Source organism: Euleptes europaea, chromosome 20, assembly GCF_029931775.1.
Source record: "Euleptes europaea isolate rEulEur1 chromosome 20, rEulEur1.hap1, whole genome shotgun sequence".
Taxonomy (NCBI): Eukaryota; Metazoa; Chordata; class Lepidosauria; order Squamata; family Sphaerodactylidae; genus Euleptes; species Euleptes europaea.
This window is the reverse complement of record NC_079331.1, coordinates 217,151-283,338: the sequence shown is the minus strand read 5'-3', so window position 1 is coordinate 283,338 and position 66,188 is coordinate 217,151. Positions and strand designations below refer to the sequence as shown.

The window sequence follows — 66,188 nt, the reverse complement described above, 5'->3', positions numbered from 1 at the left end:
TCCAGACAGAGAATCCAGCTACTGAGAGGCCATACACATTTAAGGATTTTGTTCTTCACCCACGGAGGTCAGTCCCTTAGGAGACGCCGGCGTCCCTCTCTGGTGCCATGAAGGCTGCTTCTTCCTTGGTGGTCATTCCGGGGGCTTGCCCCCTCTGGCTGTCTTGCAGCCCTGGGGGCAAGCGTGCCGGAGAGACCGGGTTAAAGCCAGACACGGGGGCAGAGTTGAGGTCCTTGTAGCTGGTCCGGGTAATGGAGCAAGGTGGTGACCCACTCCTGCCTTCCTCCACCATTCCCTCTTTCTCTTCTGCAGTCACAAATCCCGAGTGAAAGGGTTCCTCCGGCTCAAAATGACGTACTTGCCTCAGAGCCATGGCCCGGAAGAAGATGGCCTGGAGCCAGCGGAAGAGCTGGAGGTGAGTGCTCTCCCGCCTGGGGCCTCCCTGGGTGTGGCAGCAGCTGGCACACACACAGCCGGGGTGGGCAGCCTTCCCTCTTGTCACACTCCGGGGTGACCTCGACTGGAGTGTCCACGCTGTGTGCTGAAAGAGCCCCCCCCCCTCGGGTTTTGCTGGGCTGAGATTATATTCTCTTAGCGGTTGTTACCGTAGGGGCAGCCCTCCTGTGGCTCGCGTAGCCTGCAGGCCGCTGGAGCCGGACTCTTGTGCTTGCTGTTGCAGCCCGGCTGGATTATCCTGGACCAACCGGAAGCCTCCTGCCAGCTGCAGGAGCCGGAGGCCCCTCTCCCGCCGGGCTGGGAGGAGAGGCAAGACTTACTCGGCAGGACTTACTACGTCAACCACGAATCCAGGAGGACGCAGTGGAAGAGGCCGGCTCCTCAGTAGGTCTTTGTGCGTTCTTAGTCAAACGGAAAGAAGGGCCTCCTGGGAGATCCTTGGAGGCCAGGGGGCAGACTTCCCCCCCTCTCTTTTCTAGGGTTCGGGAGGGTTTCAGGGTTCAGCAGTCTTGCCCTGTGGCTCCGAAGACATGCCGAAAAGATGCCTGCATGTCCTTGGTGCCGGCACGGGGCTAATGGCTCTGACCGAGGTGCTTTACTGGCTTTTTTGGGATGGGGCTTTGTGCGTGAATTCTGCTCACCGGCTTTTGGAGGGTTTTTTTTTTTGTCTGCATCTGGTAGGCTTTTTTTTGTGTCTGCATCTGGGGTCCTTTCCGGTAGGCTTTCCTTAGGCTTTTTCTCCCCCCCCCCCCGCCCCCCTGGGAAGCGGAGCTGCAACGGATTTTGTGCTGCATCTTTGAGTATTCAAAGCAGGCAGCTTCCGAAAGTAAGAAGCTGCGCTCTGCCCCCATCTCTTTGTGAAGGGACGGCCGGCCCACCCCGGAGAGCGACCGCACCCACCTGGAAGCGCATCACGCCTTTGCCCACCGGCATCAAATCTCAGAGGAGGCCGAGAGCCTGGACAGCAGCGAATCCCCCGAGGTAAGAGCAAGCCTCGCTGCGTGGGGGGGGGGGAGTCAGATCTGGGCCCTCAAGACCCTCATTGGAGGGGGAGGGGCCGGCTAATCTCTTGCTGAGGTAGGGTGCACGATCCGAGCCTCTTGGATCTATGCCGGGGTTGCACTAGCAGAAAGAAACGGACAGCTCAGGACAGCTCAGTGGGAAAACAGAGGCAGGAAACGCCTCGGGGGTGTCAGTGAGCTGGTTCAGGGTGACAGCGATCCTTTGATCAAAAGGTGCAGGGATTTATGGCGAGCTGCAGTGGCCTAGGTCTGAAGGGAAGATAGGTGTGGAGCTGGTTTCCATGGTGCGAGTTACCTAGCTTTAATTTCACGTCTGGGTTTATTGGTTTGCTGTCCTGTGAATGACACTCAGCTTCTTTGTGATAAAGTCATAAAAAGCAAAGGTGGTTGGCACTCAGGTTTTGCTGGCCTGCCTTGTTTGTTTGTTTTTTCCCTTGTTCCCCCCCACCTTAGAGCTGGGAAATCATAACAGAAGATGAAGCAACTCTCTACAGCCACCAGAGCCCCGAGGCAGCCGTCCTGCAGCACCCTGCGGAGGCCGAGGCGCCCCCCGTGGAAGGCCAAAGCACTTCGCTGACCCCCACGGCATCCTGCATTGTAAGAGCGGCACTGAGCAAACCCAGGCGTGGGTTGTAAGCAGGCAAACCCTCAAAAGCCGAAAGCACGGCTCCCGCCAATATGTGCGGCCCTGGAATTTCCTTCCTGTTTGTTAGTTGGTGAAGGAGCATCTGGGTCTTGAAAGTGGCCTTTGAGGGGGTTTAAGTTCTGCCTTTGGTTCTGGCTTTACAATTTGCACCCGTGAGAGGTTTGGGCCGAAGCCTGTGGCTTTGAGGCCTGGCTGGGTGGGGCGGTGGGGTGTCCCTTGGGGCCTTTGGGGCAAGCCCTGCAGGGAGCGGGGACCTGCTGCCCTCCTGCCTGGGCTGCTGGTGAATGCCTTTGGTCCTCCTTCCAGAGTGACTCCAGTGGAAGTGGCAGCCTGCAGACATATAGCCCGGAGGAGCGCCCGGTGGTCCCAGTGGTAAGGTCTTCTTCGCTATACGCTGCCCCCTTTACGGTCTGAGCTCCTCCTGAAAGCAGGAAGTCCCTGCAGCCCCCTTGACAACTGGCGGCGAAAGGGGGGCATCTGTGGATGGCACATGTTATTGCTTTCAAGTCGAGCGAGCATGGGAGCAGGGGGCTGAGCAGTTCCCCCAGCCAAGTTCAAAAGGAGCCGATCCGTTTCTTGTCTGGAGCAGGGGCCTCCCTTGCTGGGTTCCTCCTGGAAGCTGCCCACAGGCCCCAGGCCCCCTCTTCCCATGGGGGTCGCTGAGGTTTGTGTTCTTGGAATTGACCACTCTCCTCGGGAAGTGTGTGACTGGAGACCCTGGGGTGGTGGTGGTCTGCATCGGGGGGGGGGGGCAGCCTGCTTGCGGCCATTCAGTTTCCACACCTGTCCTTCACGAGCCTAAGGGAGTCTGTGCCTTTCTTCCGCTGCAGCGTGTGAGCTCAGGTGTGGAGGGGATCCATCCCTCTCCTGGCGCTCTCTCTCTTTCCCCCATGCAGCTCCTCCCCACTTCGACTGGGCTGCCTCCCGGTTGGGAAGTCCGAACAGACGACAAAGGCCGGCCTTACTACATAGACCACAATTCCCAGACGACCACCTGGCAGAAGCCGGCAGTGCAGGTACGCTAATGAGAGTTGCCGAAGGACCTGGGGGAAGGCTCATGGGGGGGGGGTGATGTGACTGGGGGGCTTCCAGCTCAGCCTCTCTCGCTTTCAGCTGGAGCAACCAGCACAGGTGGAGTCGGCTGCCTGGCCTGAGCAGCCCTGCCCTGGTCTGTGTGCTTCAATTCCCGACAGGCAGGAGCAGATGGGAATCCAGTGGCCCTCACGCCGAGTCCTTCCCTGGGTCATCTGGCAGCATCGCATGACTCGTCCCGACAGCCGTGGCCTCCAGGGCCTCTCCCGAAAGGCTGGGAAGTCCGCAATGCACCGAGCGGGAGGCCGTTCTTCATCGATCACAACACCAAGGTGACTACCTGGGTGAGTGGCTTCCTGGTCGGTGTTCAGAGGCTGGGAGGGCTCAACGCATCGGGGGGGTGCGTGCATGCCAGATCAAAAATTCCCCTGCGGGCACCAACATCAGGCCTGTCAGCCCCCTACCTGGTGGGAATGCAGAGAGCGAAGAAGCCTTCGTTGCTGGTATGTGAAAGAGTTGGAGCTGGTGGGGGGGGTCAGGAAAGGGGGGGAAACAGCAGAGGGAGGCTTTCCTTACCCTTGAGCAAGAGGGTCGCAAGGACAGATGTTGCTTCATGTCATACATCCGTAGTTAAAATTCACAGCATCCAGAAGGAATGGGTTGCTTGGAGGGGGGGCAGTCTTAAATGTCCTTCGCTGAAGCAGAGATTTGAAGTACTTACTGGTGCTCTCTTTGCTTTTCCTGTCCAATCCCAGGAGGATCCCAGACTGAAAATTCCACCTCCAATGAGAAGGAAGACCTCTTTGGAGGCCGGGGAACTTGGCCCCTTGCCGGTGAGTCTCTCTGGCCCTGGCTGTTTGAGACACGTCGGGTCCCATTCAGACGTAACTCCTTTAAATCTCAGCCTCGGCCCAGTGGAGGCGGAGTGCCTGAGAGGGCTCTTTCTTGGATCTCTTTCGCTTTCCTCTTTAGCCCGGCTGGGAAGAGAGGGTTCACACGGACGGAAGGGCCTTCTTCATCAACCACAGTACGTAGGGAAGGGGGGGTGAGAAGAGCTGGACCCCTCCCCCCACCCCAGTTGCGGCACAGACCCCTTGGGACTAACTCATACACTGGTGTTTTGCAGACACAAAAAAGACTCAGTGGGAAGACCCTCGCCTCCAGAATGTAGCGATAACTAAACCGGTAAGACTCTGCTTACATGGGGGTGGAGGGGGGGGATCCCTGTATCTGGCCGCGAGTTTGCATTTCTGCAGACACATTCTCTCCCCCACCCTGGAAATGTGGTGTCTGACTGTGGGAGCGCCCGGCTCACCGCTTCCTGCACTTTTCCTTCCAAGGCTGTGCCGTATTCCAGAGATTACAAACGGAAGTACGAGTTCTTCAGGAAGAAGCTGAAGAAACCAGTAAGTGTGCCCCCCTCACCAGGGCTGGAACGTGGAGCGGTGGGTCCCACTGCCGGGCCACACCTGATGTACCAGTGCTCCCTGGGTGGACATATGGGCCCTGCCAGAGCCTGTGGGGAATTTGTTCAGATCCCAAGCTGCTAGACCTTAAGGATGAGTCTTCCTCCCTCCTGCCCAAAAAATCCAACAGAAGGAATCTGTCCCCACTTGCCCCCCCCCCCGCTGCCCGCTTGAAGAGAGGCGCCAGCTGGACCCTCTTGGGGATGAAAGCATCTCCTCCGGACTTGCTCGTGGGGATTCTTCCCTGTTGTGGGTCCCCATGCTTTTCTTGGGACTCTGCTCCAGTTTCCCTGGCAAGTCAGGCAAAGGTCTTAGGACCCCCCCCCCGCCCTTGAAGGTTCAACGGCATCCTGCCTCCTGCCCAGCTTCTTACCCAGAGGGCCTCTGTTCCTCCCTCAGAATGACATCCCCAATAAGTTTGAACTGAAACTCCGCCGGAACAACATCCTCGAGGATTCCTACCGCAGAATTATAGCCGTGAAGAAAGCAGAGTGCCTGAAGGCGAGGCTGTGGATCGAATTTGAGGGGGAGAAAGGCTTGGACTACGGAGGGGTCGCCCGGGAGTGGTTCTTCCTGCTCTCCCGGGAAATGTTCAACCCCTACTACGGGCTCTTTGAGTATTCGGCCGCGTAAGTAGGAGCCAGCCGCATGTCCCGGGGGGGCGGGGGGGAGTCTGGCCGTGCCTCCCGGCCAGAAGGGCTGAGGATGTCCCTGCAGCTGCTGGCCAACTCACTGAGCGCTCTGCTTGCAGGGACAACTACACTCGGCAGATCAACCCAAACTCGGGGCTGTGCGATGAAGACCACCTTTCCTACTTCAAGTTCATCGGCCGGGTGGCAGGAATGGCCGTGTATCATGGGAAGCTGCTGGATGGTCGGTACTTCTCGGGGAGGGGGTGTCCTCCTTGCCCCCTGCTCACAGGTTTACACGGCGCCCGGTCTAATAACCTCTTTCCCTCTCTTCCCTTGAAGGGTTTTTTATCCGCCCTTTTTATAAGATGATGCTTCAGAAGCCCATCACTCTTTGTGACATGGAATCTGTGGTACGTACCCTCCGCTACGCCGTTGGGGGCTTTTCTCCCACACACACGATGGTCCTCACAGTCCGTCTTCCCCATGTTCTCTCCAGGACAGCGAATATCACAGTTCGCTGAAATGGATTCTCGAAAACGACCCCACAGAGCTGGACCTCCGGTTCATGGTTGATGAAGAGCGTTTTGGGCAGGTGGGTGTCAGTTCAGAACAGAAGACCTGGGCGGGGGGCACTGCAGCTTTAACACCTGGTCTGATAGGAGGTCGTCTTCGGGATGCTGGAGCAGTTGGCAACGTTTCCTTTGCTGGTCCTCATTTGGGGCAGGAGCTGTTGCCGGCGCAGTCCGGCCGTGGCGGGTGTCACTCGAGTGACTCTCCAATTCTGTGCCACCTTCCCCATGTCACAAATTCCAATCCAGGGTAGAGGTCAAATCGAATGAGTGCTGCAGACATGGGGCCCTGCGGCTGGGGAGATGCTTGGCCGCGAATGGGCCTGGGTCCCCTGCAGCCGCCCCTCCCCTTGGGTGGCCACGGCTGCTGGGCCTGTGCTGGAGGGTGCCCCATTGGCCTGCCTTGCCACCAGCCGTTCCCCTCTCCCTGTTTAGACTCATCAGCATGAATTGAAAAGTGGCGGCTCTGATCTGGTGGTCACCAATGAAAACAAGCATGAGTACATCTAGTGAGTCTCCGCCTTCCTCTTCGGGGTCTCTCCTGGTCTTTGGGGTCCAGCCTTGCAGCTTGCGCTGTGTAGGAGCCCTGGGGGAGAGGAGGAGGAGGAGGCAGTGGGGAATTTAGCTGCCGCCTCCTCCTCCTGACGGGGCCTCCCTGGCCCTGCTTCTCCCCCCCCCCCCACAGCCTCGTGATCCAGTGGCGCTTCGTGAACAGAATCAAGAGGCAGATGGCCGCCTTCAAGGAGGTACGGAGATGCCCATCTCGGAATATGTCTGGTATCCATTACTGGAAATAGTTCTGACATTTGCCATTTTCTTGGCCAGCGATTGTGTGCGCGTGGATGTATGACAGCGAAGTGTATTTGCGTTCCTCCTTTGGCCAGTACCTAAGAGGGTTTCGTAACCTTTTTGAAATCACCCTAAAGCTTCTCATTCCATGTCAAACCAGGAGAAAACCTCCGCCAAGTTCTCCCTCCTTCCCTGATACCCAGTGGCCTCCAGCCCCAGAACACCGTTTCAGTGTGTTGGGCTGGATCCGCATGGCCTGAAGCGGGGCTTCCAGACTCCACAGAGCTAGACAATTGAAAACTGACCCCTGGAGTTGTACCCAGACAGCTGTCGCCAGGGGATGGCTCCTGGGTTTGTCCGGGCCAAAGTTTCCCCACCTGAGACTTCTTGCCGCATCTTGAACTCAAGACCCAGGGCCCTGACCACACCTCGAATCTGTGAGAGCGCACAGAGCTTTGTTCCTGCACACTATTGATTGTCTTAACCTCCTCTGCATTCTAAGAGCCAGCGTGGTGTAGTGGTTAAGAGCGGTGGACTCTGGTCTGGAGAACCGGGTTGGTTTCCCCACTCCTCCACACGAAGCCAGCTGGGTGACCTTGGGCAAGTCACAGCTCTGTCTGTTAGAGCTCTCTCAGCCCCACCTACCTCCCAGGGTGTCTGTTGAGGGGAAGGGAAGGTGATTGTAAACTGGTTTGAGTCTGCTTTAAGAGGTAAAGAAAAGTCGGGATATAAAAACCAACTCTTCTTCTTCTAGGGTTTTTTTGAACTAATACCTCAAGACCTGATACGAATTTTTGATGAAAACGAGCTGGAGGTAAATGTTGCAGCTTCCACCAACACTTACTTCCTGTTGTGCATTTTGCGTGCAAATATTCTCTGTCCGACTTTGTCTTGTAGCTGCTGATGTGCGGCCTGGGTGATGTCGACGTGAACGATTGGAGGGAACACACCAAGTACAAGAACGGCTACAGCACGAATCACGTTGTCATCCAGTGGTTTTGGAAGGTACCCAGAGTCCTCCTGCTCTTCGAGCAGGAATGCTTGTAAGCGAGCCCAGAGGGCAGGGCGGCAGGAGAGCAAGAGCTTGGAGCTGGAGGGGCTTAAGTGGCAGGATCCCCCTCCCATGAGTCTCCCAGCCAGGCCTTCTGGCTTCTTGTTTCAGGTCAGGAAAACGGCTCGTAGAGTGACCTGAGTCCTCTCCTCTGGCGCTGTGGGCCTGATCCGGGTTGGCCCGTGTATGCCTGGGGCTGCAGCTGAGAAGGCTGCCTTGTCTCTGATGGGCGTTCTCGCCTCAGGCAGCAGAGCCTGCAGAGCAGGGCAGATTCAGGCAGGAACTGACACCCCTCTCGCCCGACGTCCCTCTGGGCTCTCAAGGCAGTCACCGGCACTTTTAAAACTTGGTTAGGAAAGGAGCTGGCGGCCAACACAGCTCTCGCAAGACTGGCAAGAGATCTTCCCTGTAAAGGGCACAAAACCTGGCAGCCAGGTGGCACGCTGACTCTTCAGGGGCAGCCCTGAGTGGAGCACCCTCTGGTCTCTGCCAGTCAGAGGCAGGCAGAGAGAGGGAGAAAGGGTGGGGGTTTTTTGATTTCCATTATGACTGTCTCCCTGTGTAGGCTGTGCTGTTGATGGATTCTGAAAAACGGATCAGACTTCTTCAGTTTGTGACGGGCACCTCCCGCGTACCAATGAATGGCTTTTCGGAATTGTACGGTATGTAATTGGGGGGGGGGCAGGAGCAGAGTTCTGCCTCTCAGCCAGGAACTGGCTGTCTCAGGGGCCACAGCGAGAACTGCGAGTCACGGCTGGCATCCCCTGCAGGTTCCAACGGACCACAGCTGTTCACCATCGAGCACTGGGGCAGCCCTGACAAACTGCCGCGTGCCCACACCTGGTGAGTGTGCCTTCCTCAGAAGCATCCTGGTCTGTCTGTCCGTGCACCTGCCCTGGCCATTAATGGGGGCTTCTCTTCTCTCTCTCTCTCCCCCCACGCCAGTTTTAACCGCTTGGACCTGCCTGCCTATGAGTCCTTTGAAGACCTCTGGGAGAAGCTTCACGTGGCCATTGAAAATGCTCAGGGGTTTGACGGGGTTGACTGAGCCACCCTCCTTCCTGCGGTGCGGGAGGTCACAGGCCGGGCCACCCTCTGCCAGGGATCCGTGGCCGGTTTTATTTGGCATTCATTGTGACTTTCAGACTCCTTTAATTGCCTTTTCAAAGTCTGGCTGGCTGGTGCAGCTGCTGGCACCTCGGACCACATCTGCCCACTGGGCGCTCCGAACTACTGAAGAGGAAGCAGTGAAAGAAGCCATGAGTGACTCTTGGGCCCCCCTGCCTCTCTCCTCTGAAATGGCCGGTCAGCACGGGGGTTCTCCTCCTCCTCCTCCTCTTGTGCTGGGAGCCTTTCCTCCAGACCTTCCGAAGCACTTTATTGCATTTCAGGGAAAGCAGCAGAATGGCTCTCCTTCTTCTTCTTCGTGTCTGCTTGGCGTACCTCCAGCCTCGTGCTGCCGCTCGTCTCCAGTGTCGGAGGCTTTAAGAAAGCAGGACTTGGATACTCGCCAGCTGATGCAGAGCGGCAGCCTTGGTCCCAATCCAGTGGGTGCAAAGCCATCCTGCATGAGAGAAAGGCGCGGCACCCTTGCCCGATCCCTGTTTGTTTTGCTGTGCAGAACAATCGGTCGGCAGCCCCCCCCCCCCGCCCACTCTGCCTTCGGTGTTCACCTTTCTATTTAAGATTTCTAACTTTTGAGATCAAAAGAGAGTATGAACTTGGATGAGATTATTTTAAAACCTGTTTGAACTTATATTTGACTTGTGAATTTTTGGTAAACTATATTTTGATAAGTAGCCTCAGGTGGCGTTTTCAGTTCCTGCCTCACTCCAAACACTCCTTTGTGTTCTTGAGTACGTGGTCTTCGGTTGCGACGTGAGGGCCGTTTCCAGACTCGTCCTCACAGTATTGCACCCTCAGCGTGGGCATGTTTACAGGGTTTTAAGGGCCAAATCTGGCGATCTGACCTGGGCACGTGTGAATTTTAGCAGAAGGCACCTGGGGCTACATTTGGCCCTGAAGTTTGTTTACACCTTACACTGATTTTCGCCCCCTCTTCCTGCTGCATTTTTACACTTTGTCAGTGTTTGGTCTAGGAGCCAAATAAAAAAAATACAGGATAACCAAAGTTACTGTCAGTGGCGTGCGATTTCTCGAGAGGCTGCAGTTCATGCAAACTCCACCTAGAGCCATTGATATGCTTGTTGGACAGGAAACGTGGGTGTTTTGATCTGACGGTCAGGGCTGGCAGTTGGTCGATGCTGGTGTAAAACCATTGTCCCCACCACCAGTTCCGAGAAGTGGCACTGCTCCTCCGCCCCCTTTTCCAGCCCCGGCCCAAGCAACGGCGTCTGGATGCAGCAAGAGGAGCTAGTGTGGCCTGGTTGGAGGGGTGGCGTGGTGGCCTGCAGCCCTGGCCGGCCGGCGAGTCCGGCATGCAGGACTTCCCCCGCACCAGCCCTTGTGTGTGTGTGTGTGTGGGGGTTCCCCCTCTTGTCTTCTGGCTGCTTCCAGGGCAGAGTCTTAAGCGGCGTGGCAAAGAAATCGAGAGCTTCCGTGCTGAGGGGTTCTGTGGAACCTTGACTGCCCTGTCTGTATAAAATTGAATGTAACTGTTGGAGCCGCTTCAGCCTAACAAATAAATAACCTGAAACAGTAAAGTAACATTTATTCTACTAAACATGAGTTTCATTTCATTCAAGCCACTTGGGCGTTTCGGGAACGGCTGATCAACTGAAGCCATTTTCCATCCATCAGCTGACTCTCTTGGCGTTTGATTCCAGCACCCTTCCTTCCCAAGAGAAGAAAAGAAGTAGAGTTGGTTTTTATACACCAACTTTCCCTACCACTTAAGGGAGACAAACCGGCTTACAATCGCCTTGTCTTCCCCACAACAGATACCCTGTGAGGTAGGTGGGGCTGAGAGAGCTTTGACTAGCCCAAAGTCACCCAGCTGGCTTCATGTGTAGGATTGGGGAAACAAATCCAGTTCACCAGATTAGCCTCCGCCACTCATGTGGAGGAGTGGGGAATCAAACTCCAGATCAGACTCCACTGCTCCGAACCACCGGTCTTAACCACTATACCATGCTGGTAGTACAACATGACCCCCAAATTTTAAATACATCCAGTGTTAAAAGGGGGGGGGGCTGTGATAGGTGGTAGAGTATTGTTATATGTTTGTTATTTATAGTCCGCCTTTCTCACTGGGACTCAAAGCAAATTATAGAGTGAGTCAATACAGTCAACAGGGTGGGGCATTCAGAAATCTAAAAAACAGAACCGAAGCAAAACAAATGGTTACCATGACCCATTAAGTGATGCAGAATTACATAGTAGGATCCAGCTTACAGGAAACTATATGCAGTAGGGCTAGACCACCCCCCTCATAATTTGTATGAGTGACTTCGTGACTCGTTTTGTACAGTTGCTACCTGCATAAAAAAGGCCCCCTTGAATCGGTTCAGTTTTGCATAGTTTGCGGAAAGCCAGGAGAGGGGGGAGCCTTCCTGACCTCCTCAGGCAGGCCGTCCTGTACAGGCCGTTCTTGACTTTGCCCAGTCGCAGGCTGGTGCCAGCAGAAGGCCGTGCCAGAGAGGAGGCGGGCAAAGGCGGGAAGCTGTCCTCCGCTGGGGAGTTGCGTGGTGGGACCCCCGGGGGCTTCCTCTGCCGCCTTCCCAGGAAAGTGACCGGTGGGGAAAGGAGGGGGCGCCTCCCGCAGGTGCTGAGCGAGGGCCACCAGAGGGCGCCCCTCGCTCGCTCGCTCGCTGGGGGAGAGGCCCATTTCTGGGGCCGGGGTGGGGGGTTTGGCCCCTGGCCAAGGAGAGGCGGAGGGGCCTCGATTTCTGTGGCCCCAGAAGGGCCAGAACCAACGGGTTGGAATTAAAGGCAGAGTTTCTAACAGTCAGAGGGGTTCCTCAGTGAAATGAGACTTCCTGGGGTGGGGGGTGGGGGGTGGGCTCTCCTTCCCGGGAGGTTTTGAAGCAGAGGCTAGGTGGCCGCCTGTCAGCAAGGCTGATTCTAGGGCCTTAGGCAGATGATGAGAGGGAGGGCACCTTGGCCATCTCTGGACATGGAGTAGGGGTCACTGGGGGTGTGTGTGGGGGGGGAGGTAGTTGTGAATTTCCTGCGTTGTGCAGGGGGGGTTGGACTAGATGGCCCTGGGGGTCCCTTCCAACTCTAGGATTCTATGAAGGGCCCAGCTCTGCTCCTGGCCACTGGGTGCCTTTGGCGAGCCTGGACTCCCCCTGCTCTGGGCGCACCCATGGAGCTGGGGGGGGGGGCAGGTCTGCCTCCTTCCCCTGGGGTTCCCCTCACTTGGGGAAAGCGGGGCTCGGGCTGGAAGCTGCACCCCCACCCCACCCCACCCCACCCCACCCCGGTGTGTCTTTGCAGATGTGGCCAGGACTGGCTGCTTGAGGCCCTTCCTGATGCAGCCCAGGAGGCGGCGATGGGGCCAGTCCAGCCCCCAGCAAAGCGGGGCGCCTGAAGTGAGAAGCCCCCCCCTGGGCGAGGGGCGGGGCCGCGGGGCCTCCCTCCTGAGCCTTGGCCGGGGCCGGGACTCGTGTGGAGGGGGGGGGCACAAGAAGCCCCCCGGCCCGGGCGGAGGGGCTGGCAGCCAGGGGCAGGAGGCGGCTTGCAAGGCCAGGCGGGTGGGGGGCCGGGTGAAGGGGGGGCGGAGGCGCCGCCCCTCCCCTCCCCTCCCCTCCCCTCCCCTCCCCTCCCCTCCCCCCCCCGCCGTGCGCTTGGCGTTCTGAGCCCCCCTCCGTCCAACCACGCGCCTGCCAGGTAGGCCAGGCCGCGAGCGCGGGCCCGGCCCAGCCGGCGGAGCGGTCTGCCAGAGTCCGGCGCCGGCCGCGGCCCTTGTGCTCCGGCCGGGCGGCCTGGTGTGGGTGCGCGCGGACCGCCGGCCGGCTGGCCGAAGAAAGGGGCGGGGCGGGGCGGAGCGCGGGGGGCGGGGGCGAAAGAGTCCGCCAGGAGGAGGAGTGGGAGGGGGCGGCGGGCCGGGTCTCCCCCGTGCCTGCGCGCGCAAGCCGGCCCGCCCCCCCGCCCGCCCGCGCGCGCTGCCCCGCCGGCCCCTCGGCCAGTCCGTGTGGGCGCGCCGGCCGCGGAGGAGGCAGCGGCGGCAGCAGGAGCAGCATCAGCAGCATCAGCAGCATGTCCGGCGCAGCTGGCCGCTCCTAAATGGCGCCCCGACGGAGGCTCCCGCTCAGCCGCCGCCGCCTCCTCCTCCTCCTCGCCCTCGCCGCCGCTTTGGTGCCAGGTAAGCCCGTCTGTGGGGCGGGCACGTGGTGATGGGCGCGCGGCGGCCGGCGAGCCTGGGGCCGGCCTGGCAGAGGCGCGCTGCCCGCCTTGGCCCATGGGGGGGGGGGGTGGGGGGCGCGCCTGGGCCCAGGGCGAGCGGCTCTCCCCGCCTGTCCGGCTGCGGGGCGGGGCGGGGGGGCGCGGCGCGCTGGCCCCGTGGCGCTGGCCTGGCTGCGCGGCCGGCGGGGGCGCGCCCGGCCCCACGGCTCCCTGGCCCTGCGCGCCGCCGCGCCCCCCGCCCCGGGCCTGGCCCGCCACCAGCCCCAAGGCCCCCCTCGCCCTCGGCGCGCACTGGAGGGATGCTGCCGGCGGGGCTGCCCGGGGGCATCCACAGATGCGGGGGGGGGAGGTGAGAGGCATGGCTTGAAGCCCCCTCCTGAGGTTGAGCCTTGCTAAGCGCCTTGGAGGCTGCGGGGGGGGGGGACCTGGGTGGTCTTTTCTCTGGACTGGGAAGCCTGGTGTGGCTTCTGGAGGAGGGGAGGGGAGGGGGGGCCTGGGGACCCGGTCTTCCCCAAGGAGGCCAAAGGGGTGGGGGAGATGGTTTCCCCAGGGGCTCCGCAATTCGTAAACCAACTCGCAGCCCCCGGGATAGGGGCCCAGGAGAGCGACTTAGCATCCCACCCCCCACCCGCAGGTATTCAGGGTGCTCACTTGTTCTCCGCTTCTTGTGCTGTTGGGCCCTTTGGTAGTAGAGAGCCGGAAACCCGTAAAGCGTTTTTTATCGATTTATTAAAACGTGTATTCCTGACCTTCCCTCCTGGTTCAAGGCGGCCGGCAGCCTTTGCCATAGTTGCTTGCAGCCGGCTTCTGAGTATTCTGAATGGGAAGTCTCTCAACTGCTACCTTATCAAGTCAAAAGTGTCTGGTGGGGGTATGAAACAGTGTGGGGGCGGAGGCGGGGGGGAAGCAGTATGCCGGAGTCTGGGGTTCTTGGGAGCTGTTCAGATCGGCCCCTTTGCTCCTCTGTTGGACACCATCCTCATTTTCGGCAAGGATCCGCATTTGTGCACTCGTGGAGATGTCGGTCTTGACCTGTTTGTGGCTGGAGGACTTCTCTGATAGGCATTCAGATGATTTCTGGGAAGATGCGGGAGCCGTGTCTTTGTGGAGAGCCCCTGGTGGGGGCTTTCTGTAGAAACTGCCCAAGGCCCAATGTTCTTCATCCTCAAGGAAGATAAGAGGGCTGCAAAGGCTTCTGATCAACCTGGAATGGGGGATGGCCTTGCCTAGGAAAAACACATACAGCTGCTGTCTACCGAATCAGACCCCCCTTGGCCCAGCAAAGTCAGTATTGTCTACTCAGATTGGCAACGGCTCTCCAGGCTCTCAGGCAGAAGTCTTTCACGTCACCTACTGCTTGGTCTTTTTGACTGGAGATGCCGGGGATTGAACCTGGGACTGTCTGCATGCCAAGCAGAGGCTCTACCACTGAGCTACGACACCTACCACAGAACACATGAAGCTGCCTTCTACTGAATCAGACCCCCCTCGGTCCAGCAAAGTCAGTATTGTCTACTCAGGCCGGCAACGGCTCTCCAGGGTCTCAGGCAGAAAAGGGTCTTTCACATCACCTACTTGCCTGGGCCCTTTAACGGGAGATGCCACTGGGGATTGAACCTGGGACCTTCTGCATGCCAAGCAGAGGCTCTGCCACTGAGCCACGGCCCCTCTCCAACCTGGCCGGCCGCTCTCCAAGCTGCTTCCTGGTCTCTCACCGATGGTGACCTGCTATGAGATAACAGAACGTGCGCACATGAACAAGTCTGCCACACCGGGACCTACGTTCACCCCGCTTCGCACCCACTTCTGGGTTGGGGCCCACAGGTTGGGGGATGGTGCTCCAAAAGGCCGGGCTGCGTATTTGGGCAGATCTCCTCCATTCTGGCTCTTCAGAGGCGTTCGGGTGACCCGTTTGCCCGATCATGATCCGTGCATTTTGGTCCTTGCAGTGCAGCTTCCCTCCCACTTGGCTCTTGGTGTGTGGAGGTTGGCAGCTGTGCGTTCTGGGCCAGCCTGGCAACAACAAGTTGGGGAGGGGCCGTGGCTCAGTGGCTGAGCCTCTGCTTGGCATGCAGAAGGTCCCAGGTTCAAGCCCCAGTGGCATCTCCAGTTAAAGGGACCAGGCAGGAAGGTGATGTGATAAGACCTCTCTGCCTGGGACCCTGGAGAGCCGCTGCCGGTCTGAGTAGACGATACTGACTTGGATGGACCAAGGGGGGTTCTGATTCAGTAGAAGGCAGCTTCATGTGCTCAATGGGGGCTCCTGGATGGGAATCTTCTGGGTCTTGTTCATTTTTTTTAAGAACCCCCCCCCCAAAAAAAAAACTTGCAGTGTGTTTGTGGCTCAGTGAGTGTGGCGAGGAGTGGGCTGTGCTTTTCCAAGCGAGGGTGCCTGGCAGGGCGCAGAAATTAATTCCAACTCCTGTTTCACAGAAACTGAGGAGGCCAGCGAGGATTCCCAGTCTCTTGTGGCAAAAGGAAACCAGGTTGTAGCAGAGCCTACAATCGCTTTTCTGCTCTGGCGGATACAATGACTTGGTGGCCAGGGCGAAGAAGAAGAAGAAGCCACTGTACGGAGCGGGCAGGTGGAGGACGGGAGGCAGCTCTCCCTTCCCTTTCCTTTCTGTGGAAGGGGGGGAGCAGGGCAGCCCCAGCCATTGAGAGCAGAAGGGGTGGGGGGGGCTTATGTTCTTACTTTGGTTGGCTTTCTCGGCTTGCTCAGAGTTTGCCCTCTCCCTGGCTTCACTGGGACCTTGCCTGGTGTTGCTGTTGGAAATCTGAAACTTTTAATCTGCTCCCGAGTGAGTTGGAGATTTGAGCCTTGATTTGGGAAAAGTTAGGCAGGGGAGGCGGCAGGCAGGCCGGACTCTCATTATTCATGTGCAAATGAAGAATCCCCCAGGGTTAAAAGGTTAGAAACCGGCCAGGATGAGGCTTACCCTTGTGATAAAGAGCAGATGACCCTCATTCACTGGCCAGCGCTTTCATGTCCTCCCCCCACGGCCCTGGATTGTTCTTGAGGAATGTGGAGATGCAAATGTCCCTCTCCGGAGGCCCCCCAGGCCCGGCCAGGCACAAAAGACTCCCTCTCCAGTGGAGTTCCCCCCTCTCTCCTCTCTTCCTCTTCTTGGGGGGAAAATAACCGCTGGGGCTGAGAGATGTCTGCCCCCGCCTCTGATGCAGGGCAATGTGGGGAGGGGGCAGGTGAGAGTGGGAAGGGCCCCCCCCTCCCTCCCTCCTCCAAGTCTTCTTTGGGAGGCCCTGTGAGAGGGGGGGGGGTAGAATGCTTGCCTGTAGTTCGGCCTGGTGTTGCCTCTTTGGCTCGCAGGGTTTCAAAGGGGACCACTGAATTGGAGCAGGGTGCTCTTGAGGATTTTTCCACAGAGGTGTGGGGAACTGGTCACGAAAAGCCTGAAGCATGGTCTGATGGGGGTGGGGGGTGCCCCGCTAGTGGTTCCCTCTCTGAATAAACCCACCCTTTGGAGGAGGGCATCTTGGAGGCTGCAGGAGTTAAGGGCAGGTTAGCCGGGAAGGGCGAGAGAGATTTGGGAGCGACGCTTTTTCTCCGCCTTTTTTGATTTCACCACAAGCAGCCGGGCCGGGGTTCTGCGCTGTGGAGAGTCTAGTGGTTTTGAATCTTCTAACCACAAAAAGGAGTGCAGAGGCCGAGAGGGGTGTGTTGGGGCTTGGTTCCCCCTAGGCTTGCAGGGGGCTGTGCTGGAGGCTCTTGGTTGACTGCTTATGGCAGTGAGGTGAGCCCCCCCCCCTCAATGTGCACATGCATCTGCTTTGCTCCCCGGGGAGGAAGGCAATGCCCCCCTCCCTATCAGGGCAAACATTTGTTTTCAGCCATAAGCCTGCTTAGAATATTGCTGAATGCTGAAAGAACATCAAGGGACTTTTGGGGGTGAGCGCTGGCTTTCTCGTTAAGAGACTAATAGCAGGAAAGAACATCGAACCACAGCTCATTTTAGTGTGAACTACGGAGGGAAGACTTTCCAATAAGAGGAGTTTGTGGCCATGCTGGAACCACACCGAACAGAAGGGTTTGCAGGGGGGAAGGTCTCGGTGAATGGTGCACCACGTGGGGGAGGGGCTTTGGCTGAGGGCTGGGCAGCGCCTGTCTTGGCAAGGGCCAGGTCTGGTCACGTGTGGCACCTCAGACACCCCACTTCTTCCTCCATGAAAGCTGCTCCACCTGGTAGCCCAAAGGTGATGCATACTTGCTCCAGGTGATCAGACAAAAGCGCACCCTCACAAACCAGGTGGCGCTGGTGCTAGTGGCGATCCAGGGCACATTCACAAGTGCATCCTTCTGGGATCAGTGGTTCTTGCAATGCTGCTTAGAAGCAAGTTCCAGAAAACAGAAGAGTCTTGATTGACATCTGTGTTCTGTCTTGCCTTGCAAAGTGGGGCTCTTGTAAAAGGTAAAGGTCCCCTGTGCAAGCACCGGGTCATTTCTGACCCATGGGGTGATGTCACATCCCTCACATTTCCTAGGCAGACTTTGTTCATGGGGTGGTTTGCCAGTGCCTTCCCCAGTCGTCTTCCTTTTACCCCCAGCAAGCTGGGGCTCTTGAGGTGCCTTAAAGTGGAATAAAAATAGAATGAAACCTGGGCCACGGCTGAATTCCCCAGAGCGCAGCATCCTTTACACAGAGGATGATGCACTTCGGAGAAAAGTTATTCAGATCGGTGCCACATTGGGCATCAGGCACCACCCCAGAGAAGCCCCCATCCCCAAGAATCCCTTGTTTTGCAATTGCTTGGGTTTGCACAGAGCTCGGCCACGGGGAAGGTTGTCTGGTCAGTTGCCACTGGTAAGGACAGGATGTCACACATGTCGGCCTGCAGGCTGAGCTTCCACAGGGCTGGAGATGTGCGGATGGAGTCAGTTCACACACCCTTGCCTGGCAGTGGGGCAGGTGTGAAAGTGGGAACTCCAGCAGACGAGAAGGGCAGGTGGGCCCAGGATTGTTGCTTGGTCCACAGACACGTTTCCTCTCAGACTACAGGGCGGTTCTGGGCTCGTGCTGTGCCGCCTGAGCAGCAAGTGTGCCCTTGTTGCCTCGCCCAGGTGGAGGGTTTGCCCAGGGCCAGCAAAAAGCCAGTTCCTGAGGATGCGCCAATCAGGGCCTGGGGGGGTGGGCTGAGAAGGGGGCAACAGAGGCAAGAAGTGGGCAGCTCAGCTCAGGCCCTTGTCTTACTCAGCACCGTCTCTGTGGCTCTGCTCTCCTTCCTGTGGGACAGCCTCGCAGGCTGGGTTTGTGGGCATCCGGGAGGGTGCTGGACAGTTTCCATGCTGTGCAGCCGGTTCCTTTGAGCACGCTTACCGGCAAAGAGGGAGGCTTGCTGGCATCGCCCCTCAGGGTGCCTCCGATGTGCGTGGAGGCATCCTGCCCCTCTCTGCCAGGGGCTGCCGATGTGTGTGCTGGAAGGGCCAAGCAGCAGGCCGCTTTATGGCTGGCCTGTGATGCGCGGGGTGTTCCCCTCTCTCTCTCCCTCCACTTGTGTTTTCTCACAGCAGTGGTCAAAAGGGCTTTGGGCAGGGCCCCCTTTTGTCCACCAGCCTGCCTGCCGGCCTGTGTGAGAGAGAAAAGGGCCCTGGCTCTGGACGGACGGTCGCTCCCCCCTGCCCCCCCCACCCATGGCTCTTGTTTTCACCTCTCCTCAATTTAACAGCTGGGCCCTTTGTGGGGGGTGGAACAATTAAAGGCTCTGGAGAAAGGAGGCTGCAAAGGAGTGCCTGGCCTCCCTTCGGAAGCGGAAGGATCCCCCTCCCAACTGGTGTCCCAGGGAAGATCCTGGAGGGCCTCTGTTCCTCGGCCACCGGTCTGATCCTTGGCCTCCCTCCCTGGGCAGCCGGGCAGCCTCCAGGACTAGGCGCTGCCCCCCGCCCCACAAGCATCTCACTGGCTGCTCCACTGGCTGGCTTCTAGCCGAGGGGGAAGGGAGGCAGTCTGCCCACAGACAGGTGGGGCCCGCAGAATGCCAGGAAGAAGCGCCTCTTGAAAGTTTATGCCCCTCTCCCAAAAAAATCTCGTTGGTCTTTAAGGTGCCACGGGACTCAAATCTAGCTGTTCGACTTAAGAAAGGTGTTGAAGCTCTTAAGGGGTTTGCAGTACAGTCAAGGAGGATGGAAAGAGCCACGAAAAGAAGTTGTAGCGAAGGCACGAAGCTGCCTTACAGTGAATCAGTCTGTCTCAGGCAGAAAAAGGTCTTTCACATCACCTACCTGCTTGGTCCCTTTAACTGGAGATGTCCCTGGGGATTGAACCTGGGACCTTCTGCATGCAAAGCAGAGGCTCTACCACTGAGCCACGGCCTGTTATCATTACACACCGGAAGTAATAGAGAGAGTAGGAAGGCTTTTATCCTTCTGAGCTTGAACGGAGGCCTCAGTTTGGTTAGAACTGCAACATGTCGTTCCAGGGTCTCCGCTTGGAGTGATGGGGGCCTGGCCCTGCAGTTTCCCATGGCTCTCCCGAGGCCTCTGAAGGCACTGGTTTCAGAATAAAAGCATTGTGGGTGCTTTGCGGGTATCCGCTGCCTCTTGTTGCGTTGCCGCCCCCCCTGCAAATAGCAACCATTTCTTAAATGCTTTGCCTTTAATCACCAGATGAGTTCTAGGCTTGCCATCCGTCTTGCTCTGCTCTCCTGGGGCACAAATGTCTGCTTAAGAAAACAAACCTGGGTGAACCAGAAGGTGACCTGCTGTGCACCCACCCCCACCCCAGGATGGTTCTAAGGCTATCTTGTAGGGACACGGTAGAGGCGTATAAAATTACACCTGGGGTGGAGAAAGTGGATAGATGGTTTTTTTCTCCCGCTCCCATAATCCCAGAATTCAGGGGCACTCAATGACTGTTGATGGGAAAAGGGCTCAGGACAGACAAAAGGAACTACTTCTTTACTCAATAAGTGATTAAAACGGGGAGTTCCCTGCCAGAGGAGCCAGTGCCGGCCACAGGCAGAGATGGCTTTAAAAGGAGATCTGATGTATTTTTGGAGGGTTAGGGTCCAACAGAGGCTGCTAGCCATGGTGAATAAAGGGGAACCTCCATATTCAGAAGCAGTAAACCTCTGAATCCCAGTGCCAGGAGGAGACATCAGGCCTCTGTGCCCAGTTTGTTGGCCCTCGGGAGTAACGGGTTGGCTGCTGTGCCAACCAGGAAACTGGCCTGGATGGACCCCGCACTGGTCTGAGCCAGCTGGGCTCTTCTGACGTGTTCTCTGGGCTGAGGATAGTGCTGCTGGTGTGTTTTTAAAGGTGGGGTTTCTCCTGTCATCGGTGAGGGTCCTAACCAGCTAAGCACTTGCAATTTGGGTGCTTCTGAATCAAAGCTATGGGAACCAAGACCAGTGGGAGCTCCCCGTCCCCCTGGTGGGATCTGGGTACGTGCACGGGTTTCCTGTGTTTGCCAGATGGCTGTCCTGGGTGTTTTGTCTGCCCGGTTCAGTTCTCAGTCTGGGGCTGTGTGCGAACGCTGCGCTCATGTCAGTGGGGGAGGATTGCATGGGGTGTTCCTTGGCCACTGCGCATAAGGGAGAAAGGCTTGAGTGGGGCCCCTCCCTCACATGGCCGGCATCATTCATAGCCAGCCCACCCACCCACTCCGCTGTGCGAGACCAAGCCACAGAAACCAGGTCCCGCAAGGCTGCAGCAGCCCAAGTTCCAGGAGTCCCCGCCTGGGGGGAAGCAGAGGGGGGGCCCTCTCCCCCTCTCCCTTTGGCTCGGGTCAGCGGTGGATCCAAGCCGTGGTCAGGTGGGGGGTGGCATGGGAAGGTCCTCATAGGTCAAGGACTGGGACTGAGCTGAAAAAGAAAGGATTCCATTTTCAATCTGATGGCGTTGGAAAAACAGGCAGACGCTCCCACCACCTGGCCTCTGGATACATGAATTGTTCTTAGTTGGTTAGTTAATGCATAAGAGCCTCAGAAGAGCCCTGCTGGATCAGACCAGAGAGAGTCCATCTGGTCCAGCATCCCGTCTCACGCGCTGGCCAAACAGTTCCTCCGGAGGACCCCGAGGCCGAGCCCTTCCACCTGGCCCTGGGATCCACAGGTTGGCTGCCTCTGAATGTGGATGGCTAGTGGCCATTGGTACCCCTCTCCTCCGTGAATCTGTCGAATCCTCTTTTTAAGCTATCTGTGCTCTTGGCCATCGCTCCATCCTCTGGTAGCAAATCCTACATGGTAGCTGCTCGTTGGGTAAACAAGTATTTCCTTTTGTCCGTCCTCTCTTCAAGTATTTGAAGGGCTGTCGCTTGGAGGCGGGTGGGGAGCTGTTCCTGTTGGCAGCAGATGAGAGGACTTGCAATGATGGGTTTAAATTGCAGGTGGAGAGGTACTGGCTGGATATTAGGAAAAACTGTTTTACAGTAAGAGTTGTTCAGCAGTGTAATCGGCTACCTAGGGAGGTGGGTGAGCTCCTCTTCACTGGCAGACTAAGCAGAGGCTGGACAAACACTTGTCAGGGATGCTCTAGGCTGATCCTGCATTGAGCAGGGGGTTGAGCTAGATGGCCTCTATGGCCCATTTGATGAATCTCTTGCCCATCAGCTTCATTGGATGCCCTCAAGGGTTCTAGTTTTTTGGGAGAGGGAGGAAAGATTTTCCTTGCCAATTCTTTCCACCCCGTGCATAATTTTATAAGCCTCTGTCGTGCCCCCTCCCCTTGGTCATCTCTTTTCGAAACTGCAAAATCCCAGACTCTTCACCCTTTTCCCCCAGGAAAGAGGCTCCAACCCCTTAATAGCCTCAGTTGCCCTCTTCGGTACTTCTGTGATGCAGCTGGTTTTTATCCTGCTGGCAACACCCGAGGCACCTCCTGCACCTTGTCGAAAGATTTCACAACAGGTCCTGGCGAGGGTGGGGGGAGAAGGCAGGGGTGCCTCTGAGCAGACTCCTCCTGAGCAAGCCTCGGGGGAGCCAGGGGGAGCTGCCCCAGGGACAGGATCCACTCTTGCTCGGTCCCCCGCGGGATTAGTGGCGTCCAAGCCTGCCTCCTCTGATCATGGCAAGAGTCACGAAGGCATCCACAGGCCACCCTGGCAAGCCAGCAGACCCCAGGGCCTGGGGTGCTGCATCAAAGAGGGCAGGAAGGAGCCAGCTGACGCCCCCCCCCCGCACCCATCGGCACAATATGCTGCCCCCTGGAACAATGGGAGCGCGCTGGGCCCTGCATAATCGTTGGCGGGATTAAATGCATATATTGATTTCTGCTTCTTCACTCGCAGGGATGTCCTGGGCACCCCAGATGCAGGTCAGAGGTCGTCACTTTCTTTCACCGTGGCACAAAAAGGAATAAAGGCCGAACTGGGCTTCCGCATTGGTGGCCTGTGGGGTTTTATGTTTCCTTCCATGACGCTCCTGCATAGTTTATTGCCAAAGATGGCCAGAGGTGACGCCCATCCCTGCAGGATGCAGAGGGGCAAGAGCCACGTCGGTGTGGGGTGGCTTAGAATCCCCCCTCCCCCCCATGCGCAGCTAGGGCGGCCTTTGCCAGTCTTGCTTTTGCCTTGCCAAGGCGTTTCTGCCCTGGCTCCGAAGTGGATGCTGCACGCGTGAGAAGCTGGCAGGGCCTTGGCTGTGGCAGAGCAGCCGGGCTGGGCAGGAGCCCTGGGGGGGGGCTGCTTCCTTGGGCTGCCCGTTCCCTGAGAATGGGGCTGCCACCAAACAGGCCGTGCCTGGGCTGCTGCTCTTCTGGCCTCCCTTGAAGGAGGGGACAGCCAGCAAGTCCTGGGCAGGGGGAGGAATGGAGCGTTCCTCTCCCAGGCTGAGGCCGGAATCATTTGTGGCTGATGGCTCTTCTGCCTGCAGGTGAATTCATCCCAGTTCCACGATGTGCTGCAGTGGGCGTCATTCTCAGGGGTGTCGTTCTGCAGCCTTAAGGGCGATAAGTTAGAACTGAATGAGCAAAATCTCCCCCCACCCCAAAAAATGAGGAAAGATGGACACGATTCTCTTGGTTTATTTCCTCTTAAGAGCAGCAGCAGCAGCCCCCCTCCCAGTCCAGTTGCCCGAGTGTGGGGTCCCTGCAGCCCCAGAGCCTGAAGTGGGACCCCTCGGAGTCAAGGGAGGGGGGGTCCCGCTGAGCTGGCCGGGCTCCTTCCCTGCTGAGGGGGTCCGGGAGAGCCTCCGAAGCCTGCTCTAGAGGGGTCTTGCAGCCCTGCTTTTCTTGGGCTTGAGCTCCCCCCTCCTCAGTGGAGAGGGCAGTGAGGGTGGGGGCTGCTACGCCCCCCCCCCAGAGCCCTCGAAGACGGTTGCCAGGGTTGCTGGCTGACCTCTGGGGCCCCAAGCAGGCTATTCAGAGGGTGTGGGAGGCCTTTGTCCTGCTTTGGCCAGTGGTCAGCGAGGGGGGGAGGAGGAGGGGGCTTTTGGTCCTGGCCGGAGAGCAGCAGCTGGCCGCTGCCTCCCTCCCCTCCTCCTGTGTCCGGCTTTGCATTCTTCTGTGGAGGGCTTGTCAAGGGAGGGGGGGAGGCGCTATTCATTTGGCTGCCAGGGAGGGGGAGGCAGGCAGGCATTCTCTGGCGGGGGTGGGGGGGTTGCTTTTGGGTCAGGGGAGCCCGGCATGGCTCTGCCTTAATCGGCCCTCCCATCAAAGGAAGATTTAGGAGGTTTTCTGCCGGCACAAAGGAGAGAGGCAGGCTCCGGTGGCTGCAGGACAATCGCTTATGTCCGAGGGGCAGCCGGCATTCCTCTGGCCTCTGCATCCCCCGTGGGGGTGGGGTGGGGGGGTTCAGCCAGTCTGTGAGTGGAGAGAGAGAGAGAGTGCAAAATGGACGCCCCAGAGGCAGGGCAGGAGGACCCCTGGAAGACCCCCTTCCTGGTCACTTGGGTTCAGGGGTTTTTCTGGCCCCTTAGCTTCCATTAGGCAGGAAGAGACCCTTTTGGATTTCCAAGGTTAAAAGCCCCGGTTGCCGGGCGGGGGGGAAGGGGGACGACCCACGCATTAGAGGGGCACTTGTGGAAAAGCACTGAGTGCTTTGGGGGCCTGGAACAGGTGAGGGGCCTCCGGGCAGGGGGCTCGGGCCCTCTCGGAAGTTAGGAAGTTAGCTGATTATGAGGGACGCCAGTGGGATCTTTTTTTGAGAGAGAGAGTTTATGACCACAGATCCCCGGGACTTTCAAAGGACAACTTTGGGAGAGGAAGGTGGGAGTGGGCATCTGGAGAGGCAGGAGAGGATCGATGCCATCTGGGCTGACTTGACGGCACTCAGCATACGTGCACAGACCCACGCTCTTTGCTTGTGATGGGGAGGTGGGGTCAGTACTGGGAGTGTCTGATAGTAAATGGAGATGATGGTGGCCTCGGACCTGGGGGGGGAGGTTTGGGGGTAAAGGGGACCACCTCTCTTTGTTGCATGATGTTCCCTTAGATCCAGGGATGTCCCCGAGCCCATAGAGAAGGCCTGATCGCCTCTTTAGAGGTATCTTGGTTGATGGTTGGCGTGCTGATTGATTAGTTTGCCTGGGAATGGACGGGTGCCAGTTAGCCCTTTGGATGCCCCTGGCCTGTGCCTACGTGCCCACGCCCAGTTTCTGGGGCTCCTCCTCAGCCTTTTTTGTGCTTCTCTTCCAGCCATGCCTGCGTTCGAAGTCCAGCCCCTTCCAGCTGAGGCCCACGAAGGGAGCGTGGCTCGGTTTGCCTGTAAAATATCTGCCAACCCTCCAGCCGTCATCACCTGGGAACTCAATCGGACAGCCTTGCCGACGGCCACGGACAGGTGGGGACCGGTCACCCTCTTTCCTGTCACTGCCTAGGCTTCAGATTTGGTGTCTCTCTCTCTCTTTCTTCTGCCTTTCTCCCAGGAAGTTCAGAGCAGCTTGGGTGCCTGTGTGTGTGTGTGTGTGCGTGCCCGTGTGCGTGCCCGTGTGCGTGCACATGCGCGTGCGCATGCATCATCCCATTCCATCCCCAAAGTGGCCCTGTGAGATGGGTCAGCCTGTGAGGAGGAAGGGCTCCGGGGGCATCTGCCCGGCTCTTGAGGTCTTGCTTGTGCCCCTCTGCTGGTCCCTCAGATATTGGCGATGCTCCCAGGCTTCTTTACACAGTAAGAGTTCAAATTCAGGCCCGAAAAACCTTGGAAGAGCCCTGCCGGCTCAGAGCCCAGCGGCCTGTGGAGTCCGGGGGCCAGTCTTATGCAGCGCTGGAGGCCCAAACAAACGGCCCCGAGGACAAGGGCCCACTGGGATTCAGAGGTTTGCTGCCTCTGTCGATGGAGGTTCCCTTTAGTCGCCAAGGCTAGTAGCCACTGAGAGACCCCTCCTCCGTGCCTCCGTCTTGCAAGGTGGCCATGAGGAGTTGTTTGTGAGAGTGCAGAAAATAATAATGAGTGTTCCGGGCCAGGAAGGGTTTTTAACTGGAGCTTTAAAATCAGCAAGCCCAGGGCTTCAAGAGCCCATCATCCCACCCCCTCATCTCTGCTCTAAACTGCTCACCTGCTTCTCTCCGCCCCCCCTTCCCTTTCAGAATTACTGCATTACCTTCAGGAGTGCTGCAAATCTACAACGTCCAACCAAAGGATGCCGGGAATTATCGTTGCGTCGCCACCACTCCGGCCAACCGGCGGAAGAGCGCAGAGGCCTCCCTCACAGTTCTTGCAGGTACTCAAAGGCTACCGAGCTGCACAAGATGCCCAAACAACCTTCCCGCATCTTCTGCGCTGTCCTCTTCAGATGCAGAGGTTGAGCACCCCTGTCGTGCACTGACGGATGGCCCAGGTTTCCCTTCCAGCGAGGTGTGTTGGTTAAGAGCGGTGGACTCTAATCTGGAGAACCGGGTTTGATTCCCCACTCCTCCACATGAGCGGTGGAGGCTGATCTGGTGAATTGGGTTGGTTTCCCCACTCCTACGCACGAAGCCAGCTGGGGTGACTCTTGGGCTAGTCACAACTCAGCCCCACCCACCTCACAGAGTGTCAGTTGTGGGGAGGGGAAGGCAATTGTCAGTCTCCCTGAAGTGGTAGAGAAAGTCGGTGTATAAAAACCGACTCTTCTTCCTCCTCCCCGCGCCTGGCCTGGCCTGGCCTAACTGTGGCCGTGTGGGGTTTTATGTCTCGTCAGTCCCTCGCTGCATGCTTTTCTCCTCCTTAAGCCTCAGCCACCAAGTCTTTCCAGAAGCCAGCCATCGTAGCCGGGCCCCAGAACATGACGGCCTCCCTCCACCAGACGGTCGTCTTTGAGTGCCTGGCCACAGGGCAGCCGAAGCCCATCGTCTCCTGGAGCCGCTTAGGTGAGTCCGGCTCTCCCGCCCCTCTCTGCCTGCCCACTCTTGGATCCCCTCCTCCTCCTCCATGTTCCTCTCTCAGGGTTCAGCTGAGCTCGGTTGCGTCCGCATGGGAACCTTTCCAAGGGGGGCACGCAGAGAGTTATGTGGTGCTGCGAAATGCTTGCAGGAGCACTCGGGATCAGGGCCAGACGCTTCAGGCCTGTCTGAGCCCCTGCCAAGCCAAAGTGAGGGAGGCCCTCTGGGGTCAGGAGGGAGACCCCCCCCCCATGAGCCAGGTGCTGCCCTCTGGGGCAGCCACCCCCCACCTGAACGGCTTCTCTCGCCTCCCCCAGACCACAAGTCCATCGACGTGTTCAACACCCGCGTGTTGGGCAACGGGAACCTCATGATCTCCGACGTGAAAGCGCAGCACTCGGGCGTCTACGTCTGCCGGGCGACGATCCCGGGCACGCGCAACTTCACCACGGCGATGGCCACTCTCCTGGTGCTTGGTGAGTTGCCCTTGAAGGACACGAGTCTCGGGAGCGTCTGGGGCCTTGAGGCCGGGGGTTAGGGACCCCCACGCCTGCAGGGGCTCACTCTCCATGCCAGCAGAGGCCCCAGGCGCCGCGCCCAGCGGAGCAGTGCTCCACCTGCTCATCCATCTGCTGGGTGAGGGAATGCAGCCCCCTCCCCCAGGCCCGGAGGCATGGCTGGTGTGCGCTAGGCGAGGGGCACTGGTCTCTCGGTCCATCCATCCGTCGCTCCTTCTGTCAGACCGTGGGCAGAGCTCCTTCAGTGGGTGTGGCGGTTGGCCAAGAAGCGTTGTGAGGAGAGGGCACCACGTCCCTTTCAAGACTTATTCTGGCGCTAACCCATGGGTGGTGGGGGGGTGCCTCTTCCTCCCTGGTACTCTGGGCCGGTCCACACGGATCGACTGTCCCCCATCCACGGGCCTAGATGCTGCTGCCTCCTTTCCTCTGGAGCTCTCGGGGTGTTTTACAGGTTAGAGATTCTTCTGGACATGATTAAAATAAACGAAGCCCCTTTTGTGTGTGTGTGTGTGTGTGGAGGGAATCTTTAGAGCCTGACTCTCATTGCATGACCTGCAGCTCCCCCTTCGTTTGTGGAATGGCCGGAAAGCTTGACGAGGCCTCGGGCTGGCACTGCCCGCTTTGCCTGCCAGGCGGAGGGCATCCCGGCTCCCAGGGTGACCTGGCTGAAGAACGGGCGGAAGATCCATTCCAACGGCAGGATTAAGATGTACAACAGGTGCTGTATCAACTTTATGGAAAAAGCAATAAAAAATTTATTAAAAAAAAAGATGTACAACAGGTGCGGACTGTGGGGGGGGGGGCTGCTTTGGTCCTGGGGAGTCGGGAGAGGTGTTGAGCCCTTGGAAGGGCCCAGCCGCATCTGGCGGGGCTGGCCCAGGGCAGGACTGCCTGGGGGCCTCCTGGCCTCGGAAGAGCCACAGGAAGGGGGCCGCTTTTGTCCCCGTCCCCCAGGTTCTCCCCTCCCAGAGGCGCTGCTAGCCGTGCCGGGAGAAAGGAGACAGCCAGCTCATAGCAGCTAGGGGGGTGTGTGTGTGTGTTTCTCTTTCTGGGTTGAAAGTCTCCCTCCCCAACACCATGGCTCTGATGTGAGTTGGGTGGTCCTCACAGCTGTTCTTTTGCACGAAAGCCCGGCCCGGGAGATTTTGAGGGCTCTCGGTTTGATACGAGCCCAACCTTAGAGTGGCCGGCGGCTGGTGGAGAGCGTGAGCACGCTTGTTTGAAAGTATTGGTCCAGAAAGACCGCCCGGGAGCCGTGATGGGAACCTCCTTTTCTCTCTTTGCCCAGTAAATTGGTGATCAACCAGATCATTCCTGAAGACGACGCCATCTACCAGTGCCTGGCGGAGAACAGCCAGGGCTCCCTGCTGGCCCGGGCCCGGCTGACAGTGGTCCTGTCCGAAGACCGGCCCAGCGCCCCCTGCAACGTCCACGCGGAGACCATGTCCAGCTCCGCCATTCTCCTCGCCTGGGAGAGGCCGCTGTACAACTCGGACAAAGTGATCGCCTACTCCGTCCACTACATGAAGGCGGAAGGTGAGCGGGTTGGCCTCTCTGTCCAAGGACAGCGCTTGATGGCAGGAGACCCCCGGGCTTTGCCTTCTGTCACCCTTTCGGCAATGATTCGACCACTGTAATATCTTGTCTTGATGCAGTGGTTGTGTGGTTTAGGACCCTCTGGGCTCGACTGCTTCAGTGAGCAGTGCATGGGACGTCCCTTGGAGTGCTTCAGCTGATGTAGGGTACGGGTGCCTCTGGTGCCTCAGAACACCTGAGCTGCACAGGCTGCCATTTGCTTCCGGGGAGCCTTCTGGTCCTGGTTTGACCTCCTGACCCTGTCTGGTGGGCCGGTTCCTGGTCTCCCACCGCTGCTGAGCAGTGACCTTTCAGGAGAGGCTCTCCCCAAAGCCTTGGTGGACCTGCTGGGTGGGGGGAGAGTGCAGCCTGCTGAGGGACCCCTGCAGATCCTGCTGTCTGTCTGTAAGGGCAGCGTAAAGGACAGGAAATGGTGCCAAGAAGTCCTTTTGGACGCTCTTTCTCTTCTTCCCGTTGTGCCCCCCCTGGACTGGAGCGCTCCGTCTTGACCCGAGTCTGCTGCTGGCTTGATTTTGCGTGCTGCCGGGGGCTTTTTCCTCCCTCCAGCACCTGCTGTCCCTGGGCTTCCCATAGGCTTCCCCTTCTGGGAGTGGAGGCTGTTGGGAGACACGTCCCGTGGACACCCCTTTTCCCACCACAGCAAGGAAGTGACTTGCTGGTGAATCTGTGCATTAAATATCCATTAAATACCCATCCTCAAGATGGGTGATTGTTTGAGGTTTCTCAAGAGACACCCCACCCCCGGCTGCTGCTCTTTGGGTATCTGCAAACAGGTTGCTTTGCTGGTGAAATGCTGGGCCGGGTGGTCCCCCCTCCCCAGCGAATGGGCCTCGTTTACCACCCATTATGGGGGACCCCAGTTTCACGACCTTCTCATTAGCCTGCTGTGTGAAGCACGCAGATAGAGTGGGGGTTGGGTGGCGGGAATTACTAGGGTGCCACGAGGAGGGGGGTCTGGCTGGGGTAGGGGGGCAACTTCCTCTGGAGGTGGGATTTGAGGGCTTCTTTTTTGCCGAGGGCTGAGCTTCCCATTCATCCTCCTCCTCCTCCTCCTCTCAGAGGAATAAAAGCTAGCCCTGAATGACGGGGGGGGGGGCGCTTTCGAGGGCCCCCGGGAACCAGACAGGTGTCTGCTGGGGAGATGCGTTGAGAAGGATATTTTGCCTTCTAATTGGGGGTTGGGAAAGATGGTCCCGGCAGCAGCAGGAAGAAAGAGGGTGTGTGTTAATTCCTTGGTAGCAATTAAGCTCCGGAAGAGAGGGGGGGTAGGACCCTCGGCCTCCTCTCCAGGGCCTTTCAGGCCGGCCTCTGCATGGGGCCCGGGCAGCCATTCAGGGGTGGGGGGAGCTCCCTTCGGCCGGGGGCCGGGATCCCGTGGAGCAGGTCAGAAATCGTGCCAGCCTGTTCCTAATTAATGAGCCATTAATTAGGGTGTTGTGAGATGCTGATAATCTTGTCTAATTAAAAGGCTAGCCGGTGAATCCAGAGCTGTGGGAAAACTGACTTGTGGAATTTGGCTTGTTGAGAAGTTTGGCTCTTGAGTGGGGAGGAACCTGGCAGGCTGCCTCTCAAGAGGGGTTTTGCAGGGGAGGGTGGGTGTGTTTGTGATGCTGACGGGCAGTTTGGCATGTGGGGGGTTGAACGTACGCAGGTGAGCCTCTCTCGCTTTCTAGCCCCCCTCCTGCCCCACAGCAGGAACAAAGTGGGACCGAGCCTGTGAGTTCTGTGCCCCGCAACGCTCCTTGGAGCCGGGGTTGTTTATCCCCAGACTCGGAGTCTGCAGCACCGGATAGCTCAGTCCAGGCAGCAAAGCCACTGCCTTTACTTGAGTGGCCGTCCTGCCGGTTTACTTCCAAGTAAGGGTGTCCAGGGTCCCGTTCTTCCAGCGCAGTCTTGCGTGTCATATGCCCTGGGCGGTCCCACCATGCTCCCTCTCGCTTCCCAGCAGCCTGGGGAATTGCTGCCTCAGATGCGTGCCTCTCCCCCCCCCCCAAATTTCCCCATCTCTCAGTTCCCTTCCTGTCCTCCAGGTCTGAATAACGAAGAATATCAGGTGGTCATTGGCAACGACACCACCCATTACATCATCGACGACCTGGAGGCGGCCAGCAACTACACCTTCTACATCGTGGCCTACATGCCCATGGGGGCCAGCCAGATGTCTGACCACGTGACTCAGCACACCCTGGAAGATGGCAAGTGGGGCAGGGTTGGGGGGGGGAGCCCAGCTCAGCCGCACGCAGCAGAGGGTCTGGGGGGGGGGTTGGAGCAGGGCCAGCGGGGCATCCGTGTCTCTAGCGCTTCCTCCTGGGTGGTGGAAAAAGAGGAGGCAGCAGATGAGCCTGTAAAAAGTACAGAGGGCAAAGGGCGCTCTCCCCTTTCCAGGGGACTCCGGGCAGGCAGCGCCCCCTCCCCCAAAAGGCATTCCGGAGCTGCCACTGAGAAGACCCTGCTGCTGCTGAGAGGCCAGCCTATAGCCTCCACTGGAGGTGGTGCTTGTGGGGGGACTCTGCTACTGGCATTACAGTGTGGCTGAGTTGGGGGGGGGGACCCAAATGCTCCATGCACTATTCAGAGGCCAGGCAACAGACAGCTGTGGGTGGGTGGGAGGCAGACCCCGCCAAACTGGTCCTGCCAGCCATCCTGGCATGGAGCGCCTGGGTGTGAAAGGGCTGCTGGGCCCAATCTTCTGGGGCACAGGGCTGGGGAACTAGCAGCGGTATGGGGCGCCTGGGCGACAGCCATAGCAAGAAGCCCCGCTTAGCCTGCAGAGGAAGTCGGGGAGTCCTGGTAGCCAGCAGGGAAGGTCTTTTTGGGGAGCAAGAGGGGCTCCTTCAGTTCGGGTGGACTAGCCACAGAACCAGCCCAGTTCCCTGACCGTCTGGTGGGGGCCTTGGGGGGGGGAAGCTCTAGGGGAGGCTTTCCGGTCTCACTGGAGAGTGACCAGATGCTGCCGGTGGTTGTTTGCCTGCCGCTGCCAGTGATGGTGGTGGTGGTGGTGCCTCTGGGGGGGTGTCCTTGTGCGCGTGCTGACGTCTTGCCTTCTCCCACCCGCAGTCCCTCTGAGAGCTCCTGAAATCAGTTTGACCAGCCGCAGCCCCTCGGACATCCTGGTCTCCTGGCTGCCGATTCCCGCCAAGTACCGGCGAGGCCAGGTGGTCTCCTTCCGCCTGTCGTTTCGGCGCAGCGCAGAGAGCGCCGTCCAAGCGGTGGAGCTCCCAGGCTCGACATACGAGCATCTGCTCCGAAACCTAAATCCGGACACCGTCTACCTGGTCCGGATTGCAGCGGCCACTCGGATTGGCTGGGGGGAGGCGTCCCTGTGGACTTCCCACCGGACTCCGAAGGCCACCAGTGTCAAAGGTAGGGCTTCTGCCTTCTCGAGTTGGGCGGGAGCCGTGGAGGGGGGCGCCGCCAGAGTTTTCGGCCGGGCCTCTTAGTTCCAGTAAGCGAGAAAGCAGAAGTATGAACCAGCACTGGTGTTTTCCTGCCTCTTTCTTGGGACAGCCGTTGAGTCAGGCATGGTCCTGGTGTGAATCTCGCTCTTCTGGTTTTTGTCCTTCTGAGTTCCAAAGTAATCGGGACCCCTGCTTACTCTTGACTGGAGAAGTGAGCCCGGATTTGCACCACGTGGTCTGGCGTTCTGTGGAAGGTGCTGGTCAGTCTTGACCTTTAGAGAAAGGTGCTTTTTGGAGTGGGCTCGGCCGCTTAGCCAAGGCCTTCCCCCCCCTCCCGGCAAACGTGTCCTCGGGCCGTATCTGCAGGGGCCAGAGATGGGAGGCCGAGCCCCCCCCCCCACCATGCAAGAGAGAATGTTGAGATGCTAGGCCCCGGGGGTGGGGGTGTGTGGGGGCATTTGCAGGGGTCGGGCTCTGTTTGCAGGGTGTGAAAAGGGACCGGTCTCTTCTCCTCCCAGCCCCGAAGTCTCCGGAGCTGCGCCTGGAGCCCCTGAACTGTACGACCATCGCCGTGAAGTGGCAGCAGGACCTGGCGGACACGGCCGCCATCCAGGGCTACAAGCTGTACTACAAGGAGGAGGGCCAGCAGGAGAGTGCCCCCACCCTGCTGGAGGCCAGCGTCCTGACACACACCATCAGCGGCTTGGGTGAGTGGTCAGCGGTCCCAAGGGGGGGGGAAGGCTGGGCAGGGGAGGGTCAGAGAGGAAGGGGAAATTTGTGTTTCTCACCCTAAGCAACCATGGAACGGGGCGCCAGGCAACCTCTGGGTTGTCAGGCTCAGAAACTAAGTGAATGTTGACATTTGCTGGTGAGACCTTCAGAGGCCCCGTGGGGAACGTCAGGAATATTTGTCCCCCGAAGCTCCACCTGGCCAGTTACCCTCGTGGAAAATGCCCTTGGCTGGTGTGAATGCTTCCTCTGCCCCCTCACAGCCAGAGGCGGGCTTGCTGGGGTGTTCAGGGCTGGGGTGGGTTCCAAGGAAGCACTGCTCTTTGAATGCCTCCAAGGTAGGGGCTGGGGGTCCCTTTGGCCTTCTCCAAGGGTCCTGCCCCCCCCATTCCTCCTACCATGCCCCGACCCATGGGGCAACCCCACACTTGGCATCCTGTGACCACCCTCTGGAATAGAGCCTCCTGCAACTTGTGTCCTTTTTGTGTATAAAGTGGGCAGCTGGGCTCTAGCAGTGTGCAGCAAAGGCCGGTCCAAATGCTGGAGGAAATCCTTGCTCTGGCGGTTGCGTTTTTGCTGCGTCAGCTGTTTCAGAGTTCCCTCCGGGGGGCCTGTTTTGGCTACAAAGCAGGGGGATGAACGGCAGCCGTGGCCAGAAGGGAACCTTTGTCCTGAAGAGCTCTGCGGCAAAGGGGAATCCCTCCGATGTCCAGCTGCCAGGACTTTTGAGGAGCCGGACTCTGTGGCCAAGGAGGGAAGAGTTTGCTACCTGCGAGGTTACCCCCACCCCCACCCCCCGGCGTTGCAGACCTGTTTGCCTTGTCATCGATGCAAAGATTCCTCACAATGGTGTTTCTGAGTCCCCCCTCCCCTTCACCGCCTCCACAGCCAGAATACTGGGGGATGGCAGTTGCCCCTTAGCGGCTGCTGGGAAATCCAAGCATCCCCAAAACCACTCGTGTTTTGGTGGTAGGGGAACAGCAGCTTTCCATTGTGCATCGTTGCTGTTGCCGTGCTGTTGCTTTCTCTTCCAGGCAGTGGAAATGTGTACTCTGTGGTGTGCTATCTGTAGTGTTGCCTGCCTGGCTGTGATCAGCAGCTTGGAATGTTAATGTTTTTGACCTTCCACACAGAAACATGAAAACATACAAGCATGGAGCTGGAAAGGACACCAGGGGTCATCTAGTCCAACCCCCGCACAATGCAGAAAATCCACAGCTACCCTCCTCCCCCCCACTCTCCCAGTGACCCAAAAAACCTTCAGCATCTCTGGGCCTATCTGGCCTGGAGGAAAATCCCTTCCTGACCCCAAAATGGTGATCGGCATTACCCTGGGGATGTAAGTTTTGTTGTGCTTTATCAGTATAGGTAGAGATGTCTTTAAAGGAACAAACCGATCAAGCAGTGTTGTGGGGGGCCAGGCAAAGAGAACAACTGCAGCAGCCGCACCAGGCAATCCCGTGTGTGTCTGCTGCCGGAAGGGGTTGCCCTCCCCGTGGGTGGAATTGACTGAAGAACTTGTTGAAGCATCTGCATTGATCTAAGAACGTAAGAAGAGCCCTGTAGGATCGGACCATCTAGTCCAGCATCCTGTTCCACCCAGCGGCCATCCGGTCGCTCTGAAGGCCAGCAGACAAGTCACAGGAGCCGATGGAGCTGGGAAACTCTGCGCTGGAGGAGAGAAGCTGGCGAGGTGGCCCCATCGCCACCTTCCGATTCCGATAAGGGCTGCCATGCGGAGGACGGGGCGGGCATCTTTTCAGTCTTGTTGGATGGTGGGACTTTGACTCATGGATATAAACTACAGCAGAGGAAGCCCAACTCTGAGATGAAATGAAGCCCCCCCCCCTGGTGTTGCCTCCTATCACTGGTCTCCAGAGGTTTGCTGTCGATGGAGGGGCCCCCCCTCAGCCCCCATGGGCGGCGGCCCTTGATGGACCTTTCCCATGAATCTCTCCAACACCCTTTTAAAGCTCTCTGTGCTGGTGGCCATCGGCAGTGAATTCCACAGTTGAATTTCTCCTTGAGGACAGAAGTATTTCCTTGTGCCTGTCGCGGACCTGTCTCTCCACCATTTTGTCCCGTGCCCCTGAGTTGTTTTGGGAGAGGGGAGGCGAGGCTCCCTCTATACGCCCTGTCCACCCCGTGCATAATATCAGGGTGCATAATATCAGAAACCTCTGCCATGCCCCCCTGGCTCATCTTCGTTTTAGATTAAACAAAAGTTGTGCTTTTTATCTCAGCTCGATCAAATGGCTTCTTGGCCATGCTTTGGATTCCCCCCCTCCCCGCGCACGCTTGTGTGACAGTCCCGGCCCCTCTCTGGAGAGACCTCCTGGAGCCCTCTTCCGCTGGAGATGCGCTCACCCATCTGGCGGCAGGACGCAGGCTGGAAGGCGACAAAAGGGAGAAGAAGGTGGTGCCTCCTGGCTCCTGTGGGGACTTCATTGATCCACCTTCTGATTATGCGCACCACGGAGCACAATGCGGACACACGCCCAGAGGCCCGCTGGTTCAAAACGGGAAAGAGTGTGGCCGCACGTCTACATGGAAAAACCCCACTTACTGCTTGGCTGCCGAAGGCGCCCAGCCCAGCCGGCTACTCCGGGGTGGGAGAGGCCTTTCTCTTCTCCCCCCACCCCCCACCCAGGGGGTTTGTTGCCTGGCTGCTCCCAGGGCTGCTGTCCGCTCAGCCGCTCGCTCTCACTCACTCTGGCCCTCTCCTTGCCAGGGGATCTCACACGTCCGTCTGCTTCGTGGCCACCATATTTATCTTTGAACAGAATTGTTCGACGTTTCCCCTCCCCCCACAGCGGGACCGAGAGCTGTGACCGGATGTTGGAATGCCCCTCTACAAATAAATAGCTCGGCTGGCTTGGTTATGTGTATTTATGTTGCAGCCCCCAGCATTTATTTTTCGGCAGGAGAACGCCCCCCCACCCCCCACCCCCAGCTTCCGTGCAAAATGCCATCCTTGTTCACACTTGAATGTGCTGCCGGAGCTGCCCCTGCCGAACGGGCTGGGTGTTTGCGGCCCCTCCCCCCCTCTGCGGGAGCGAGGCGGTGGGCTCAGCGTGGTTGAGTTGCACGTTTGGGCCCCCTCTGGCCTCTGCTCCTTCAAGAAAAGAAATCCTTCGCCGCCCCAGTTGTGTAGACTCAGCGCTGGCCTTGCTCCGTTTCCTTGGTGAGGACACAGGGAAAGCCCAGCAGGGATGAGGCCTCGTAGCCCCCCCCAGCCCCCCTCCCTTGGCTTCTCATCATCAGTCCCCAAACACTTTTCCTGGGGGAGCCCAGTGGATCCCTGTGCAGGAGGAGTCGGTGGAGTGGGGTGCGCGTGGGCATGCATGTTCTGGCCTAGTGGTGGAGAGATGTTGAGATTTGGGAAGGGAGCTCAGGAACTGGAGCTTGAAAGAGAGGGGTTTGGGTACAGCTGGTTTGCTTTTTAGAAGACGTGTGTTTTTCTGGGAGTCCTGGGTGGTGGTCTGCCTCTCCCCCTCCCCCCACCACGCATTTTTTGGAGTTCCGCTCTGCCTTGAAGACGATGCCCTGGCAAACAGCCCTTTGCATACTAAGGGCTGTCAGAGAAGGAGAGACTGGCCTGCCTTTATCCCTCTGCTCAAGAGGCTGTGGGGGTGAGGGGCTGGGTTCCGGTGCCTCTGCCGCTTCCGACCCTTTTCCTGGAGACTGAACCCTGGAGACTTAATCTGCACTGGACCCCTCGGCTGAGCTGAGCCTCTTTGGCTGACCTCTCTTCACGTCGGTGTCTGTGATACAAAAGTCCTGCCCTGCAATGTCCCGGGGCGCTGGAGGCCTCTGCTCTCACCCAGCAGCATCCCATGCCCTCTGAAGACTTGGAAAAGGACAGGGCAAAGGCGCTCCTCAAGATCTGGTCCAAGCAGGGGTGTTGCTTCAGGCCCCGTTCCCTGCGTGCGGGAGGGAGAGGAGCCAGTGGCTGTGGGGAGGTGGGTGGGGGGCACTCAGCATCTCCTTTGCTGCGCTGGATTTGTTTGTTCCAAGGGCCTGGCCGGGGGTGGGCTGGAGTCGGGCTTTTCCAAACGGCTTTTATCTTGCACATGCGGCTTTTCTCGGAAATATTGACCGATGGCTGCCTTGGTTGTGGGATTCCTCCAGTGTCTGGAGAACTCCCTCGTGAGAGGTGGAATAAACTTGCTTCCCGTCCTCAAAAAAGAGGCTTTTTACACGTTAGCTGTGGAAACCGTGCACAGCTTCATTTCTTCCTGGGCAAAAGGATATTTGACCAAGGGGAAGCCCCAATCAGTGAAGAATTAAACTTGCGTGGCCCCTTCCTTTTCAGTCCTGATTTGAAAAGCCAGCAGCTTTTGAAGGCGGCTTATGGGGAGAGCTCCCGGCGAAAGGAAATGAAGGCGGCATTGTCTGTGAATCGTGGTGTGTGTCGGCCCCCAGACTTGTCTCCCGGATTGTTGGGCCTGAATGTGAGGAGCCCTGAGCTGTGGGAGGTCTCTGAAGATCCCCGTGCAAGTCAAATGGGAAGAGGGTTTTTGTCAATGCCGCCATTAGCACATGAAAGGGCCTCTGGAGAAAGGAGCAGACCCAGCAACTTACCTGTGCAACTCGGGTTCAGGAAAGCCCAGATGTTCAGTCCAAGTGTAAAGTTCAGTGGTAGTGATTTATAAGGTTGTGCAGCTGTCCAGGGACTGAAGCGAGGAAGGAGCTTTGCAGTAGCTACTAGGCAAGCTGTTTCGAGCTCTCTGGGCAAGAAGCAGGAAGCGGATCCTTCGGTGGCAACCGTGCACAAGGGGCACGATCCACCACGTAGTTCGCCTGCGCCATCCCCTTTGAGAAGAACGTGGACGTTTCTGTGGGAAATCATCGATTGTGCTGGGCAATGCTAACAGTGAGCGAAGCGATGACATCCTCTCTGACTTGGAAGGAAGATGGGAAGTTTGGTGGCTTGGCTCAGGGGATTCTGGAAATGGCTCAGGGGATTCTGCCGCTGTCTGGATGAGTGCAGAACAGCCTCTCTCTCACACACACAGAGGTGCACACGGTCAGCTTTGCCTAAGGCACTAACATCTCCACTTGGTCCCCAGAGTGTAGAATTGCATTTGGTCTGGCTGAACACCACGGTCGCAGCAGAGGGTGGAACAAGCCCCTGTCAGTTTGCATGTTTGAACTGGACATGCAATTGAGCACCGAAGGAGGCTTCTTCGGCTCTCCTAGTGAGCCGAAAGAATACTTGCCACGTTTTAGAAGATGCTGGAAAGTACCTTTGAGCCCTTTCCTTGGGTCCCTTTTGGAGGCACAAATTGCACTGCAGAATCCCAGCCTTTGACAAGTTAGTCCAATAATATTGCTCTGCATAAAAATCCCCTTGCTGCGCGTCCCGTGGAAAGTTTGGGCCCCTGGGAGATGGGAGTGTGCAGGGCATGGCTTGTCCTGACTGGAATGGTTCATCCTCGGGGGGGGGGGGGAGAGAGGCAGCACTGCTACCTGTGGGAACCTCTGGATGGAGCCAAGGGGCATGGGCACCCTCTGGCAGGACTGGGTTGGAACATCTGGTGGGGAGTGAGTGGGTGGTGCCTGTGCGCTCCCTGCTGCACTTGAGTGGTTTGCTCAGGTAAAGAGAGGTGGTGAGAGATGGGGGACCCTGCTTGCACAGGGAACCTTTACCTTGAAGAGAGGGAAGCATGCGCCAGATGTTTGGGGTCATTTGAAGATCTCTGTGAACTCGTTGCAGGCTATAGAGAAACAGTGGGCGGGTGGGAAATGTCTCAGTGTTGGTGGTCATGTTGGGATTGCACACGAGGGATCCATAAGGGACCGTGCAAAGAGCAGGTACCTTTAAGCACTCGTGCACGGGGGTAGGTGGGCATGAGGCTCTGCAGGTCCCAGCCTGCAAACACCAGAGGGTGGTGGTGGTGGTGGTGGTGGTGGTGGTGGGGTGCTTTGTGTGTGCTTTAGGCCCTGAGTTGTGTGGATGTCCTTTGGCGGAGCCTCCTGCTCTCCCCCTCCCCCCCTCCCTGGGCCTGGCCATTGGCTGCCGCTGGGCCTGGGGGCTGCCTTCAGCCACAGATGTGTTTGCAAAGAAGCCTCCCGCCCACCCCCCACCCCACCCCCACCCCCCAGATGAGCCGGGCTCCTCCTCGTCGTCCTCTCTGCAGGGGGAGAGGTGATAGATGGTGTTTTCATTCTGCAGCACAAAAGGGTCAAAGGGCCGCCCGGGGGCCCCTGGCCGCCCCGCCGGGGAGGAGGAGAAATGTTAGTTCGGAAGGGAAATTTATTTCGTGGCTGGAGGGGAAGTTTGGGTGTCCTGGACCCCTCCGGCAGGGTCTAAAAAATGGATTGTGTGCTGGGGTGTGTGTGTGTTGGGCGGGGGATAGAGAGGGGTGCTGAGGAGAGGCGGGGGGGGGGGGCTCAGCACAGTGGCTGCCTTTTAAACAGATGCCAAGCCCAGTTGCGGGGCTGGGGGGGGCTTCCTGGGTCTGTGGCAAAGCTTTTTCAGGGCTGAAGACCCAGAGTGCATGGGGGGCTGTTTGTCCGGAGGCCCTTCAAAGGGGGGGGCGCTGCCCTCTGCTTCCCAGTGCCCCTGCCCCCCCTCTGCCCCTGGCGCCTGTGCTGTGGGAACATCCGCCCTGTGGGACCCGAAGCCTCTCTGGTGGCGGCAAGCCCAGGGGTGGGGAGGGGGGCTTCCCCCTTTTTTCCTGGCTGGCCGGTTCCCACCCTTCCCCCTGGCCGGGCGGGCGGGAGCAGGGTTGCTGGGGGGGGGGGCTTGGGCTGGTCCCCGGGCCCGGGTCAGAGGCCGCGACCCGCAAGTCACGCAGCCCCTCCGCTGGCCCCTGGCAGGAGGCGGGGGAGGCGGGCAGCTCCATCCCCCGCGCCCAGCCTGCCGCCCTCCCCCTGGCAGGCCCCAGAGGTGGGGGGCTCCTCTGGGGAGCAGGAGGGCGCTGGCCTGAGCCCTGAGTCCGCCTTCAGACCCCCCCCCCATCGCCTCTGCGGGGAGTCCATTGGACTTTGCAATAAGTGATCTCCAAACCCCCCCTGCCTCTGCCCACCCCCCTGGGGGGCTTCAGGGGAGAAATGCCTGCTCTGCAGGGAAGGGGGGGCTCTGTCCACTCCTGATCAGTGGGGCGGGGGGGGGCTCTGCTCAGGAGGAGGAGAGAAGCGCCTCCCCCCCCCCTCCCAGGCCTGACCTGGGATTCCTTCTGGGTCTTATCTGGCCCTGACCCACCCCCTCCCTCCCTCCCTCCCACCCACCCAAGGCCTCTGGAGCTGCGCAAACAGGGAGCAGCTGAAGGGAACAATGGGGGGGTGAGGGGTGGGGGGATGAGGGATGGGGGTGGGGGGTTTTTCTGGGGGGGAGTCTGTAAGCCACCCTTCTCTCGGTGGGCCGGGGCTCTCACTGGGCGGCCCCTGAGAAGGGCCCTGCCTTTCCGTGGGGCAGGCCGCCTCCGTGGGCACCAAGGAAGGATTTGGGTCTGAAGCGGTCCCCATCTGGCAGAGTTCTGAGGCTGGCTCTGGAGGGCCGCTTGAGCCTTTGGGGGGGGGGGGTCCAGTGTGCTTGGAAGGTCTCGTTGGCCTTTTAAAAGAGCCCCGAGATTTCCCTGTGGCCAGGCACGTTGGGGACTGCCTTCTTGTTGGCCAACACTCAACCGGGGCGGTGTCCCCAGTGTGAGCCTGCAGTCATGGAGAAAGCTGCCCCTGCTGGACTCCCGCCTGTCCTGCTACTACTGTTTGTCTCTTTCTCAGCCTGGCCTGGGGTCCCTCTCCTCCCCGCCTGTCCCTCTCTGCCCAGGCAGGCCTGAAGGGGCCCCTTGGGCCAGGGGCCAGGGAGCCATTCGGCCTGTTGGAATAATAGTGCATGGAGGGGGGGGGGGCTGGATTGAGCCTCCAGCACTTCCTGGCTGATTCTGGGGCTGCCTTCCCCCCCCCATGCTGTCCCCCCCCCATGCTGTCCCCCCCCCCCGGAACCCCAGGCTGCGCTGGGGAAGATGCTGGGCTTTCTGGATGCTTTTCTTGCACTTGACACTGCAATTTGGATGTTTGGTTGGGAAGGATTTGTGGGGGGTGGGGACAACAAATCTGTGTGCTTAAAAGTAGCTCCAAAGGCCCCCCCCCTCCGTGTGAAAGGGAGCAGTGCCCCCTGGTGCCTTGCCGTGGCCTGCAGATGAGGAGAGCAAAGGGCCGTTTTGGGGGCACTGCAGACAATGGGATGGGGGCCGGGAGGAAGAGTCACGCACAGTGTTGCGCTGAAGGGCCTGACCCAGCGAGGGAGGGCGGGGTGGTGGTGCACCAAGTGTGTTGGCCTGAGGCCCCAAAATGTGAGCATCAGCTACGCCCCCCGTGCCCCTCCTTGGCCTCCGTGGGAGCCTTTCTGTGGGCAGCCCGGCCAATGCAGCGGTCAGGGTTTCTCTTCCAGGGATCAGTCTGGGTTGGAAGGGTGTGGGACGCAAAGCCCGGTTTTTCTCCCGCCACATCTCGACACCCCATTCTGAGGAAGTTCCTGGGCAGGGGGGATCTCTGCAAGTGTTTCGGTGGAGGGAGGGGGCCTGCCAAAGACTCATCGCCTCCCCCTCCCCACCGCCCTCAGTGAATACTCCGTTCTTGCTTTTCCAGATCCCCGAAGGAAGTACCACGTCCGGCTCCTGGCCTACAATAGCTTGGAGGAAGGCTACCAGGCGGATCAAACCGTCAGCACCCCGGGATGCGTCTGTAAGTCGGGGGTGGGGGTGAGGGTTTTTTTCTCTTTTGCTTCTGGTTCCTGCTCTTGAGTCGGTTTGCCTCGGAGTTGCCCCCACCATCCTTTATTCTTTGGGAGCAGCTTGGAAACCTCGCTCTTCTCCTGGGGTTTGGGGAAAGAGCAGTTTGGGTCTCTGCAGTTTGGGGAAAGGGTTGAGGCCAAACAGGTGGCAGTTCTTTAGAGAGTGCCCCCCTCCCTCCGGTGCCGGAGCCTGGGCCTGCAGACGTTCTCTCCTTGCTGGAGCACCATTCCCCCCCCCAGCTGAGCTCTGCTCCGCCCCGGGGAAGAGCAGACGCCCCGCCTGGGCGTAGCAGCTGCAGGCCTCTCGGCCATTCCTCATTGTCGGCGCCCTTCCTGTTTCCCCAGCTGTCCGGGACCGCCTGGTGCCGCCTCCGCCTCCCCCTCACCACCTTTATGCCAAAGCCAACACCTCGTCCACCATCTACCTCCACTGGGGGCGTCCGGCCTTCACCTCCGCGCAGGCCATCAACTACACCGTCCGCTGTAACCCGGTGGGGCTCCAGAACGCCTCTTTGGTCCTCTACCTTCAAACGTACGTACCCTGCTGCCCGTTATGCCTTTCCTCTCTGTGTGCGTGTGTGTGTTTGTTGCGTCTTGCAATTGTCCTTTCCTGGGCCTTCTCAGCGTTGGATGTGGGATTGACCACGAGCACAGAACTTCTGCCTGGCCACTGGCGTTGACATGTGGCTGAGGCTTGCTTGGCACACGTGGTATGTCCCGGGGCGGGATCTCCACCTGGGCTCTCTACCTGTCTGCGGTCGGTCAGAGGCGGCCCGTGGCGAAGTCTTGGGGCCAACGCCAGGCTCCCTAGCTGGGGGTGCCTGGAGCGGGTTCCAGCGGCTTCAGGCGTGCCACCCTCTGTGCCGAATCTTTGGCAGGGACCTGGAACTGTCTGGCGCGGCCCGCCTCTCTGCTCCACGTTTCTGTTCCTTGGCAGCGGCGGTCTTCCCCCCCCCCCCCGGGCAGTTCCTGAAATGCTCCTTGAATAACTCAGGAGATCAGATCTTGAGCAGCGCACGCTGTCCCGGGTGCTGGGCCAGGCAGTCTTTTCAGATGACCCGAAACATGGTTACCACACATGATCAATGAGGGAAGTGATTAAAAGTCGCAGAGCGGGCATGTAGTTGTGCCCTCCTTTAGATCTGAAAAGGAACCAGGGCGCCCATCTGTCTTGTTACTCTTTGCAGCAGAGTTTGTAACCCATTTGCCAAGCAGGCCCACTTAGCACCCACCCGAAGTCTGTGTCGGGCCCATAGAGCAGGCACTGCTTGGCCCAGGGAGAGCTTTGGTCTCAGCCTGTTTCGTGGGTAGGTCTTGGTTTGTGCCAAGCCCAGTTACTCTTCCTGTTGGGGAGGAGGCAGGACAAAGGGGGGGTGTTCTCCGTAGTCTTTCAGGGAGCCTTGAACTGGGCGGGCTTCGGACCAGCCTCCCTCATTCAGGGTCTTCTGCCTCCGGGCTGAGTTGGAAGGCCGGTGCTTCTCCTCCAAGGCTAAGCAGCTCTGTCCGCTCCTGGGTTCCAGGCAGTTGTGGGTGCGGGACGGGAGGCGTCTTGCCCGGGGTCACGTCGTCCTCTCTGTACTTCCGTCGTCCCAGGTCAGAGACTCACCTGCTGATCCAGGGGCTGGAGGCGAGCACCAGGTACGAGTTTGCCGTTCGGCTGCACGTGGACCAGCTGTCCAGCCCGTGGAGCCCGGTGCTGTACCACACGACGCTGCCAGAAGGTGAGGCCGGTCGGGTGGAGCGCTTGTGCCACTGCGGCCCCGAAAGGCCATCCTCTTGCCAGGCCACGGAACAGCTCCCCCGGCATCTGGGAGGGAGCTGGGAAAGAAATGCTGTGAGTCTCAAAGGCGCCACAGGTCTTTGGTTTGACCTTGAAGACCAACAGCGTTTATTCCAGCGTGAGCTTCTGAGTTCACCTCTTCAGATGCAAATGGCAGATGGAATTAGCCAGCGTATCCATGGATTGTTTGCTGGGGGTGGGGGGCATTCAGCCTCCAGCTCACCTTGTGACCAAGCTTGGCACGTCTCTAGATAGACCTGGGGGGTGGGGGTGGAGAGTCATGCCGATAGGCAGGGGATTCTGTGGTCCCCGTTTCTGTTTTCTGGACCCTGAGGGGCCCCCTGCCAGGTTGGGCCCCTGTTGGTTTGGAGGGCTGGCTGCCCCTTGCTGGGAGAGTGCTTTGGGGTGCGGGGGTCCCAGTAACCCTGCGTGGCTCCCCCCCGCACAGCACCCTCTGGCCCCCCGCTGGGAGTGAAGGTGACTCTGATCGAGGAGGACACTGCGTTGGTGTCCTGGAAGCCGCCGGACGGGGAGAGGACGGCCGTCTCCCGCTACACCATCCTCTACGCCTCCCGGAAGGCCTGGATTGCTGGAGAATGGCAGGTCTTGCACAGAGAAGGTGATCTTGGAAGGGCAGCTGGGGGTGTTGGTCTGTGGCGGGCCAAGTGGCACAGGTGCATCGCGGTGGCACCTTTAGGACCGACCGCGTTTGTTCTAGCGGAAGATTCTATGTGTGTGCATGCAACGTAGGGAATTTTATACCAGCACTTGTAGGCAAAATCCCAGCGGGGAAGCGGGGTAGATCCAGCTGGAATGGGTGTAGTTATTCTAAAGGCAGATCTAGAGGAGGCGGCCTTTGGGGTGGGGTCTTGGGCTCTTCCACGGAGTTTAGGTTTCGCCTTTCTCGAGAGGCAGCCGCGTGGGGCAGTAGTTGGACCGTCCAAGGAGGAGATGCCGGTGCGAATCCCGGCTCAGCGGCCCGGCTTCCTTCCTCCTAGGCACCATAACGATGGCTTTGCTGGAGCACCTCCTGGCGGGGAATGTCTACGTCGTCCAGATCGCTGCCTCCAACGAGGCGGGGGAAGGGCCCTTCTCCAGTGCCGTGGAGCTGGCTGTCTCGCCGAATGAAATGTCCGAGTCCAACCAGAGGCCCAAGCGGCTAGACTCTGCCGGTGCCCCTGAGACAGGTGTGCGGGGTGGGGGTGGGGAGGGGGGTGCGGCTTTTGCATGGGGGAGGAAGTGGCAGGGCAGCAATAAGTTCCTAAGTGAGACCCGTTTAGCGTGGGGAGATCCAACTCCTCCCCTGAGGAGGGCCGCTGCTTGCGGTGGCGCTCCTAGAAAGGGGTCACATTTGTGCTCACTTCAGACGTGATATTTCCCTGCTGTGGACGTGGTTAAGGGGGGAAACCCAGGCCACCAGAACAACAGAGGTGGTGCAGGCAGAGGTGGTTGGCCTGTTGCTCCTGCCCGCTCCCGCTGGCAGGTGCCTGTCTGGGCTGGCGTGGAGGACTCCTCTGTGGTTATGGCTTCAGTGGAAGCCAGTGACCTGACCTGACCCACGAGCGCATCGGGGCCTAGGTCTCCGTGTTACGTGAAGCCTTCCCGGTCATCCCAGCCCCAGCTCCCCTCCCCTCCCCATCCTTGGGCACAGGGCTGAGGCAGGGCCTGCAGGCTTCCAGGGCACATCTCAGTGGCCGGCACCGCTCGGTTTCTCAGAGGAAGCGGGCTGTTTGCGTGGCCTCCTGCGTGCCGCCGAGTGGACTCTAGTTGTAATGTGAACCCGACCCGAGTCTGGATTTGGAGCCACAAATGTCGTCCACAAAACCCAAACCCAAGTCTAACGCTCAGCTTTTGGAGGTGGCATTAATCACATCACCCCACAGGTCCATCCAGTCCAACATCCCGTCTCACACAGAGGGCCAAGCAGTGCCTCTGGAGGTCCAGCCACAGGGCACGGAGGCCGAGGCCCCTTCCCCTGATGCTGCCTCCTGCCACTGGGGTGCAAAGGTTGACTGCCTCTGAACGTGGAGATTCCCTTGAGTCACCATGATAGGGGATGGGATGGGATGCAGCGAGAGAGATGGAGCAGCTGGAGAGATTCCCCCCAAAGGGGGTGGGGTGGGTGAGGGGGATGCCCGGCCCAGGCCAGTGGGGATGACCGGCATGCCTTCCCTCCCCGCAGCTCCCTCTGGCTACTACCCACTGGACCAGAAGTCCATGACCGGCATCATCGTGGGCGTCTGCATCGCCCTCACCTGCATCTTGCTCTGCATCCTCATCCTCATCTATCGCAGCAAAGCCAGGTGAGCCCCGGGGGGTGGGGAGGGGAGCGGCCTCAGCAGCCAAAACCCACAGGCAGAACAGTCTGAGTTGCCGGGGGGGGGGGGGCTGGATGGTGGGGTGTGTGGAGAGAAGGAAGCCTCGCCAGGCAGCAGGCCAGAGATCAGGCCCGGTGATGATCCTGCCGGGAGATTTTCTTCTAGAACATGGGGGGAGCTTTGTAGCCCGGGGCTCAGTTCCAGCCCCCCTCACGCATGTGCAGCAAACTGGTCCCTGTGCTGAAAGCTGACTGTGGCTGGAGTCCTGGCCTCTGCCCTCCCCGATGGGGTGGGATGGGGAGTCCAGCCAAGGACAGAGGCTCACCCCTCCTCCTCCTCCTCCTTTGTGTCCTGAAGGAAGACTTCTGCCTCCAAGAGTCTCCCGCCAGGCTCCGGCCCTCGCCCTCGCGGTAACCTCTCTTCCGCTGGAGCGGGCGAGGTGGGCAAGAGCGTGGAGGGCATCGCAGAGAACGAGGAAGCGCTGCTGCCCATGATGGCGGGGAACAGCTTCTTGGATGCCAAGGTACGGGGCTCCCCTTTCCTCTCGGCTAGCCTCCCCTCCCTGCTTGGGGCGTGCGCTGCTTCCATCTCCCCACCCCCTTGGCCCCAGCCTGGAGGCCCCACCAGCCACGCAGAGGGAGGGGGCTGCCCCCACCTAGCAGGTGTGGGTCTTTGGGGCCCTTCGAGGCACGAGACCTGCCCCTTCGTCTTGGTCAGTCTGTGCTGAGCTGTGACTTTTGCCTCTTCGGGCCCATTCAAATCTGATGTTATTTCTTATACAGAAAGTAGATCCCTCGGAGGGGAAATTGTGCAAGCCGCGGTGTGGTTGTGACCGTAGCAGGTTTCTGCTGCCGGGCCCCCAGAGGGGTCTGTGTGGGCTTGCTGGAGATGCTTGTGGTGGGGGGAGGTGATTGCCAGAAGCTTTGAGACTCCTTGGGGTAGAGAAAAGGGGGGGTACAAAAACCAACTTCTTCTTCCCAGAGGTGCCTGGCTTTTCATGGGGGCTGGGTGGCCCCCGTGGCCTTAACCTTCCAGGTCTGTTCTTGGAACAAAGCTGGATGCCATTCTCTCTCTCTCTCTATCCCCCCCCCCCCAGGGAGGCACTGATCTGATCATCAACAGCTTCGGCCCCATCACAAAGAGCAGCTCTAAGAAGAAATGGGCGTTCTTCCAAGAACTGAGAAAGGGGAAGCTGGAAGAGGTAACCTGCCAGGAGGGGATACAGATGTCGGGGGGGGGGGGGGCTTCAGCCTCCCGGCTGCTTCAATTTGGGGGTGGTTCTTGTGATTGTTACGGATCACTTCCCCCCCCCCCTCCCCTTGTGTGCGGGAGTTGTGCTGTGATCGAATCCCAAAGGCCTGGGTTCATTCTGGTTGCACGTCAGAGCTGTGGGTGGGGTGGGGGGGAGGCAGGCCATTGGCCCTAGGGACCTGTGACTTAGAGAGCATTTCCTGCTGCACGGGGAGGGGGCAGGTCAGTGGCAACCCCCCCTGGTTCGCAGGCACAACTGGATCAGCCCCCTGTGGGAATGAACCTGGGGTGGGCTTTGGGGGCAAGGCTTTGGGGGGCCTAGAGAGCGGCTGCTCAGGGTAGCGTGGCTGGCCCAGTGGCCTGACTCCATGGAGGGCAGCTTCATCACCTTGCCTTCCGGAAGAGGAGCTCCCAGGAGCTCAGGGACCGGGGACCGCTCTCACGTGCCTCCAGGGTAACCAGGGTCTCGGCGTTTCTCTCCTTTGTCTGCCCTCCAGCCCCAGAAGCAGTGTGCCCAAGCAGCGTGCGTCTACCAGGCGGGTGCTGCTGTCCTCTATGCCGAGGGACAGCCTTGTGGAGCTGCAGAGCCCGGCTACCAGGCGGGGTATGGCATGGCGGCTGACACGGAGCATTCGGCCAACAGCGAAGGCAGCCACGACACTGGCGATTCCGGAAGGTTCTCCCATGAGTCCAGTGAAGAGCTGCCCCTCTCCGTGGGCGCCGGGGCTTCCTCTGCCACCTCCGTCTCTTGGGAAGGCCCCGACATGCACGTGCCCCCCACCTGTCCCGTCCTGAGTGCCTCCAAAGAGCCACCTGACCAAAGACCCCCGTCCCCACTCCGCCTCCCGCCGCCGGGACAGAACTGAGTTGCCAGCCGGACCGGGGCGGAGGGGTCAGTTCAAGGACAATGAACGGGGAGCTCTCCCCCCCCCTCAGCCCTCTGTGGGGCAGCCTGTCCAGGCCCCTCTCTGCCCACGGTGTGGGGTGGTCTTCTCGGCAACATGTTAAACTCACTTGCTTTGAATGTTCGTTGCTCAACAATGTGAAAGGGGAGGGTGAAGAAGAAGTGTTTATATCTATATCCATATCTCTATATATGTATCGCTGTGGCAAAGGGGAGCCCCCTTTTGCTGGCTATCTACCTCAGTTTACCAGGCGGTGAACTCTGAAGACCAGCTCACTTACCTCACCTGCGCGTTGAGAGCTGGTCTCGGCTACAGAACTGACGATGCTTCCTAGTAGCCCCTGTCTGTCTCCCCCCTCCCCATTTATACGTGTAGTGTGCGGATGCGTGTTTGTGCTCAAAGGGGTCGCATGGGTTGGGGTGCAGAGCTGCTTGGCTGAAGCTCTGCCCTCAGGAAGGGAAGGGTGTGGCTTCGCTTGGCTTGGCTTGCCAGCAGGAGGAGGAAAAGAGCGGGCAGCTTGCCTGGCGGCAGAAGCCAGCAGAGCCCTGGCCGGGCAAGTTGGGCAGCCCTCTGCAAAGGGCTGCCCAACTTGGAAGGGGTTGAGGCCGCGGCCCTGGAAGCGCCCCGGGAGAGAGCCTGCCCGCTGCTGAGCCCCCAGGGACTCCCCCCCCACTCCTGCCTATTCCACTCCAGGGCGATTGGGTCGCCTTTTCGAACCCAGTCCCCACCTGCCTCCGACAGTAGTGCCTTCTCCTTGCGGCCCCCCATGTTGTGGCGGATTCGTGGGGGCCCAGCGCTCGTTTCTGTTCCGGGAAGCGCTCCCCAGGCGTTGGCCGGACCAGACTGGCCACGCTAGACGGCCAGCATTTCCTGCCACTTCCTAGCAACGGTGCCTTCCGTGTCCTCTTCTGAAACCACCGGTTTGCCTTATGCCTTTTCTCATATTCGTGAAGTGGCTTTGGAGTCTAGAAAGATGCCTTAAACGCTCTCGGCAGGCAGGGGACGGCAGCGGCCTCGCTGGCTCAGGAGCTGTGGGGCGGCCTTCCACGCTGGGCTCTCGTCCCTCTTGCCTCCTATGGGGCAGCTGCTGCTCCTGCGGCCCCTCGGGGGACCGGCTCTCCTCCTCCGCCAGGCAGCAGCCCAAGCTCTGCAGAAGCTGCCCACGAAGGGAGAAGGCAGAGGTTGAGCTGAACAGACCCGTGCTGCCCCCGCGAACCCCGCGCGACTCCCCCCCCCTCCTCTTCCTCCTCGATACTACCTCCTTGGAAAGTGATTCTAGTGATGTTGTTTTCCTGTACTCAGGGCGCAGTTGGTGACTTTTAAGCTGCCTCGCAGGGACGCGGGGCGAACTGACAGGGTATCGCGTGTTGTTTAATTTTTAAGTTGGAGAGTGAGAGTGTGAGCCCCTCCCCCAGAGCCAGGCCAGGTAGGCTGGCTTCCCCCCCCCCATTCCTCCCTCGCTTCTCGCAAGAGCAGCAAGCGGGCAAAGAAGCTGCCCTGAGGTGAACCCCCACCCCAGGAAGGGGCAGGAGCAGGTTGGCCTCCCCACGTCTCTCTGGCTTTGGGAGACGGGTCGGGCTCTCCTCCAGATGTTTAGCCTGCATGTGTGTGTGTGTGTGTGTGTGTGTGTGCGTGCGCGCGCGTCTTCTAGTGCCGTGCCAGAGGGGGGGCACGCTCACCTCCCACCATTGTCTTGATACCGAAGGCTTTAAAGATTGATAATAACCTTGTACCAAAGAATTTTTCTGTAGGAAAAAAAAGCTGCTTATTTTCCAAAAAAATATTGTGCTAGTTGAAAAATATAGGTTTGAATCCATTTTATTGCCTAGGTAGCTACTAACCAGAAGCAGAAGGGAACCGAACGCTCGGGCTTCTCTGGGTCATAGAAATGGGTTGACTAGATTAGTTATTCCAATTTTAACTACCTTATTGTTAAAAGAACCCTTTTTAAAAAAAGAAAGAAAGTTGAAATAACCACTCCAAAGACTTCCAAGTGTAATTATGTTTTCCTTTTCTTCGGCAATTAGCTTCTTGACTGTCCAGTATTAGAATATTTTTGAAGGGTTGTTTTTTTTTTTGTATCTACTTGCTGAAGAAAAAGAAATTCTTCTCACCAAAGATTTATTTTTTTTTGGTCTCGTTGGACAAGATTGTTGAGCGTATAGCAGAAGTCAGGCCAGATTATCTTGGCTGTCGCACGAAGCTTCCCACAGCCTCCTCCCGACTGGCCATGTCTGTGTGGGACGTGCAAAGAGCTGCTCTCTCTGTGTGTGGGGGTTACCGCTTCCTTCCTTCTCCAAAGACTTGTCTGCTGCTGTTGGGGGGCCAGTGGAGTGCCTCCTCCTCTGGGCTGTTGGGGGGGGCTCTTCCAAGGAAAGGCCTTGACCCCACAGCCTGGAGGGAGGGGGGTCCCAAACCCCCTCCCCTCAGGCTGGCCCAAGGGGACTGCGGGAAGACCACGGAGGCTTCCAGGTTTCCCAGGGTACCGAGGTCTGTGACACCGGCCGGTGGCCTGCGCTGGCCTCCTCCCTCCAAGGCCGAGGCAAGGGAGCCGAGGGCATCTTCTCCATGGCCCGTGCAGAGAGTGGGGCTTGGCTGGGGTGCCCCAGAGATCCAGTCAGCTATAGGCAACCTGCTGGCCTCCAATGCTGGCCAGAGAAATGGTTTCCTCAAGTACTTTTAAGCAGCAAATGGAGACAACCAAAGATATTTAAGGTTACCTTAGCATAGAGGCGGGTGTTAGTTAGGTCTCTTTGCTTTGTATTTCTTGTTTGCCTTAGCATTAGGTTATGACGATTCCTTCCAGATCTGAACCTCCCCCCCCCCCACACCCTGGAACCCCTGCCCTGGGGCGGCCTGGTGTCACAGGAATACCTTTTGGGGAGTGGGGGTTCGCTTGGCCGTCAAGGGTTTCCAAAGACTGGCCAAGCAAATTGGGCCCCAAAACTGCCACGAATCCTTTCCCTCATAGCCAAGGGGAGGAGAGCTTCCTCCGACTCCAGCAGCGTCTGAACTGGGGTGCCTACCAAAGCTATTCTCTGCAAAACATGCGCTCGAGAGTAGTCCCATTGATGTCAATGGGACACCAAAGAAATAACTCTGGGGTAAGTGGTGTGCTGAGAAATCCAACCCTTGTCCTGCATTGCCTGTGGCAACGATGCTGACAGACAGACATCTAAGCAGCATACTTTGTGCGCTGCACAAAAATGTGCAGTTTGCCTCTGTCCAGAGATCCAAAGATCTGGAGGTGGGAAAGGCTTTTCTCTCTTGCATGATTGGCAGCTCCCCCCCCCCCCAATATGACTTAGATTTCCCTAGGCCAGATGGTATATTAACCCCAAAGCTAGAAGCCGATGTAAGGGATGGGGTGTGACTGGGAACCTGATGTGATTGGGAGACGCCTCAAACCCCTGGTGGAGGGTTTGAATCTCCAGGGCATCCTTCACGCTCCAGGAAGCTGAAGCTGGGCTGGTGGCCAGAGCAGCCCTTCGGCCCTCCAGCTTTAAACCTTTTTTCTCTGTGACGAAGGGCCAGGATATCAGTAAAGTAAGTCAACGTCCTACCGCTTGAGATCAGGGTACAGCCTCTTTGTCCCTCGATGGGATCCGATGAGCTCGGCTGTGTTGCCTAGATGGGGGTTCAGTTTGGATCCTGACCCCTGCCCACTTTCCCTCACAGACCGTTCCCTGGGGTGGGGCGGGATTTGCCTCCCTGGTGCCCCCACCCCTGGCATCTGGCTTGGTGCTTTTTGGGAAACGGCTGGTACCTGCAACGTCGGCTTTTATACAAAACATTGGGTCTTGTTTCCTCCTGTTGTATTTTAAAGATGTGAATGAGTTGTGAGTGTGGGAGCCAGGGGGTGTTTCTTGAGTTCTGGGTCCCGCCACTCCCTTCTGCTGTTTTTGTAAGGGCGGCGGCAGCTGGCGGGCGACTGGAAGACACGGCTGAATTATATTAATTTTATATTTGACTCAGGGGATCAGCTTTGTGGATTCCGTCGCATAAAGGCAGCTGCTGTTTGCTGTGATCATGAATGTACCTTTTTAATGTCTTTTTAATGTTTTGTTTAATGTGGATTTTTAAAAAAATTCTGGTTTTTTTAATAGAATTGTAGTGAATGATAACCTGGTGTGTTTCTCTGGCTCCTCCCGGCTTGTTCTTTGTACAAGCACAACGTCATGCCAAAAATGAGTAGAAGTTTCAATGCCAAAATGTTTATGAAACTGCTGTCTGAATACTGATGGGATTGCACAGTTTGAATAAAAGTTTCCTTTAGTAAACCGTAGGCCTCTTTTTTCCTTTGAGAAGTCATTTCCTTTTCAGCGCCTACAGGATTTTCTTTAATGGGTCAGAGCTCTTGGAAGGATGCGGCCTGTAGCAGGTCCTGGGAAGCACGGATTGGAGCCGATTCCCCCAACAGAAATCACGCACACGACTCTCCAAGCTCTCGCTAGCCACAGCAGGGAAAAGTGCACAAGTGCATGTGCCGTATGGCGGTGTGGGTGTGGGGTGGGTGGTTGCAATGGGCAGCTGACCTGGGTGGGTGATCCCTCCCCAAATTGCACCCCATCCTAAGGCTGCTTTCTAAGCTTAAGCCACCTGGATCTGCGGCAGCCCTTGGCCGGCAGATGGGCCAGGGGGGAGGGTGTGCGTCCCTGCGCACGGCCCATCATAACACCGTGACCAGCTCCACAATTCTGTGGTTTGGGTTTGGACGTCCCAGCGCGGTCCGCTGTCTTTGAGGAGCAGGGCCTCTCTCCTGGCCTACGCAGCCCGCCTGTGCCACGAGCTGAGTTTGGGGGAAGCTGAGGATGTGTGGGGGGGAGTGGCATGGTCTCCAAGGAGGGCCCAGTTCCCTGGGAGAATCCCTGTTCTAGACAGCTGGGCGGTGTTGGCGGCAGCAGCAGCGAGAGCTGAAGGCCAGGGGCCTGGCAGGCGGGCAGAGGCTGAAGGGGCCTGGCACGCCAGCAGGAGCGGGGCCACCCAGCTGGCCAGGGGGGGCCTGGGCACAGCAGGCTTGGAGCAGCGGCTGGGCAGCCGCCAACAGAAAGCCAGAAGAAGAGCAAGCGGGTGGGGGGGACGACCTCCAAGGGGGGGGGGGCTCCTGTGGCCTTGCCAGCCATGCCCAGCAAGGGGGAGGCAGAAGAAGCACTCCAAGAAGGGGGCGCGCATTACGAGTGACTACTCAGAGGGGTCTCTGCAGGAACCCCTCCTGCGGGTCTGCCTGCCCGCCCGCCTGTGTGTGTGGAGAGCAGTCCAGGGGCTTCCCACTTCGGGAACCCCAGAGAAGGAAGCCCCCCCCCCCCAAGCATCAGAGGCAGCGTGGCGTCGTGGTTAAGAGCGGTGGTTTGGAGCGGTAGAGTCTGATTTGGAGAACCGGGTTTGATCCCCCCAGTCCTCCTGCACAGGAGCGGCGGAGGCTCATCTGGGGAGCTGGGTTGGTTCCCCCACTCGAAGCCAGCTGGGTGACCTTGGGCCAGTCACAGCTCTCTCAGCCCCACCCCCCTCACAGGGTGTCTGTTGTGGGGAAGCCGGCATATAAAAACCAGCTCTTCCTCTTCTTTCCTCCTTGCTCCAACTGGGAGCCTGTCAGGGGGGGGGGAGAAGGGGGCCCCGGGGGCAAAGAAGGGAAGCCCCTTCTTTTAACCGCCAGCAATTCATTGCGGGGGGGGGGCGGCTGTAAAGGGGGGGGGTGTCCTGGCGAAGGGCGGCTGCCCGCCGCTCCCTCTCCGGGTGGGTGGGGGGGGTGTGGGCCTCGGGGGGTCCGGGCCGGCCTGGAGCAGCAGGAGGGGCGCGCCCCGAGACTCGGCCCGAGAGGCGTCGGCGGCCCTCCCTCCCTCCTCCCCCCCCCAGGCGCCGCCCCCCCCCCGCCCGCCCTCGTTGCCCCGCCCCGGAGAGGCCGAGCGAGGCGGGATGGTGGGCCGGCGATGTCCGCGGAACACGAGAAGGAGCCCCCCCCCGCCGCCGCCGCCGCCGCCCCCCCCAAGCGAGCCCCCCGAGGTAGGCGGGCGGGCGGGCGGGCGGGCAGCCGCGCCACGCCCCGCGCCCCCCCCTCCCCCTCCCCCTCCCCCGCTGGAGGGCGGCGGCGGCGGCGGGGGGGCCACCGGGGGGGTCTTTGGCTGGCAGGCGGCACGCTCCCGCCGCCCCCCCGCCCCTCCGAGCCGCGGGGCCTGGGGGGGGGGCTTGGCTAGTCCCGTCTGCTGGCCCCCTCCCCTCCCCTCCCGTCCCCGCTCTGCTTGGGGCCGGGGCCCCCACCCCCCTGCCCCGAAGGGAGGGCCGTCGCCTGCTGGCATTCCTGCTCCGGGGGGCAGAGGGGGGGCCCCGAAGACCTTCCTTGCGGCCAAAGAGGCCCCCCCCCGCACCCCGCACCGGGCTGCTTTAAAAGAGCCAGACTAGGAGGTGGAAGACCCGGGCTCGAAACCCCCCACCCCCCACCCTGGGAGCTTGGCACCCCCTTGCACGGCGGGGGGGGGGGGGTCATGAGGGCCAGGCGGAGGAGACGGGGACCCCTTTGGGTGCTCCCTGGGGAGAAGAGCCGGGCTCAGGGCCCCCCCTTCTCCCCGTGGCTGGAATGGCAAAGGCAGAGGGGGGGGGGGGAGAAACCGCCTCTGGGGGGCCGGTTGCTTTCGAGGCCACGCTCCCCCGGATTGATACAGTTGTATAGAGTGGCGAAGTTGTACGTGGTAACTCTGTATGTGGTGAAGCCGCCTTCTACTGAATCAGACCCCCCCCCTCCCCCCCGCTCGGTCCCTCAAAGTCAGTCTGAGCGGCCTGGCCCCTTGAACTGGAGATGCTGCCGGGGATCGAGCCTGGGACCTCCTGCACGCCAAAGCAGAGGCTCCCACCACAGAGCCACGGCCCCTCATGAAAGGGCTGGGGTGCCCGGCCTCGCTTGCCGGGTGGGGGCGGCTGTGTTCCTTCCCAGCAGTCGGGCAGGATCGGGGTGGCACGCAGCCGTGTGAATCAGTCCCCGCTGGAGGCAGGAACGGGGCTTGGAAGCGGGATCTGGAGCCGTGTGCCCTCGGCATGCTGCAGGGGATCTTTTCTGTGGGGGACGTCCCGTGTTTGAAATGAACGTGCGCAGAGAGAGATCCAAGCGCACAGATGCGTCGGGACGCCGCCGGCCAAGGCCGTGACCAATGCAGCACTCTGTCGCTTACCCTCTTGTAGGTGGCGACGGTGGACCGGACGGGCTAGGAGGCCCCGGAGCGCAGCTCGGAAGCCCCGATAAGAAGAAGCAGCGCAAGTCCGCCGCTCAGGTGAGCGGCTTTGTGGTTGGCCGTGTTTCTCCCTGCATAAAACCCAACCAGGGAGGGGTGTGGGGGAAAGCTGGGGCCGCCCTGCCCGTGTGTTTGACAGCCCTGCCGCGAGTCTCAACTGACTGAGGGGGCTGTCGAGGCAAGGGAGGGGTTGCCTTTGCCTTCCTCTGCAGAGTCTTCCTTGGCGGTTCCCCATCCAAGTACTGACTCGGCTTAGCTTCTGAGATCGGTGACACCACCCCATTTGACAGCACATCCCTCGCCCGCTTTTATTTTCTGTGAATTCAGACAAAACTCCTTTCCGAGGTGACCCACGTCCCACTTCTGTCCCACTTTCTGAGTTGAAAGTAACACTGACGGAAGCTGTTTGTCTTTCCAGGGCTCCTGCTTTCCTCCGCCGTCTGAATATGCTCCGCCACTAAACCCCAGCTCGGATCACCTGGTAGCGGCCAATCCGTTTGACGATAACTACAACGCTGTTTGCTACAAACCGCTGCCGGCAGGAAACCCTTACTTCGCCAATCCCAATTACCCCGGCTTTGGCGGCTACAACACCTTCAGGATGCCGCCTCACCTGCTTCCCAGGATGCCCTCGCAGTACGGTGCTTCTTACCCGCTCCGAAACCAGCCCCACCCTTTCCCGCACAATCCGGCAGGGATGGTCTTCGGCCGGCCTCAGGCAATGAACTTTGGGCCCCACGAAAGTGCGGCCTTCGGAAACCAGCCACCCTACAACGCTCATGTCGGCCAAAACATCGCCATGCCTGGTCAGCACTTCAGAGCCAACCCCGGGGAAAACTTTGGCCACATGCCTTCCCAGAACATGACTCAGATGCCCCATCACGAAATGCCCCTGCATTTTGCACCTGGGAATAATCCCAGTTTTAACAGCTCCCCGGTGGAGCCCAACCCTGCATACGGCCCGCTGCAGAATGACTACGGCCAGAACAAGCCTTCGCAGAGGCCCGGCCCCAATAAGCACAGCCCTGCTCCCGCCCAGCACCAGCAGCATGGCTCAGACGAGGCAGGGGGCTCAGGGAACGCGGACCCGAAGCCCCCCGTCCGGCACGTGCCAGCAGGCCCAGAGAGCCACCCTCCCAAGCCCGCTGACCCCTTGAACAGCAGCCGTTCCAATGGGGCTCCGAACAAGCCCCGCCTGCCCCGCGGTGCTGCCGAAGGGGGTGGGCCGGAGAAGGGCGGCCCGCTCCCTCTGCACTCGGGCCAGCACGGCCACCTGTCCTCCGAACCGGTCTATCCCTGCGGGATTTGCACGCACGAGGTGAACGACGACCAGGACGCCATCTTGTGCGAAGCTTCGTGTCAGAAATGGTTCCACCGGATCTGCACGGGCATGACGGAGTCGGCGTACGGCTTGCTCACGGCGGAAGCGTCCGCAGTCTGGGGCTGTGACACATGTATGGCTGACAAGGATGTGCAGCTGATGCGCACCAGGGAGACCGGAGGGCCGCCCGTCCCGAGCTCCGACGCGTGAGACTGAGAAACGGCATCCCTTGCGGAGAGCGGTGGTTCGTCAGCTCCCTTTCCCAGTGGAGGGTGGTTCCTCTTGCTTCCTCTTCACCAGCTGGGTGCGACGCTCTTTTTTCTCACCTGTGTTTTCAGCGGAAGAACTCCAAGTTAGGCCTTCAGGTGCCACAAGACTCCTGTCTTGCTTTGTTTTTGAAATGCTTGCTCTAAAATTATGACCGGCCATTAATCGCCTGGTTTTGTGCACACCGACCGTGTTGCTAGAGGTGTCTGCCGTAGGGCCTCCCTGGCTACAGCGGTGCTCGAGGGCGGCCTGCGTTGGGCCCGTGGCATGTCGCTTTCTTGGAGGCGGTGCCTGCAGCCACTCTCTGGCTGGCGTTCGTTCTGCCCTCTGTTGTGAAGGGTTTTTAAAAAAAAAAAACATTTTAGAGGATCTGAGACAAGAAAAACCAAGCAATATTTATTTTAAAATTATCACCAGGAATGTCCAGTTACTTGTATACTAGCGGAAACTGTCAAACGATATTAACCTTGAGTAGTGTTAGGGTTAGTGCAGAACTTCAGTATTTTTCCAGTGTCTGTTTTAGAACATAATATTAGTGGCCTGTGAAGGACCCTCCTGATAAATGGGTCAGTTTTTAGTGTATCCTGAAAACTGTGCAGAAGCTCTTTCTAGGAAGGTTTTTAACTGCTAGTTTCCAGATAGAAATCCCTGCCCTAAAATGCTTGCTTTCTTCTTTTATTTTTCCAAATCGCAATTCCCCTTCTTACATCATGCCTGTCCCCTGGGCAAGTCCTCTTCAGAGGCACGGGGAGGGGGGAGTCCCCAAACGCGGCCTTCCTGGCCCAGGAGATTTAAGTTGGACCAGAGCGCCATCGCCACGTGAGGAGCCTGCTGGGGCTTTCCTGCGCTGCTTGTCAATGTACTAATTTGGAGGTCTGTTTCCCGGAGGTTCAGGACATGGGGGGCAGAATTGGGCTGCGTTTCTCCTCCCTCCACCCCTGCTCTTGTTTGCCTCCCTTAGCACCCTCCTGACTTTCTGTTTGCTGAGTGCATTTTCCCCTGCAAGGCAGATCCCGGCACGGTTGGGCTAGCCCCGTCACGTGGCCTTGTAGCCTTCTCCACTTGAGCTTCGCTGCCATTTCGATTCTTGCTTATTTTCCTCTTGCAGTAAGGGGGGCATCTAGAGAACATTCAGAGTGAAGAATGTCTGGGTGCTGAGGTGGTTCCTCAGAAGGGCGCTTGCGATGGGTTGCCTTTGGCTCTCGGATCAGAGCTAGGGAGGGAAATGTTTCCCTGGGGCCACAAACAGACTCTCGCGTGCTCTGTCTAAAATGTGCCTTATTGCACGTGCGCACTCGCGTGGCTTCTTCAAGGCGACTCAAACAGATCCTAGCTTGGTGCTAGGATGACCCCAGCTGCCCACAGAAGCACGCCCAAAGCGAGTGGGCCTGTGACCGTTTTTTGGGGGAGGCATTCATCCCACGCGGCCTTCCTGTGGCCTGCTGGGTCAGGCCTCCCAGCCTGGGCCAGGCACCACCACCTGTTTTATCCCAGCGCTTGTGGCCAAATGAGAATGTAATCTAGAAGGTTACGTGAACCCTTTTAGCATTTCAAGGAAGGTAAGTGAGACTGTTTTGCGCCAGGCTGTGTCTCTCGGGCAGAACTCGGACTAGGCCAGTGTTGCCATGGGCCTGAAATGCTCCTGGTGCGAGCATTGCTCTTCAGGCATCCCTGGGGGATGGGGCTGGCCCTTGTCCTTGCCCCCCTCCCAACGCAGCCATGGGAGGTAGGCCGATGCTCCTAGAGCATGGCCGTGCAGGCCAGCCCAGGGGCAGGCGCCAACTGTACTTTTCTGGGTGGGAGCTTCCTGGCTGTACCCTCTGGCCGTCTACTTGTGTTGTCTCTGTGGAATCATAATTACTTGTGGAATAGAATCTCTGACTCACTAAGTAGAGAAAAAATATCTGTCTTAAATACCTATTTTTGGTTTCGGGTAAAAAATTTAAATCTTGATTTGGCATTCCCCCCCCTCCAAGTTCATAGCAAGTAAAAATCTGATTTCCTGCTTTAAAAGTGCCCGCCTCTCTCCTTGCTTGCTGGTGGCGGTGCTGGCCATATGCCCTCCGCCTGGCCCCTGGCTGGCCGCGCATCCAATGGTGTCCTGTGGCTTACTTACTGTTTCATATTAAAACTAGTCTTTCCATAGGTACTGCTTACATATGCCTGTTTTGGGATATCAGTTCAGTACTCGACTACGATCGCAAACGTGTTCCACATTGGTGACATTTATTTTTGCATCGACGAGTGTCCGAAGGCTGGACAGGGGGCGCGCGCGGGGAGGGGGTGAAGTTTAACTGTCTGTAATTCAAATTGGAAAAGAGCTTCTGAACTTTTGTCCAGTCGTATTCTTTTTGGTACGAAATTAAATTACTATGTAATGCCGACCCTTTCCTCTCGCCTGCCTGCCTGCCTGCGCCTGCAGCTGCGCTGGGAACAATGGGAGAAGGGCCGGTGGGGGATGGGAAGGCTGGGCCCCATCCATCCGAGCCTGGCTGGTTGCCAGGTCCCTCTTTGCCACCGGCGGGAGGTTTTTGGGATGGAGCATGAGGAGGGTTTGGGGAGGGGAGGGGCTTCTAGAATGTTGTCTAGAATTACATAACCTCCAGGTACTAGGGTTGCCAGGGGGTGGAGCCTGAGGAGGGGGGGCTTCAATGGCATAGAGTCCAATAGCCAAAGGGGCCATTTCCGCCTGGAGATCGGTTGTAATAGAGGAGATCTCCAGCTGGTACCTGGAGGTTGGCAACCCTACACCGGTGGGAGGTTTTTGGGGGCGGAGCCTGAGGAGGGCGGGGTTTGGGGAGGGGAGGGGCTTCTATGCCATAGAGTCCAATGGCCCAAGCGGCCCTTTTCTCCGGGTAAACGGATCTCTCGGCTGGAGATCGGTTGTAATAGCAGGAGATCTCCAGCTAGTACCTGGAGGTTGGCAACCCTAGCTGGGAGGCCGAGGGCGCCTGCCCGCCTGCGGGGTGGGTGGGGGGGCGGGCTGGGGGGCGTGGTCCCCTCGTGCCCGGGGTGTGTGTCCTCCCATCACCCCCCCCCCCCCACAGCAGCAGCAGCAGCAGCAGCAGCGAGGCTTTGGAAGCTCCGCGGGGGGGGGGGTGTGCGCGCGCTGTCGAGGGCGGACTACAACTCCCGGCATGCCCCGCCGAGGGACGGCGCGCGCGGCCGGCCGGCCGGAAGTGCCGCCGGGTTTCCGGGGGAGCCGTGGCCTAGCGACGGCGGCGGCCCTTAGCAACCAACCGCCCGCCATGCCGGTCTGGCTGCGCGACTACAGCTGGGGGCAGACGGAGCGGGCCGTCTACCTGGCCGTGCCCGGGCGGGGCGGGGGGAGGCGCCTCCGCGGCCCCACCCCCGACGTCTTCTGCGCCGAGCGGTACCTGAAGGTGGGCGCGGGGGGGGGGAGGGCTCCGGCTTACCTGACCCTGACCCTGACCCTGACCCTGCCGGGGGGGGGGGCTGCCAACCCCCAGGTAATGCTTGGCAAATAATATAATTGCACTTTTGCATAATTGTGTGAGCCGAGTGCTCTCGTTTCATACAACCCCCAGGTAATAGCTGGAGATCTCCTGCTAGTACAACCGACCTCCAGGCAAAAATGGCCACTTTGGCCGTTAGACTCTATGCCATTGAAGCCCCCCCACCACAAACCCCGCCCTCCTCAGGCTCCGCCCCCTGGCCACCCTAGTACCTGCGGCCAGAGGGTTGGCAGTGGGGTGGTGGTGGGGGGGCTGTTGTCTGGAGATCAAGCCATAATCCCCCCCCCCGGGGTGGGGGGAGAACGCCAGCCCCCCACCTGGACGTTGGCAACCCCCTCTCCCCTCCGAGCAACCTGGCGAGGTAGGCTTAGGGTTGTCATCCTCCAGGTACCAGCTGGTGATCTCCCGCTATTACAACTGATCTCCAGCCATTGGACTCTAGAGGCATTGAAGCCCCTCCCCAAACCCCACCCTCCTCAGGCTCTGCCCCAAAAACCTCCTGCCGGTGGCAAAGAGAGACCTGGCAAACCCTTAGCTAGGCTGGCCATTTGCAATCCAGCCCCGCTTCAGACTCGCTTCCCTCCTCGCTGCCAGGTGAGCGCGCCGCCCTTCCTCTTCGAAGCCTTCCTCTGGGCCCCCATCGACGAGGCTCGCAGCACCGCCCGCCTGGAGGATGGCTCCGTGCTCTTCACCCTGCAGAAGAAAGAAGCGGCCGTGTGGGAATCCCTCCTGGCGGAAGAGGGTGAGTCGCCCCGATCGCAGCAGCCCCAAGGAAAAAAGCCCCCCCGCAACGCAAGGGGGCAGGAAGGTTGCCAGCACAGAGGGCAGATATCTTCCCCTGCTAAGTAGTGCATCATGAAACTGCCGTTCGGACAGCACAGCTCTTGGGGCGGCACCCCTGCAACAGAGCCACATGCTTAGTTGCCAGGTGTGTTGTGGAGATTTGCAGCACTGCCCGCAGGCAGAGGTGTCAGCCTTCATAGGGATGTACCTTGGCTTGCGTGAGACTTGGCAAGATTATATTTTAGCACTTCTCTGTAAGCTGCTTTCAGTGCTTGGCAGAGAGCGCTGTGCTTCCGGGCATGTTGCTGTAGGGCCTAGGCCTCCTGATGATTCCCTGTGAGCCCCTGCTGCTGTCAGGTTGCTCTCTGTTGACAGCTCTCTCGCAGCCCAGGATACTAAAGTGTGGGTGAAATGGCTTTCTTCAGTTGACAAGGAAAAAATGCAGAGAATCCGAGAGGATGCTGTGCTCAAAGCCCACGAGAAGGCGAAAGAAGAAGCAGAAGCCAAAGCTGTTCAGAAACGAGAACGTTCCAAGTGCGCTCTGGAGGCCACGATGAAGGTAAACCAAGAGCTGGCGGTCTCATTCCTTTGGGCTGGAAATGGGCAATGGCTAGTAAACAGTGCAGCGGTTGGCACTGTGGGCTCACACTGGCTTGTGCCATTTGGTCATGGCTGTTGCTGTCTGCAGAAATGGCCCTGGCCTTTGGAGTCAGGAGGAGGGGAAAGGATGGAGAGCTGTGAGGGCAACACTTGGAGAGGGAGGCAGCCAAGCTGGGTTGAGCTGGGTCTGGAAGCCCAGAGCCCCGTCTGCAAGGCTTTGACGAGCAGCTGGCGTGTGCCGGCACCCTCTGGCATCCTCTGGCCTGCTCCACCCAGTTCAGCCTGGAAGACCAAAGTCAGGGGACAGCTGCTTTGCTGCAGTCTCTGGGCTCCAGTAGGGTAAGGAGGATTGAAAGAGCTGCTCTGTGGAAGTCAGAGACAGATTGCAAGTGACTCCAGTCATTTTGGAGCAGGCTTTGATGTTTTGTAATTTAAAACAGCTAGAAGAAGAAGAAAGAAAAAGGATAGAAGAGCTGAAAGAAGCGGAGCGGAAAAAAGCCACAGAAGAGATTGAGACGTGGAAGGAGCAAAACGAAAAGCAAAATCAGCTGCAAGGAAGGGTGACCTTGCAGCCCATTGAAAAAAAGCAAGGGAGACGGGAGCTGAGACCTTCGAGTGGAGGAGCCACCAAGACAGCAGGTAGAATCCTGGGAGGGGACGTGAGAGAATGTTCTCTTGGGCATGCTGGGCATGTCTCCTTTCAATTGGGGATGGGATTCCCAGTCTCCCTCTTTCCCATGCTGCAAGCACCATTTTATTCTTTCATTCTAGTTCTCGCTGTTCTTTTTGTTTAGCCCTCAGTGCAACCATTTGCTTTCCTGCTGTGTCCCTTGCTGACATATCTGGTGGGGAGTGTATTTGTGAGCTTAGGTTTTGGCTCTAGCTCAGGTCCTGTCCTCATTAGAAGGGAGAAAACCAACCCATGTGGTATCTTTTCATATGAATACCAGTATTGACCAGACTGAGGAACAGTCTTGTTCTTGGTCGTGCACGTGCGAGCCAAGTGGTGGATGTTTATGCATTTATTTTCAAAAGATAACCAAACCTGGAGTGGTTTCCCTCCTTTATGGAACTTTATCTGTGCTCAGAACTAAAGGTTCCAAGAGATCAAGTAATCATATTCCCTGTGTAATATTTGACACAACCTTTTTGGTTCCATGGCTTTCATCCTTGGGACTGTGTTCCTTCAGGACGATCCTGGGATACTGGATGCAGTAGCACTACTAAATCCCAGATAATTATACCAAAGGTAGGGGTGTAAATAAATATACTTCTAAATAAAGTGACAGGAATGTTTGTTGTCCATAACCTGTTTGTGTATTTCTGTACCTACTTCCAAAGGATAGCATATGAAAGAGGAAGTATTTTCACATCTGTGCTGAGACTCCTCTTCCTCCTGAAGAGACCCTTCTACTGTGCACTGAAAAATAAAGTGTTTTGTGTGTGTTGTTAATTGTTGCAGCTGGAAGTTCTGGAAATATGTTTTCCAGGAAGGTGAAGGAAGAATCCGTTCCTGCTCCACGGCGCTGTGGCAACATACAACTCCATTTCACACCTCGTGTCTTCCCTACAGCTCTCAGAGAATCCCGGGTTGAAGAAGAGGAGGAGGTACAGAAAACTGACCACTTTGCTGTGGCTTTAAATGAATGTCTTGTGAAGGGTTGAGGGGGTTGTATTGTCATGTTGGTGTCTGCTGCCATTTCTCCTTGAAAGACTGGGTGTGCACACTAGAATGGTACAGCTGAGGAGTGTTCAGCTTTCACTGAATGAAACAAACCATCCCTTTTTAAAAGGGCATGAAATGGTGTGGCTGCGGAGTTGTGGTGTTGGGCATACAGGATGTCATAGGAACTGGCCAGTAGGAGCCAGTCACACTTCTTCAGCCACTTTCTGCATGACACTTAAGACCGCAACGGGCATGCTAGTGGAGGGAAATTGCACTTTCTTAGCAGATAGAGTACTGGGAACATGGAATCTTGCAAATTCTGTCCGGAGGGAAGATCTCAGCCAATGTGAAACAGCTGTAGACTTATTGCATTGTAAACTGACATTCTGGAAGAGCCTGCCATTTGGGAGCAGCTCCCCTCCTCTGGCATCCCTTTCCACAACACCTGTATATCTTCATAAATGTTTGAATGTGTCACAACCGGTTGTTTGCACACTATGCTTAACTTACCCACTTTATTTGGAAGCATGCGATCTACACAGAGTAGCGGGGTCCTCTACACAGAGAAGAGGCTTCTGTCCTCCACAAAGATGGTGTGTGTAAACCTCTTTGGTAGGCATGAAAGAACCTCTCTCTCTTCACTGCTTCTAGTGGCTGCAGAAACAAGCAGAGGCTCGCCGGGCAGTCACTGCGGATCTTGCCGAGCTGGAGGATTTGTCCGAAGAGGAGAAGAATCCAGACTGGCTGAAGGACAAGGGCAAGTGAGTCTTTGGGGAAAGAGGTGGGAAACCTCTCGCCCACAAAAAAGCCTTCCTTGGATGTGGGGTCAGGGGCACCTTCTGGGGGTGCGATTCACTGCAGGCTTTTGTTCCCTCTCGTCTGCTCCCAAGGAACCATTAATGTCTCTTCTGAGGCATATGATCCAAATCAATCATAAGTTGTGGTCTTTGGTTGCATTTGACTTTTAATTATTTTTTAAATTTTTCTGAAAACTCAGCAACTATATAATTGCGATTTTATGTCTTTAGTAAAATGTTTGCAACAGGCAATTACCTTGCTGCTGTGAGTGCCTATAATTTGGCAGTTCGTATCAACAATAAGATTCCAGCCCTGTATTTGAATCGAGCCGCCTGCCATCTGAGGCTGAGAAATCTGCACAAGGCCATTGAAGATTCCTCCAAGGTATTCCTTTGCAGCTGATTTGTCCATTGCTTCCCTTGGCTGCACGCACAGATGGCTGTGCAAACGTGATGCTACATATCTCACTCAATGTGATTTCTGATTAACACGAAGGATTGTTTCCCCCACACTCAGGGGTGTGCCCCCAATTTTAGAACATTCAGCATCTCCCAGATTCGCCAAAGCCCATCTAATCTATATTTTGGAAAACTCTACTGAAGACTGACAGTCATGTGCCATGTTCTGTCTTCTAGCTTGCCTAGAATAATATCCATAGACTGTGAACACATCACCATGCATGCTGTTAGCATAATTAGGGACAGAGTCTATGTTGGGATCACAAGCACAATGCCCCAATCCATCGCTCAGGTGCAGACGGCCAACTGTGATTTTGCCCCTTCAAGCTCACTCTGTGGCCTGCTGTAATTTTTCTGCACACCTGGACGCTGTTCTCGAGGCTCAGAATTCTTGTTTTCCCTTTTTGAAATATGTGGCAGTGCATCCCTGGGAGGGCAGAGGCTGTTGCTGAAATGGAGTGAATATTTGCAAGTGAAAAGTAAATGCAGCTTCTCCCAGCTGACAAATCTGGTCATGTGAGAGGGGCCATGTTTGGGGTTTGGTGTGGAAGGAGGTGCCCAGCTGGGGAAAACGTCCCTGGCAGAGAGAGAAAAAGGGAAATTATGGGTTGGGGGAAGATGGCCTCCCCTGGCTTTCCCCCCTTCCATGAGCATTTGGCTCACTGGAAGGTCAAGAGGTCCGGCTGTTGGTGAAGATTGATGTGCAGTGAAATGTCGGCTGGAACATCTTATATATTTCATTCTTCAAGGCCCTGGATTTATTGACTCCACCTGTTCCAGACAATGCTAATGCCAGAGTGAAAGCTCACGTCAGGCGAGGGACGGCATTCTGTGAGTTGGAATTGTACGCTGAAGGTAAGGAGAAAAGATGCTGGAAACGCCCCTCCCTACCAGTCCCTGGGCTCAGTGGTTCACTGCTGTGCTTGGAGATGCGAGGCTTCACGGGTCCATACTTGTCCCATGGTTTGCTCTGCTGTTTTCACCTATTTTCCCTCAGCAGCAACATGGCACAGGGATGAAATTAACATACGTACTCTTCTTTTCACCATTGGCTTTTTGCCCATATTTTTGTGATATGTCTTCCCAGAGGACACACTGCACAGTACAGGTTTCTCTCCTTTCTGATGGAGACTGATATGTCAAGCGGAGTAATTCCAGGTGGAGATTATTTTATTTTGGCTTTTAAAAGCTTCTGGCAGTTGGAGGGAGGACTGTGTGCGCACTGTGTGTGTGTTTGTGTGTGTGAGAGAGGCTTTTCATCTCATTGCATCCAGGAAATAGAGTGAACAGCTGCTTGGTACCATTGCTGCTGTTTGCATATCATCATTTTTAACCCTTGCAACTTTGCAAATCGCGAGTTCGAGGAGCTGCTTCCAGCCTGAAGAGAGCAACAAGCTTGGCTTGCACTCTGTGGAGAGTCCTTGCCTGTAGGCAATATTCTTCATGGCCGGGCTTATGTGTCTGCCTTCAAGGCATTATTGGTGTCGAAGTGCTCACTGAGGTGAGAGGGACACAGACTAAGCAGGGGAGCTCTGAGGATGTTGCTTCCGGGCCGGTTTGCTCTCGTGGCCCACCATCGAGAACTGAGCAGCCTGTGTTGGGAAGTGAGCCAGCGCATGGTTGCCCTTTTTCCTTTCAAACAAGCTGTTCCTGCCATGCAGGTCTGCAAGATTACATGGCTGCCCTCAAGATTGAGCCTACAAATGACAGTATCGCAGAGGATGCTGAGAAGATTCGACGCATAATCCAAGAAACAGAATGACTCTGGCGGAACCACCTGGTTTTGGGCAGCAGCTGTCAGCTGGAGGCCTCGCAAGGCAGAGCACCGATGCTGCTAACAGAGAGAAATCTCCCCCTCCTCCTTGGACGATGTTTTGGTACCAGCATTACAGGGATTAAAGGTCAGATCTTTTCTTTTTCTCTTCCTCAGTTTAAGTAGTAAGTGTAAAATACAACATTTGAGGTTCTTATTTTGTAAAAATGTTTTCTTTGTATGGAATGTTTCCTTAAATAACATTAGAACATATTTTTTCTAATTTAATATCGTGCGAAATAAAAAAAACTACACAGAAACCTGGCTTTGTTTAATGCTGTGTTTGTTTAAAAACTGCTACTAATATTGATAAAATTCTGAGGATGCTGAAA

The 66,188-nt window shown here is 58.1% G+C and overlaps 4 protein-coding genes across 4 annotated transcripts in view; all 4 read left to right on the top strand.

Moving 5' to 3' along the window:
• The window catches only part of NEDD4 (NEDD4 E3 ubiquitin protein ligase), a 16,326-nt gene extending 7,615 nt beyond the window's left edge, over nt 1-8,711 (top strand). Inside the window, exons 4-26 of the mRNA XM_056865659.1 lie at nt 6-67; nt 313-415; nt 680-840; nt 1,320-1,437; nt 1,932-2,075; nt 2,431-2,496; nt 3,021-3,140; nt 3,318-3,500; nt 3,912-3,989; nt 4,129-4,183; nt 4,283-4,341; nt 4,497-4,562; nt 5,022-5,251; nt 5,374-5,495; nt 5,594-5,664; nt 5,751-5,846; nt 6,259-6,332; nt 6,509-6,569; nt 7,367-7,426; nt 7,510-7,617; nt 8,229-8,325; nt 8,434-8,506; nt 8,609-8,711. Of these exons, the coding sequence (XP_056721637.1) occupies nt 350-415; nt 680-840; nt 1,320-1,437; nt 1,932-2,075; nt 2,431-2,496; nt 3,021-3,140; nt 3,318-3,500; nt 3,912-3,989; nt 4,129-4,183; nt 4,283-4,341; nt 4,497-4,562; nt 5,022-5,251; nt 5,374-5,495; nt 5,594-5,664; nt 5,751-5,846; nt 6,259-6,332; nt 6,509-6,569; nt 7,367-7,426; nt 7,510-7,617; nt 8,229-8,325; nt 8,434-8,506; nt 8,609-8,711 (2,211 nt within the window). The 5' untranslated portion in view covers nt 6-67; nt 313-349. The remainder of the gene's footprint in view (nt 1-5; nt 68-312; nt 416-679; nt 841-1,319; nt 1,438-1,931; nt 2,076-2,430; nt 2,497-3,020; nt 3,141-3,317; nt 3,501-3,911; nt 3,990-4,128; nt 4,184-4,282; nt 4,342-4,496; nt 4,563-5,021; nt 5,252-5,373; nt 5,496-5,593; nt 5,665-5,750; nt 5,847-6,258; nt 6,333-6,508; nt 6,570-7,366; nt 7,427-7,509; nt 7,618-8,228; nt 8,326-8,433; nt 8,507-8,608) is intronic.
• Nucleotides 8,712-13,988: 5,277 nt separating this feature from the next.
• On the top strand, nt 13,989-47,415 carry PRTG (protogenin). The gene is made up of 19 exons (XM_056866011.1): nt 13,989-14,088; nt 24,555-24,699; nt 25,446-25,579; nt 26,070-26,207; nt 26,537-26,695; nt 27,296-27,455; nt 28,026-28,273; nt 30,364-30,528; nt 31,391-31,696; nt 32,250-32,438; nt 41,056-41,151; nt 41,546-41,732; nt 42,794-42,921; nt 43,429-43,599; nt 43,979-44,167; nt 45,163-45,283; nt 45,656-45,821; nt 46,395-46,499; nt 47,047-47,415. The coding sequence occupies exons 1-19, from the start codon at nt 13,989-13,991 to the stop codon at nt 47,413-47,415; spliced, it is 3,276 nt and encodes a 1,091-aa protein (XP_056721989.1).
• A 5,966-nt stretch (nt 47,416-53,381) lies between these two features.
• PYGO1 (pygopus family PHD finger 1) lies at nt 53,382-56,205 on the top strand. Its single transcript, XM_056865936.1, has 3 exons — nt 53,382-53,454; nt 54,625-54,713; nt 55,093-56,205. Exons 1-3 carry the CDS (start codon nt 53,382-53,384, stop codon nt 56,203-56,205), a joined length of 1,275 nt encoding a protein of 424 aa, XP_056721914.1.
• A 3,305-nt stretch (nt 56,206-59,510) lies between these two features.
• On the top strand, nt 59,511-65,825 carry DNAAF4 (dynein axonemal assembly factor 4). The gene is made up of 9 exons (XM_056865913.1): nt 59,511-59,645; nt 60,333-60,480; nt 60,947-61,080; nt 61,562-61,760; nt 62,584-62,729; nt 63,439-63,548; nt 63,816-63,969; nt 64,793-64,898; nt 65,705-65,825. Exons 1-9 carry the CDS (start codon nt 59,511-59,513, stop codon nt 65,803-65,805), a joined length of 1,233 nt encoding a protein of 410 aa, XP_056721891.1. The 3' UTR covers nt 65,806-65,825.
• The last annotated feature ends 363 nt before the right edge of the window (nt 65,826-66,188 follow it).

Bases quoted from the DNA above. Each gene is read 5' to 3' on its own strand.
- PRTG (XM_056866011.1), top strand. From the start codon at position 13,989: ATGTCGGTCTTGACCTGTTTGTGGCTGGAGGACTTCTCTGATAGGCAT. The intron at 27,456-28,025 runs GTGCTGTATCAA...CTCTTTGCCCAG, and splicing joins AGGATTAAGATGTACAACAG to TAAATTGGTGATCAACCAGA. The intron at 41,733-42,793 runs GTACGTACCCTG...CCGTCGTCCCAG, and splicing joins TTGGTCCTCTACCTTCAAAC to GTCAGAGACTCACCTGCTGA.
- PYGO1 (XM_056865936.1), top strand. From the start codon at position 53,382: ATGTCCGCGGAACACGAGAAGGAGCCCCCCCCCGCCGCCGCCGCCGCC. The intron at 53,455-54,624 runs GTAGGCGGGCGG...ACCCTCTTGTAG, and splicing joins CCCCAAGCGAGCCCCCCGAG to GTGGCGACGGTGGACCGGAC. The intron at 54,714-55,092 runs GTGAGCGGCTTT...TTGTCTTTCCAG, and splicing joins AGCGCAAGTCCGCCGCTCAG to GGCTCCTGCTTTCCTCCGCC.
- DNAAF4 (XM_056865913.1), top strand. From the start codon at position 59,511: ATGCCGGTCTGGCTGCGCGACTACAGCTGGGGGCAGACGGAGCGGGCC. The intron at 59,646-60,332 runs GTGGGCGCGGGG...CCTCGCTGCCAG, and splicing joins GCGCCGAGCGGTACCTGAAG to GTGAGCGCGCCGCCCTTCCT. The intron at 63,549-63,815 runs GTGAGTCTTTGG...TTATGTCTTTAG, and splicing joins TGGCTGAAGGACAAGGGCAA to TAAAATGTTTGCAACAGGCA.